The sequence below is a fragment of the Manihot esculenta genome, chromosome 12 (genome assembly GCF_001659605.2).
Source record: "Manihot esculenta cultivar AM560-2 chromosome 12, M.esculenta_v8, whole genome shotgun sequence".
Classification (NCBI taxonomy): domain Eukaryota; kingdom Viridiplantae; phylum Streptophyta; class Magnoliopsida; order Malpighiales; family Euphorbiaceae; genus Manihot; species Manihot esculenta.
The window spans coordinates 8,510,582-8,571,529 of record NC_035172.2 but is presented as its reverse complement, the minus strand read 5'-3'; the positions used below and the strand labels follow the sequence as shown (position 1 = coordinate 8,571,529).

The 60,948-nt window shown below is 33.8% G+C and overlaps 6 protein-coding genes across 7 annotated transcripts in view; 2 read left to right on the top strand and 4 right to left on the bottom strand.

Annotated features, from left to right (window-relative positions):
- Positions 1-961: 961 nt before the first annotated feature.
- LOC110627926 (glutamate receptor 3.4) lies at positions 962-5,025 on the bottom strand. The gene is made up of 6 exons (XM_021774328.2): positions 4,402-5,025; positions 2,840-4,188; positions 2,491-2,768; positions 2,287-2,318; positions 1,793-2,202; positions 962-1,709 (listed from the first exon to the last, which is right to left on the bottom strand). Exons 1-6 carry the CDS (start codon positions 4,703-4,705, stop codon positions 1,257-1,259), a joined length of 2,826 nt encoding a protein of 941 aa, XP_021630020.1. The 5' UTR covers positions 4,706-5,025; the 3' UTR covers positions 962-1,256.
- Positions 5,026-17,391: 12,366 nt separating this feature from the next.
- On the bottom strand, positions 17,392-22,775 carry LOC110627997 (glutamate receptor 3.7). The gene is made up of 6 exons (XM_021774426.2): positions 22,190-22,775; positions 20,420-21,762; positions 19,766-20,043; positions 19,576-19,607; positions 18,459-18,865; positions 17,392-18,044 (listed from the first exon to the last, which is right to left on the bottom strand). Exons 1-6 carry the CDS (start codon positions 22,440-22,442, stop codon positions 17,622-17,624), a joined length of 2,736 nt encoding a protein of 911 aa, XP_021630118.1. The 5' UTR covers positions 22,443-22,775; the 3' UTR covers positions 17,392-17,621.
- Positions 22,776-27,346: 4,571 nt separating this feature from the next.
- Positions 27,347-29,784, top strand: LOC110627998 (50S ribosomal protein L6, chloroplastic). Of its 2 annotated transcripts, none has more exons than XM_021774427.2 (3): positions 27,347-27,447; positions 28,422-28,730; positions 29,302-29,784. In XM_021774427.2, exons 1-3 carry the CDS (start codon positions 27,413-27,415, stop codon positions 29,636-29,638), a joined length of 681 nt encoding a protein of 226 aa, XP_021630119.1. In that variant the 5' UTR covers positions 27,347-27,412; the 3' UTR covers positions 29,639-29,784. The 2 variants fall into 2 exon arrangements, with proteins under 2 accessions (XP_021630119.1, XP_021630120.1); XM_021774428.2 differs by lacking the exon at positions 27,347-27,447 and adding an exon at positions 27,492-27,701.
- Positions 29,785-30,450: 666 nt separating this feature from the next.
- On the bottom strand, positions 30,451-33,271 carry LOC110628036 (HMG1/2-like protein). The gene is made up of 8 exons (XM_021774477.2): positions 32,945-33,271; positions 32,708-32,775; positions 31,992-32,111; positions 31,821-31,878; positions 31,479-31,523; positions 31,123-31,206; positions 30,935-31,015; positions 30,451-30,752 (listed from the first exon to the last, which is right to left on the bottom strand). Exons 1-7 carry the CDS (start codon positions 32,948-32,950, stop codon positions 30,935-30,937), a joined length of 462 nt encoding a protein of 153 aa, XP_021630169.1. The 5' UTR covers positions 32,951-33,271; the 3' UTR covers positions 30,451-30,752.
- Positions 33,272-34,985: 1,714 nt separating this feature from the next.
- LOC110627924 (caffeic acid 3-O-methyltransferase) lies at positions 34,986-36,646 on the bottom strand. Its single transcript, XM_021774324.2, has 4 exons — positions 36,142-36,646; positions 35,749-36,059; positions 35,500-35,564; positions 34,986-35,388 (listed from the first exon to the last, which is right to left on the bottom strand). The coding sequence occupies exons 1-4, from the start codon at positions 36,579-36,581 to the stop codon at positions 35,086-35,088; spliced, it is 1,119 nt and encodes a 372-aa protein (XP_021630016.1). The 5' UTR covers positions 36,582-36,646; the 3' UTR covers positions 34,986-35,085.
- A 23,611-nt stretch (positions 36,647-60,257) lies between these two features.
- The window catches only part of LOC110628846, a 749-nt gene continuing 58 nt past the window's right edge, over positions 60,258-60,948 (top strand). The window contains exon 1 of the mRNA XM_021775663.2: positions 60,258-60,948. This exon is cut by the window's right edge and continues 58 nt beyond it. Within this exon, the coding sequence (XP_021631355.1) occupies positions 60,315-60,776 (462 nt within the window). The 5' untranslated portion in view covers positions 60,258-60,314 and the 3' untranslated portion in view covers positions 60,777-60,948.

Here is a 60,948-nt window from a genome sequence, read left to right as displayed (position 1 = left end):
AATTTAATATCATTCCTCATTCAAGATTGTCTAGTATCATCAATAGAATGATCCTTTACAAGTTGATCATCCATCCCAATGCTCCATGAATAAATGCGAACTGTCTTACTCTAGTCCAAATAATTAAAACCATTTAATTTGTATTTAGTGATTTTAGTTATCACATAAATCACATTGGATACAATATTCTTATTTTCAGTCATTGAAAGCATAAATATAAGCTCTTTAAAATAAGACAACAACTGAACACAAACACAAACAGAGCAACAAAAAAACTCAAGAACAGTGCAATACCATATTTAGATCCAACTAAAAAACACCTCCACAAAACACCTAAGCAGAAAACATACTACAAAAATAAAGAGTAAAGCTCCGAGCCACATTAGTTGTGGGTGATTGGAGTTGTGGTAGATAGCAGATGCACCTACCTCTACGCAACAGCAAGTGGGATGACGTCAAAAACTAGATCCGGCATATGAGGCTCACTTGTCAGTCTGTTGGTGATCGAACCTTTCTGAGCAGCATTGTGGCTCTCTAGCGATCTTTCTAAGTGTGCGGTGTCAACTAAATGTCACGCTATGTGGGTGACCCAAAGTTACAATAATTAAATAGGAGTCCTAAGTCTCCAAATAATGCTGCAAGAAACAATTGAGAAAGAAAAAACAAAATTTCTACAAAGCAAACTCTTGATATCATATAATGAATAATATTTCTTTATATTTACAATTGATATTATAACATATTTATATATAAAATACATATTTAAAAGAGAAAATAAAAAATCAAACTATTTCTAACTACTAACCAATACAATGAATCTATATATGTTTATTTCCTATAAAAATATATGATATTCATCTTTCTATATTTTTTATATACTTAATCATTTATAACATATGCTATAATCATTAAAATTAAACAATATTAATTTAAATTATATAAATCATAAACTGAACAATAATTATCATATAAAACATGTGTTTCTACTCATTAATATCGCAACTCTAACTAAACACAATTTATAATTTTACACTGTATGACTCAAATTGAACTCCACCTACTGTTTTTTTTTTTCTAATTTTATTGTCTTTTACATGTATACGAAATATTTTTCAGGATACAAAATGCACTAACAACTAATTCTTCTATATCAATCAAAATGACAAACTATAAGTATATAAGAGTGGTGTTTGATTTTATAGTTTCTGAATTTGAAATAATAATAATAATAATAATAATAATAAACTTTTTTCCCTCTAAGCATGTGAATGTTCTTCTATGCTGGGGCTAGCTTGTCTCTTGTTATCATTACTCTTATGCCCAAGCATCTCCTTGATCTCTGTTTCTTTCCTATCTACAAAATCAATCCAATCTTTGAAGCTACCTGAGAACAGTGCACGTCTAGGTCTCGCTGGCTGAATCTCCTCCACCTCCGCCACTTGGCCCTCTTCCACAGCAAATTTACGGTACTGACAAAGTACTCTGCAGAAGAATATAGTAAGAGCAATGAAGCAAGCAAGGCCACATATCAGGAACAGTCCCCAGAAGCTGCTTAAGGAGAGCCGGCTTGAATCAACTTCGTTGATTTGCATAGAGCACTCTGCCCGTGTCAGCCATTTGTTATGAATTTTTTGGAGATCACCATTTTCAGAGAGCTGGAGAATGGCTGTGGACAAGTCAACTGCAAGAGGTGAGTCCTTCTGAAATGCCTGAGACCAAAACATATGGATGTTAAGTTTCCTCCAGAAATTACTCATTCAGGGCTTAGGACAAATGAAAAGTCGATACTCACAAATCCCCATCCGCTTTTTGTGAATTCCTGTCCCACTGTCCTGAAAGCACAGTTGCTGTCGGACAAGAAGAGCTCAATGTAAGGAAGCTCATCAACAATGGCAGCAACCCCACCAGATTTTGGTCCAAGTTTAAGGGCAGAAAAATATTCATCTTGGTTTTTCAATTTTACAAGCCTTGATTCTGCTATGTTGAGCTCCTGAACCAAGTAGTTCCATGTAAATGAACCATCTTGAACTCCAATTGGTTCACTACTTGATATTAAGCTGTCAATGCCTCCAATCCCTGAAGTTAACTCCTGAACTGTAAGGATTGATGTCAAACTGGCTGTATAACTTGAATTGATAATCAACACAACAAATAGCCAAATGATCACCACCAGACGTCCCAGGGTGCTTGCAGTGTTCTCTCCTGCATTGTATCCAAGCAGCAGAGGATGTAAAACGTAAAGAAGTAAAGAAAGAATGACAGATTAGGCTTATATTATTCACTTACTGTGAGAGAAGAACATTGTTGAGAAACTAAACCTGCAAGATTAGAACAATTGTCAGGATTGTGAACTTGCCAAACAACTAAGCTTGCTGGTGAGTTTCCAAGCTTAGTTGTTGCCCCACCAGTATTCAAACTTTTAGCCAGTTGATAAACTATCTTCTTAAGCATGGGCAATTCATTATTTCAATTAGTTCAGCAGACACTTACCAGAATACAGTGATAAGCTGTTGTCTTGGTGGACCACGAAACTCGTGATTAATCCGGTGCTCAAGAATCCAGACAACAGTTCCCACCAAAAGAAAGAAGGCACCAGTGACACACCACATTTGTACAGTAAATGGCTTGAGGAATGCCCAAGCGCTAGACTTTACTTCCTTGACAGGAGCCACTACAACAAGTCCTGATTCCATGTAAGGCTGTGTAAAATCCACAATCTTTGTTCTGTTTGTAACTACTGCAATATCTCCCACAGCTGCATCATAAGTCTGAACAAGACAACAAATCAGGATACTGAATCTGGTTTCTGAACATAAACAAATTAAAGCGAGATACTCACATTTTGAGCAACTGCATCGACGAGTCCATTGTAGCTTGGGTTCCTCTTTCCATCTCCATATAGAATATACGTGCGAGGAACAGGATATGGCAGCAAGTTTATTGCAGCTTCAAACACATCAATGCAATAACCTTTAACCCCTGGAGGGTTTTTGTCCTTAGACACAAAATCTCTGTAACTTGCTCGATTTGGCACTGCTATACGCAGTGGCTTTCCATTGTTTGGAAACACCCATCCTCGAGGAACCTCTGGATTTTCACCAGGCCATATTGTTGTGTAAAGGTGTTGGTTGCTGGGAGAAGTATTAGAAGGCTTCCCATATAAGATCTCTGGAGGAACAATTGAAAGACCAGAGTGATTCGACCAATAACCAATCCTGCGGGACCCTGTCCCACCAATGTTGATAATATCGTATGCTGGATGAACTAAATTTTTGTCGGGATCAAACTGAATTTGACCACTGACACCTGTGAAGTTCATTCTTAGAAGTGTTTGGAGATACTGTTGACCTTCATTGAAGACACGGAGTAATGACAAGTTCAATGAGCTTTCATTTCCGTCTTGCAACTTTGGATCATCAGAGAAAGATACAATACCACCTTCGTTGAAAAAAGCATCAAGAGCTCTGGCAGCTAACCATACTGAATCATAAGCAAAGAGAGCATAAGAATTGAACCCAGCAGGTCCCTTTCGATCCTTGTATTTAAGGTTGTTCCATCTAGACAGAAACCTTGTCTTCATATCAGTGTCTGGTGTGTAATGGCGAAGAGCGACAACCCCTTGTAAGAGATTCATTGTGTTTGTGTCAACTGGTTCTGTTGAATCTAAAACAGAAGGAAGCCAATCTGTGGCAATCCAAACATAGCCTTTGCTCATCATCCCAAGCTTCTGGGCAACAGAAAAAATTTGCAAACCAGAATCAGGATTCACATGGACAACATAGACCCTAGATTCCATCAGGTTTATTTCAACTAACAAGTCATTGATTGCATTCTTGGTTGCTCCAGGATTGAAGGCAGCCTTGTAAGAGATTTTGGAACGCTTCTTTGCCAGGGCATCACCCAATACAGATATGCCACTTCTTCCATAATCATCATCTACAAAGACGGCAATTACCTCCCTCCATCCAAAATATGTAACCAGATCAGCAATTGCGAACATCTGGAAATAGTCACTTTGTGTTGTGCGGATTAAATATGGATACTGAAGTGAAGAAAGTGTGGGGTCTGTTGCTCCAAATGATAAAAGTGGTACGTGAAGTTCATTAACAACATGGGAGATGACATGAGCTATGCCAGACGATTGAGGGCCAATTGCTGCAACCACATCATTTTCCACCAGCCGTAAAGCTACATGGAAGAGAAACTTCTATCAAAGACTTCATCTTTACAAGTTTTTACAGTGAAGAGGCAGAGGATATGCTTGAAACACAATGCAAAATTTTCAGAAACTTAAAGAATCTCCTTAAAACCATTTTGGGTTTGACAGATTCATTGGGACAGGAACATTCTGGTTTTCAAACACTTAAAACAAATTGTAGTTTCAGAGTTTGATAGAAGTACCTTCCATGGTTCCAATAAATCCACTGCAATTCGTGTCAACTATAATGAAATTCAGCTTTGTCCCTTTAAGAATACTGGAATCTGAATTTACATCATCAACTGCAGCTGCAAGTGCTCGTTTAGCTGCTCTCCCAATTACAGAATTAAGAGTAAAAAGAGCTCCTATATTCACAACACTTGGTCTCGATGAAGAAACATTAGCATTTCCAGCCTTACCCATGACTTCCATGGGCACACAAACAATGAAAACAACAAATAACAAGCGTATTCTCGCCATGAGGAGTCTACGGAGCAACATGTCCATTAGTACAAAAGCTTGGAATCAAGCAATTTGCTCAACAATACAAGCACCTGTAAATAATAATAATAAAAAAACCTTATCCGTACATAATATGAACAAGAAATCTATATAAATTTAATCCAGATCATACCAACTAAAGCTCAACAATCAATATCACCAAAAGAATGAAGCAATATTTTATTTTGTGATTATTGATTGAATAACGATAACCCACTAACGAAAACAAAAGACTGAAGCAGATACCCACATGCAAGTGTAAAGCAAATGGAGCAAGGAACTATGCAGAGGGCGAGAGAAGGAGATGCAATTAGTGGAGTGTGAGAACAAAAAAATACAAACTGCTGAAATTCAGATTGAAGATGATATTTCTGTTCCGAGAGAAGTGTCCATTGATTCTCAAACCACAACAAATGCTCAAAGTTCTTTGCAATTGGAGGCCAGGCCAAGACGTCAAACTCAGCCATCGTCTCGTTTGCGAGATTTTGAAGTGTTTCAAGATGATGCTATTGATGCCGAAGGAGACATAATTCATTTTGCAATGTTCGCAAATATTGATCCATCATCATATGGAGAAGCAGCAGAAAAAGAGGTATGGCGTAATGCAATGAAGGAAGAAATGGTGTCAATTGAAAGAAATGGTACCTGGGATTTGGTTAACTTACCTGCTGGAAAAGAAGCAATTGGTTTAAAGTGGGTATTCAAAACAAAGTACCAAGCTGATGGAAAAATTCAAAAATATAAGGCGCGTCTTGTGGCCAAAGGGTACCGCCAACAGTACGGTGTTGACTACGAAGAAACCTTCGCACCTGTAGTGCGTTTTGAAACGGTTCGAGTTGCTCTAGCATTAGCAGCTCAAATGAAATGGCCTGTTTTCCAGTTTGATGTGAAGTCAGCGTTTTTAAACGGGGACTTGCAGGAAGAAGTTTATGTGTCACAACCAGATGGGTTTGTAATCAAAGGCAAGGAGAGCAAAGTTTATAAGCTGCGCAAGGCTCTTTATGGCTTGAAACAAGCACCGCGCGCCTGGTACAGTAAGATTGATGCTTATTTTCAAAATTCTGGTTTTGTTAGAAGTGAAAATGAACCAACTCTTTATCTTAAAAAACAAGTGAATGATCTGTTATTGGTTTGTCTCTATGTTGATGATATGATTTACATGGGGTCATCTTCTTCACTTGTTTTTGATTTTAAAGAGAATATGATGAAGTCTTTTGAGATGACAGATTTGGGAAAGCTTCATTATTTTCTTGGGGTGGAGATTATTCAAGCGGCAGATGGGATTTTTATATCTCAAAAAAAATATGCAATTGATCTTCTTAGAAAATTTAAGATGTTAAATTGCAATTCCACAGCCACTCCAATGAATGTGAATGAAAAATTGCAAATTAATGACGGTTCGGAACCTGCGGAAGGGAAGTTTTATAGAAGTTTGGTGGGTGGTTTGATTTATTTATGTCTTACAAGACCAGATATAGCCTTCCCTGTTGGTGTTGTTTCTAGATTTATGCATAATCCGTCAAAGGTTCATCTTGGAGCAGCAAAAAGAATTTTGCGGTATGTTGCGGGAACTCAAAATTTTGGTCTATGGTATACTGCTAATTCCGATTTCAAGTTAAAAGGTTTCACAGACAGCGATTGGGCCAATTCTCTTGAAGATAGAAGAAGTATTTCTGGACAGATTTTTTTCCTTGGCTCATGTGCAGTGTCTTGGAGCTCAAAGAAACAACCAACAGCAGCCTTGTCGTCGTCAGAAGCAGAATACATGGCTGCCACTGCTTCAGCTTGTCAAGCTATTTGGCTTCGGAGGTTACTGAAAGATCTTGGTCAAGAACAAGAGGGAGCAACTGAGATATTTTCAGATAACAAATCCACAATTTCGATGGCAAAGAATCCAGCTTTTCATGGGAGGACAAAGCACATAGACACCCGTCATCACTTCATTCGAGAGCTAGTCGCAACTGAGCAAATTGTCCTAAATTATTGCAGTACTGATGAACAACTTGCAGATGTTCTAACCAAAGCACTCCCACTCAAAAAACATTCACACTTCTGTTCCTGTTTTGCTTTGTGTAAGTTTGAATCAAGGGGGAGTGTTGAAAACTGATTCAACATTAGTGCTTTTCTGTTAGCATCACGTAGTCATTTTGTTGCTGTTTAGTCTCCTATTATTTCTCTTTGTTTGTTGAGTCAAAGCACTTTCAGTTAGTGCCATATTTTTCTGAATTTTGTTATTATCTTGTGGCTATATAAGAGCCATTGTTTTTGTTTATTTAATCATCCAATAACTGAGTTCTTTCTCCAATTTGTTTGTGTCTTTTACTTTCTATTTTCTAGTAATTTACTTGATACAAGCTAGCTCTGTGTTCAAGTTTCTTGTTTTCTTCCCAACAGAGCTTGGTTTCCCTCAAGGCTATACAAGTGTGAAATGGCGACGAGAATTGATCTCCCACTTCCTAGAGTTGTGCTTAGTTAATTAGTTTGGCCAGAGTTTGGAAAATATGCCTTTTTGCTTAGTCGCTATAAATCCTCTGGGCTTGTTTCCTTTAAGACTTATAGTAGTTTCGACGTGGTGTTTGTGTTTGGCGGCTTTTCTTGATCATGGAGAGGGTGGTGTTGTTGGATTTGAGGTATTGAGGGTAGAGGTGGATCTCCAGAGGCAATAGTCCTTCGATGCAGAGATGGAGGCTCTCTGGGCTGGGCTGGGCTGGGCTGGACTGGTTGAAGTCAGAATGGACACTCTGAGTCAAGGCTTGAAAGTAAGCTTCTTTGAGTTCTTATAGGCCAACTTCATTTATAATGTCCAATTGGGCCTTCTCTTTAGGAGTGAGCATTGAACTTAGATTCAATTTCAAATCAAATAGAATTAAATAAATTAAAAATTATAATTTAAATATTTATAAAAATTTAATTAAATTTGAGAAAAAATTGATTTGATTCGATTCGATCCAATTAATTGGATTTTTTATTTTCTATATTTTGTTATTATTATTTTAAGATTTAATTAAAATATTTTAATTTTAATTAAGATTTAATTTTAAATATTCTCAAAATGATATAGTGTTGTTAACTAACCGGTTTAATTTATTTTTTTAAAAATCTTTTAATTAAAATCAAATCAAACTAAAATTATTAAATTTTATAAAATTAAGATTAAATCAAACTAAATCAAAAAGAATATAAAACACAAACTATTTTGAATTGATTCTGTTTGATCGTTTATTTTAATTTGAACAAAATATTGTTCATCTCTACCTGTTAGAATTGTTCATAATTCCTGGAGGTCCCAAATTGAATCGAAAAACTGTACAAAATTGAACTGGAACTAAAAAAGAATCGATAGTATAGAAACCAAATCATACCAAGCCGAATTTATTTAGCTATTTAGTTTTTATTCTAGTTATTTGTCAAGAACTATATCAGAGCCGTATTAGCATCATACTGAAAAATTGGATATATATATACATAGTGATATTATAATTCTAATATATAGTTCCAATTATATATTTTATATATCATATAATTTCAATAAAATTATACATATATAATTATAATATTATTTAATTATTAGATTTTTTTATCATGTTATTTAGCTAATTTAGTTAGTTGATCATAATTTGTTTTATCTAAATAGATTACATATAGTATGATGATCACTTGTAGAAACTAGAATCGGAATCAAAAGTCAGTTTCTTAAATTTTATTAGAACTAAAACTAAAACCAAAATTCTGTACAATTTCAAAATAGTTTCATGTGTTTTTTATATTGATTTAATTTTAATATCGGTTTTAATACTAATTTTAAAATAATTTTAATATAATTCTCTATTTATATAATAATATTTAAATTTCACCAGAATAATTAAATGGTTATAACATAATATTAATATTATTTATATAAAATTAATAAATTTCACCATTCAACTTTAAAATAATATCAAATATCAATAATATCATATAATATTTTCGCCTAAAATTTATTAGGACCAAACCTAATATAATTTTCACTATTATAATTTCTAAACTCTTAAAATAAAAAGAAAAATAGTCCCGATAGAGATTTCAAAAGATTTATTACAATTTTTCCACAAGAGATAAACTCTATCTAAATAAAATTTTTATAAGCGGTATGTTTTTTTAAAATAGTTACAATTATTTTAATTAAATTTGTATTTAACTTTATTAAATTTTTATTAATATATAATCTAGTTAAAAATTAAATTACATATATAATTATTTTAATAATTTATATTCTATCAGTATAATTCTATTATATATCTAATCTATCTAGATAGAACCGACTATAATTAATCAATTAAATTAGTTAAATTATATTATTATAAACCTTTAATAATTTTTCAGTGATTAAAATATATAATAATTTTATATTGTTATTATATATAAGTAATAATAATAATTTTATATTGTTATTATATATAAATAATAATAATAATTATAAGTACATAGACACGTATATAAATAATTATTTTAATAATTTATATTCTAGTAGTACAATTACTAAATAGAATCGAAATTAAAAACACATGAAACTGTACTAGAAACATACTGAATTTCGAAGATATATTAGATACCCAAAACAGTTAAACCCTCAGAAGGCCACAAGAAGAGACAAAGACAAATAATGTGAGTTCCATAAAGATCATGGTCACACCACTAAAGAATATAGGCACCTTAAGTATGAGATCAAAAGATTGATTCGAGAGGGATCTTTGAAACACTTCATTCAATATAATCATGGTAACAGAGAACCATCTCAAAAAAGGAAAAACATCTCCCCGATAGCCAGAAAGAAATAAAGATGAAGAGCCAATAGGGATAATCAACATGATTTTCGAAAGTCCAAAACAAGCTAAATTGAGAATGACCCTTTCGAGTCATCAAAGTGGTTCGACCAAGAGCTTATAAAATTGTAGGCCTAGATGGTAAAATAAAACCAAGCACATGGAATGTTTTCAACTTGAGGAAATTCTATCAGCAGATTACTTTCAAATGAATGAAGCTATAGTATTTTTGTTCTTCTCGTTTTTTGAACGATTGGTCATTATTTCTTTCAACATTTCAATAAAGAAAGTAGCTCTTTTTTTTTTAGTAATTTTCTAATAAAGTCCGCAAGGTGACAGGATCATTAAGGGCAACTTGAAAGGCAATTCGTTGCCAAAGTCCACAAGGCAACATGATTGTCAAGGACAACCTAGGAAGCAATTAGTTGCCAAAGTCTACAAGGCGATAGGATCGTCAAGGACAACCTAGAAAGCAATTCGTTGCCAAAGTCCACAAGGCGACAAGATCGTCAAGGACAACTTGGAAGGCAATTTGTTGCCAAAATCCACAAGGCGATAGGATCATCAAGGACAACATGAAAGGCAATGTATTGCCACAGTCCACAAGGCGATATAAACATCAAGGACAACCTGAAAGGCAACTCATTGCCAAAGTCCACAAGGCAACATGATCATCAAAGATAATTCATAAGGCGACAGGATCATTAAGGACAACCTGGAAGGCAATTCATTACCAAAGCCCACAAAGTGACAGGAAAGTTAAGGAAAACCTGAAAGGCAATTCATTGCTAAAGCCCACAAGGCAACAAGATCGTCAAGGACAACTTGAAAGGCAACTTATTGTCACAATTCATAAGGTGACAGGATCGTCAAGGGCAACCTGAAAGGTAACTCATTGCCAAAGTCCACAAGGCGACAAAATCGTTAAGGACAGTCCATAAGGCAACAGGATCGTCAAGGATAACCTAAAAGGCTACTCGTTGCCAAAGTCCACAAGTGACAGGATCATCAAGGAAAATCTATGAGGCGACAGGATCATCAAGGATAACCTTGTGTTTACAAGATGGTTAGTGGGAGTGCAGTTGTGTTTCTAGTCCTATATGTGGATGACATATTACTCATTGGAAATGATATCCCTACCTTGCAAAAGGTTAAGACTTGGTTAGGGAATTCTTTTTCAATGAAGGACTTAGGTGAGGCTGCGTATATCCTTGGTGTTAAGATCTATAGGGATAGATCCAAGAGGATAATCGGTCTGAGTCAAAGTACTTATATTGACAAGGTGTTGAAAAGGTTCAGCATGCAAGATTTCAAAAGAGAATTCTTGCCCATGTCTCATGGTATTCATCTCAGCAAGAATCAATGTCCTATGACATCTGATGAGCGAGAACGAATGAATAAGATTCCTTATGCTTCTGCTATTAGATCTATCATGTATGCCATGTTATGTACTAGACCAGAATCTCATATGCATTAAGCACAACAAGCAGATATCAGGCAGACCCCAGTGAAAGTCACTGGACAGCTGTTAAGAATATCCTAAAGTACCTTAGAAGGACTAAGGATGCATTTCTAGTTTATGGAGGTTTAGAAGATGAGCTAGTTGTAAATGGTTACACAGATGCTAGTTTCCAAACCGACATAGATGACTTCAGATCACAGTCAGGATTCGTATTCACTTTAAATGATGGAGCTGTTAGCTGAAAAAGTTCCAAGCAGAGCACTATAGCCAATTTTATAACAGAAGCTGAGTATATAGCAGCATCAAATGCAGCTAAAGAGGCAGTCTGGTTGAAGAAACTCATCACAGAGTTGGGAGTGGTTTCCAGTATTGCAAATCCTATGGACCTTTATTGTGATAACAATGGTGCCATAACACAGGCAAAGGAGCCCAAATCTCATCAGAGATCTAAACACATACTTAAGCGATATCACCTTATTCGAGAGATCATTGATAGAGGAGATATCAAAATATGCAAAGTAGACACAAATGACAACATTGTAGATCCACTGACCAAGCCTCTTTCACAGGTCAAGCATGATCAGCACACTAGGTCTATGGGTATTAAATACTTGTATGATTAGGCCTAGTGCAAGTGGGAGATTGTTAGTGTATTTGCCCTAAGTCATTATCTTGGACCTTTTTGTATGTCGTTTTGATTATTAATATTAGAGGTTTTTATCATCATTATTATTTGTTTGCATGTTACATAATAATGATTATCATCCCTGATTACTTATTATTATGTTGATAATAATAAAATATAGCTAGTATGATTATTGATTGATAACCATGAGATGATTATGTATATGTTGATATAATTCAATAATCATAGATACTTGTTAGAGAACAAAGTATTGGATGGACCCGCATTGAGATCACTACATGGGTTATTGTCATAAGTAAATCTCAAAGTAGTTATGTCTTAATCCTTTGATTTGAGATTGTCATAGTTTTCAACATAAGGACTATTATGTTTTGACATAACCAAACATTGTCTTTAATCGGACAGTCATAAAGGTTATGATTGAGTATAATAGAAATTATGTAGAGGATATTGAACAATCAAGATAGGATTTGTCCCTCTCTTTGAGAGAGATATCTTCTGGGCCCCTCGATAAGTGAGACTGAGAAATGCATGGCCGTGCTCAAATGAATTGATAGTGTGATCAATATCATTTAAATTTATCAGTCTACTTAGAGATCGAGAAATCATAAGTTTGAAAATTATAAGTTTGACATTGACCATGACTTATGTTCAAATTAGATATCGTGTGACAAAGGGATTAATACATGTTCTATTTATTAGGCTTTATCGGATTATTGATCCTCATATTAGTTGGGTAGTCATAATATCTTGCTAGAGGTCACTTATGACTTATGGGCCTTGTGGAACTGGGTCTATTGTCAATTAATATGAGCCTATTGGGTTACACATAAAAGAACGTTGTTGATGTGCTGTGACATATTAATAGGCTAAAAGCCTAAAGCTCATTAATATAATTAATAATAACAAAGTGTTATTATTATTAATCATTAATTAATAATAATAAAGTGTTATTATTATTAATTATTTATTATTATAAGATAATACTATTTAAAAGATCTGTAGTCTATCTATAACTATTACAGATAAAGGACTCTATCACATAAGATATTTGAGTATTTGCGAGATTGTGATAGTGGGTTCTGAACACAACCCTTTTGGGAAAAGAGTTGTGGGAAAACAAAAAAGACTGAAACATATAAATACTCCTTCTACGAATTGTAGAGTGACGGTTTTTAGAAAATTCAGTCTAACAGTTGCAGATTATGGAGCACATAATCTATCCATCCTTGAGAGAGCTAGCACTCTAGAAGGATAGAAGACGTTTGTGTGGATACCATTAAGGGTGTTCGTTTGAAAAAATAGCACCATTAGTCCGGCATTGTATCTTCTCGACGGGATTAACAAGTTAGTCTCATATCCTTCCTTTGAAATAAACGAAGCACTCGAATTTTGGGAAGGAAATCAGAGATTTTTTTTTCGCTGCGCACTTTGGGTTGCAATAATCTCTGGATTTCCCAACAACCACCACCTTCATCCTAAAGTCTTTTTTTCCAATTAGGAAAAAAAAGAGCAATTATCAATTAGAATAACTTTTTGCTTGAGTTGAATGAAATATGTTTTGTTATTGGGTGCAATTATGGAGTTAATGTCTTCCAAACTAGTTTTATTAATGAACCATTACACATTGAGGACATGGTATAATCTATTATGTGTAACTATGGCCATTTAGATTGTGTGCTTATTATTTTAAAGACAAGATTACTAAGAAACAGATTGACTTTTTTGGAATGGACTCATTTTGCAGGTACTTAAATGCCAATATCTTTTATCGGATGTTGTTCAATTGTGATCTCAGTATTTTTTTGTGATACAATTATCTATATTCATTCAATTCAAGACATATATACAAAATTGTCTATCTGTTCATCAATAAGCAAGAAATCTAGACAAAAAAATCATATTAAACTCATAAATTCTTAATTTTTACATATGAACATCACTTAAATTCACTTAGAAATCATTTTATTAAATATTTAAAATGCCCATTACAGTACCCATTTCTTAAGCAAGATACAACTTTTTGCTAATATTTTCTTTTACATCATTTATAATCAGAAACAACATCACTAATATGTAGGTAACATAAACCAATCATAAACGCCAATGATGAGAATTCATTTTCTCAATCCTTGAATACAAGCATATTCTCTCTTCCTTGAATTTTTTTACTTTCTCTTTCTTCTTCACAAGCTTTGTCTCAACAACCTTTTAAGTTTTTTTCTAGCTCAATCCCTTGTTTTTCTTTACTTGCTAATTCACCTTGCATTCTTTTTCCATTTTGTCAAATATAACATGGAACACACATCTTTCTCTAGATTTAAGAATTAGCTCGTCATCGTACCAAAGAAAAAAAAATCACAATTATTAACCTAAAAATGCGAACTCTCATGTAAGAATAAAAATACATATTTCTCAACAATGGATTCACTTAAAAAAATGAAGCAAAAACCCAGCTTAACCTTCCTCAGCGAGCAACAATAAAACTTCCTACCTAGGTTATTATGAGTGAACGAAGTAAGCAATGAGGCCATCTCGTTGTGCACCGGATAATACATACGAGCCGGAGATGGAGTGGACGATGAGGCACTAGTAGCAGCCATGGAGCACTCGTCAATCGTGTTGCATGCAGCAAGGAAGGAGTGTGCACTGGTTTGGTGTTTCTAGAATGAGAAAAACGTTTAGGGATTAAGCTTTTATTTTGGGGGATTAAGGGTTCTTTAACCATGGTATACTCATGTGGCATTTAGTCCCACATTTTATTACTTAAAAATGTCAGGTGGCTTATCAAGTGTACATGGACACAAGGCCTCCAATAGTACCCGTAGGACTAACAATAGGGATGTTCACAAAACTGCATCTAAAGAGTTTATGTTTTTCATAAACATGTCTTTATTTTTTATTTTCATAAGAAATACCACATCAAGAGAATAGGATCGACAAGTGTCTTGAAGAGAGTGAAATGTTAGGGGGTTCTCTATACTCTAAACGTTCCAACTCAGAAGTTTCTTTTTTTGGGTAGGGCCATTCATGGTTGGCTTTCTCCACCATTTTTTGGACTCTAAGGGTAGTAGGTTTCTTCGAAGTTGTGCTCTTCCTTCCCTTTTCACTTTGAATTGCTTCCTTCTTTTTTCTTGTTCATGTTTGTCTTCTAGATATACTATGATGCTAGTTATAGATTCATTGTTGAAGGGGCTCCCTTAATTTGGCTCTTATTAGACTTTTCCATTTGTGTACCAATATTTGGATTTGTGGGCCACATATTTGCTCCAAGTCAAATAGCTTTGGTAGGAGACATTCTTGTGTATATGGGCTTAACTGTTTCCAAGATAGTGGAGAGCTTAATCTTATGGTCCACCGACATAAGACCTTCCTATGAAAGGTTTTGTTTGGAAATTATGAGTTTTGAGCAAGCCTTGTTGAAGGATTCCTTACTAGTTTTTCGTGGGTTAGATCGAATAGAAGTGCATTTTTCATCTCCTTTAGGCTTGGTGAGTTTGGTTACTACTGCGGTAAGTTCATAGGCCTCATTGTCAACAAGTTGGGCTTTTTGAGTTTGGCCTTTCTTTATTATACCCATTGAAAGAGGGTTTAGGCTAGTTGTATTGATGTTGAGGATTTTCTCTAGTCTTTGTTCTAAAATTTTATCGGATAAAATCAGCTTACTTAGGTCCTTATGGCCATTATCTGAAAATAAGAAACAAGATATGAAAAGTTTTGAAATAGATTGACAATGTTTCTTGCTTTCTTACCAACTGAAGAAAGGCATTATGAAAAAGAGTTATGGGATTTGACTTGCTGAAAAAAGGTTCCAGGGGTCTTGAGTTTCAATCCTTAATGCAAGTGCTTGGCTCGATAATTCATCAAAGAGGAAAGCGATTTATGGGGGAACCTCTCTTACTAGACGTTTGTCTTTCTTTTGGATAGGATGTCGAAAGGTGGGATCTGTGGTGGAGCTGAAAATCAAATTTACGTTTATTCTCATCGGAATGTTTTGTAGTGGTGATTGTGGGAGGCATAAGGGCTTTTGATTACTCAAGGTTAGTTTTAGAGTAGGGAAATGAGGTGGGCAGGGTAAACTCTAAAACTTTGGGCTTGTGATTTCCTTAGCTCTGGAGTCAAGATGAGAACTTGCTTGCGGCTAGAAGGGTGATATAATGGTAGTGGTAGGGGTCTGAGACTTGTTCTGAGAGTGGTTGGTCCTCGTTTTATAGAGAGGGTTCACCTTCATCTAAGGATTGAAACAGTTGTATGAAGATGAGGATTGTTCTTCACTTTCAATGACCATTTTGTCATCACAATATCTTTTCATATGACTAATGCTTCCACACCTGTAGCAAATATCTAGCAATTTTTCATATTTAAGAGAGAACTAGTATGTTGATCCATCAGATTTGATGTTGTAAAAGCTTATAAAGAAGCTTTTGTTAAGGTTGACATCAACTTAACTCTGAAAAACATAGGATAATTAAAAGATACTTCTTGTGCGAGATCCACCTCAATAAAGGTACCAACTGTGTCTCTTATAGTTTTTGCATGTATTGGGTTCGTCAAACTCGGGGATAACCACGGACTTGTGTCCAAAAGGAGGTTGTGCCGAAGTTTATTTTGTCAAATGAGGTGTCTGGTGGCTTCTAACATGGTGATTGCAGATAGTAAAGATCAGAAAAGGAGGTGAAGAGGGAAGGGGCAAAAGATTACGGAGAGGGATAGCAAAACAGAGATAAAAATTATACATTTGGATTTTATCAAATGTGAAAACTACCCTCTAAACTATACATCCTTATCATTTTTTTCCTTCTTATTTTCAACCAGTCCACATGACGTAAAAGGCAAAAATAGTCACATTGATTTGTAGTATAGAGGATGGTTAGTCACGGTTGTGATGTTATATTTTTGTCCATTCCAAAAATATTTCCTATTTTCTTGGTGAAACGACATTCCCAACTTGATTGCACACCTTCCTAGCCCGCCATCAATAAAGACTGCTTGCCGCATATTCTGCCTACTAATAAAGCAATTGATACAGTAGTTTAAATTTCTTCTGAAAATTTTTCCTTTTTTAAGAAATAATTGAATTAACGAATGTCTAAATTACAATAATTTTTTATAATATTATTCTTCTGCTGCACCTTGCATTCTTGTAATGTTTTTTCTTGCACGTTAAAAAAATAATTAAGGATGCTAAATTCAAACTCAACCCATACAGTTATAAAAATTATTTGAATAAAAAAAATAATAAAGTAGAGATGTATTTATTTTTATTAATAATAACAATAGAGATGTATATTTTTCAACCAAAAAAAAAAAAGTAAGATTGAACTCTCCTAATCATGTCAATCAGAATCTGATACCAAGTGAATAATGCTTCCACTAGAGTTCATAAACTCGGGGAATGCATTCTCCCTGCCAAAAGGAACTAGAACCCAAACTTTCACAAAGGAAGGAATTCTTCCTTGCCAACCATACACCAACTTCAAAATTATTAATTTCAACCATGTGATTGAAAAAGCAAGCAAAAAAATTCGAAAAAAAAAAAAAAACCTGGTTCACAAGTTCTTCCATGTGCATCCTTAGGAAGATTGCTTAGAACCTTTGTGGTTATGACTAAACGAGGACAGGAAAATGAATCAGTGAACCTAACCTACTAAAAGAGAACATTATGAAATCAGCTCAGTTCATAGTGAATTTGCTCAAGGAGAAGATTCTTGAATGAACTGACCGAGTATGAAGATTTTATCCTTAAGCTCAAAACCGAACCTAGCCTAACAGTAAATAAAAATAAATAAACAAAATATTAATAGAGTGCTATGCCATTATAGACACAGAGGGAATACTAGTTTTAAACTACTTTTTACACAATTAATATTGACAACGTATCTACCTACATTGCAGGGGTTTATATACTTACGGCTTACGCTGGGTTCATATATGACAGATGGAAATTATTCAATGCTAAATCCTTCAGCTTTCCATATTAGCAGGTACTTTGATTTCCTTGGAAGAGTTGGCTTATCTTTCCAAGCTTGTGTGGGATGTGGGATTCTCATGCTGGGTGAACATTTTCTTGATAGCTTCTTCTTTCTCATCAATGAAGTCAAAAAAGTGAAAAATGACTTGAGAGCAGCGAGTGTTTGATGAAATTACGGATGGAGAAGCCAGTTGCATTTGCCTCCGTTTATAGCGCACAAATTGGCGAACCACTCTTAGTAGAAAAGCTAGGAGGGCCACAATGGCGAAGATACCACATAGAAGATAAAGACCCCAGAAACTTGTCAAATGAAGTTGGTTAGGGTCAGAATTTTGTCTCTTATCTTCAGGACAGCCCTGCTTACAGAACCACCTGTTGCGGATCCTTTGAAGCTCACCGGTCTCAGAAAGTTTTAGAATTGCAGTAGAGATGTCAACAGCAAGCGGAGATTCTCTTTGAAAAGCCTGATTTATCACAATGATGAACAGTTAGGAGAAAGTCCCAGTTTAAGATAAAGAAGCACAAAGATTTTTGTTATTCGAATGAAGGATGAGCTTCAGCATAGAATATGGAGAGGAATAAAATGCAAAAACAGTAAGAAGTACCTGATCTTCCATGAAAAAGAAACGATTCTGTTTATAACTCAGTATGCAGATCATACCTCTGCCATAATTTTTTCATGCTACATGCATTTGAAGATGAATGTACAATTTTTTTAGTTTTCATGGATGCTTTTTTTTGTTTCCCCTTTACAGTGGCTTGGTTGATATCCAGAAATGACTTTTCAATAACAGGTTTATCAAGCAGCCCAATAAACAACATTATTGCGTGCAATGTAATGTGAGAAAGTTCAATTGCTTGTAGAGGAAGGTACTTACAAATCCCCATCCGCCCCTAGTAAATGGTCGCCCAATGATCCCAAATTCACTTTGGTGTGTAAGAAAAATCTCTACATATGGAAGTTCAGCTATTATTGCAGCTACCCCTCCACCATTTGGCCCTAGTCTCAATGCTTTTTCATATTCCCCCGGGGACCCAAGAGAAATAAGTCTAGAACGAGGTATATAAAGACTTTCAGACAGATAGCCATAGACGAAAGACCCTTCTTGGTATCCAATAGGCCAATTAGTTGCAATCAAGCTGTCAATATCAGTAATGGGCGATGAAAGCTGCTGAACAGTAAGAATTGAAGTCAAACTTGCTGTATAGCTTGCAGTTATCACCAGCAATAGGAAAAGCCACACTACCATCACCATGCGTCCAAGTGGACTTACGGTAGTTTCTTCTGCAATTAAATGACAATAAAAAACTCAAAAAGAAATAAAAAATAATTACCAGAATCCCAGATATTTCTATTGCATGCTACAATAAGAAGAGCCATTGACTAATTGAATGGGGCAATAGGCAACAGAAAAAATAAGATTGCTTTATTTAATGCCTTCAAAACCGATGCTGCATTAAACCCATTTTCATATGCAAAAACAGAATTCTGAACTGAAGAAAACATAGATACTCTAATTCAGAATAGCTTCATATCTATTTTCTGAATCATGCTTCATAATATAGTTCTAATTGCATCTCATTATAGGAGTTATGAACTTTTTCTTTAAAAGATTTACTGGAACAGCAAAGTTGTGAAGGGAGCTTATACAATATTAACTAAGCAGAGCATATTCAAAGTTGCACATGCAAGCAATTGTTCAATGGACTCCACATACAACTACACTTGATGTAAAGGGGAAAAAGTAAAGGGATACTTCTAATTTTTAATTGAACATTTCAGTTCCCTTTCAATAGCTACCGCAAGAGTTAGTATTACTGCTACTCCTTGGATTTTCAAAAATGTAAAAGAATTAATTCTGCGAGTCTATAGAGTTAAGGCTGATATTAAAGAAGTAGCCCCTATAAGAAGTAAGCTTTGAAGACAAGGACGTAAAGATAGATTCATATCTTAAATACAGAAAGAACAAATATTAAAGCCAAAGTATTCCTTACGGTTTGTCTTGAATAATGTTGAGAAGCTGAACCTGCCAAAAGTAGCAGTTGAATAATGTTAAGATGTTAATTATCCTGGAGAGATATTAGGTTTATCAATTGCAACAGAAAACTGCAAGGTACAGTGGAAGGAAAATTTTAAAAACAAAATAAAATAAATAACATTCTACATAAATATTGACAAACATACATGAACATTGTTATAATCTGCCTTCTAGGAGGACCTCTGAATTCATCATTAACTCGATGTTCAAGAATCCAAATAACCACTGCAATCATAACAAAAGATGCTGCTATGACACACCACATCTCCACTGTAAATGGTTTAAGAAATACCCAGGCACTTGATTTTGAATTCCTGACTGGAGCTACAATGACAAGACCGGTAGAAGCATAAGGCTGAGAAAAATCCACTATTTTTGTCCGGTTTGTTATAATTGCAATGTCTCCAACAGCTGCATCAAATACCTGTGCCCAAAACATTAAAGAATAAACAAGCTTGGCCTGTCTAAGTTCTACCATTTATATAATGCAGCATTCAGGCAGACCCGTCATGCATAGATATAAACAAGACTAAGATCTACATGATATATTGTCCATAAACTCCTCCCCCCCCCCCCCCTCCCTAACTGGAGAAAAAATCTAAATATGAAAAATACTCAAGTAAGAAAGCATCCATGGAGAGAATTTTGTTAATGAATTTCCAGGCAAGCCTAAGTCAGTAACTCCTAAGTTTCTGCATATTTTCCATGTATGGAAGATCATGTCTGCCCCAAAGACTTTGACTAAATTTTGTATTTTCCTTTGTCCTTGCCAATTATGGAAGTCAATAATGTTTGCTTACATCTTCTTCCACCATCCGTATGAGTTCATTATAATTTGGATTGGACCGACCATCCCCAAAGGCCTCAAACCTGTAAGGTACATCATATGGGACTAGTTTCCTTGCTTCAAGGAACACATCAATACAATATCCTTCAATTTTGTGGCTCTTGTTTACTTCAGTAACAAAATCCACAAAACTGACTCTGTGCGGCACTCCAATTCTCAGTGGTTTTTCATTGTCAGCAATTACCCAACCACGTGGTCTTTCAAGCGTTCCACCCGGCCAGATAATCTTTTGAAGCTTCTGATCCACACGGGAATAGTTAGTTTGATCCCCTTGGCGAGTCTCTGGGGCTAAAAGTGAGAAACCTGAGATATTAGCCCAATAACCAACTGTATGAATAGACATATTCTCAATATTAATGACATCAAAACCACCATTCTCAATGTTCCTGTCATTATTAAATTGCATGCGACCACTTAAACCAGTGAAGTTCGTCTGCAATATTTTGTTTAGTAGACTGCTTCCATTACTAAAGACTTTGAGTTCCCCCAGACGTAAATGAGATGTTTTGATGTCATGTAGCTTGTCAGGTGAAGAAAATGTAATATTTTTGAATTCATTTAGGAACCAGTCAATTGCATAGGCAACTGCCCAAACTGTATCATAGGCCTGAAGTCCATAGGTGTTCAGCTCAGAACTTGCTGAACCATTCTGCTGCATTAACTTCCACCGAGACAGAAAAGCTTTTTTCTGGCTGGAATCTGGAATATGTTGACGAAGGCCAACTACCCCTTGAAGAGCACTAAATGAAGTTTGATTGATATGAGAAATCGAATCTAATGTAGTTGAAAGCCAGTCTGTTGCAAGCCAAACATAATTGTCGTCCATCATTTGCAGTTTTTGGGCAATAGTAAAGATTCTCAATTTGGGGTCTGGATTAACGAACACAACATAAACACGAGGACCAAGCAGTTTGGATTGCTTAAGTAAATTCATGATCTCAGTTTCATCAAAATTGACAGACAACCGCAACTTATACATTTTTGCCATTTTCTTTTCAAGTTCATCATCCAAAGCAGCTATCCCATTCCTCCCAGAATCATCATCCACATAGATCCCAATGACCTCTTTCCATCCATAAAAATCAATTAAATCTGCCATGGCAGCCATCTGATACGAATCACTTTGTGTGGTTCGCACAAAAAAGGGGAATTGAAGAGCAGATAGAGTTGGATCAGTAGCAGCATATGAGATAAGGGGCACTTGGAGACCATTGGCAATTTGAGAAATCATGTGAGCTATACCAGAGGACTGTGGACCAATTATGGCTACCACATGTTTCTCAAGTACCTGAAAAGCTGGTAGAGAAGGGAGAGCTGCAATCAGGATAATGTAATGTACAAGGACTTCAATTCTGAGTTCAGAAATCCAATACCAATTTTTGAAACAGAATTCATAATTAAGAACTTTCAAGCACTAAGAACTAATCATCAGTGGCTAAAACCAATGAGCCAAACTTGAAAAATTAGCTAAAAACGAGGAAGTTTCAATTCAAAATTAAAACTGAAAGATCCTACCCTCAACCAGACAAAATTAACCATACAAGATAACATGATTAAGAAAAAACACATGGCAATTTTTAACACATGAGAACAAGACTATATATTGAGAGAATTACAAACAGATGAAATCTAAACCCTCAAAGCTCCAATCAGCTCTCCTTCTTCCAAAGTATCTTAGTTATACTTGCAAAAATGTCAAAAATCAAGGGAATTTGAAGGCTACCTCCAATGGAACCCAAGAAGATATTGCACTTTGCATCTTCCATGAACAGCCTCAGCTCTGTCCCTTTCAGAATTCTTGTGTCCTTATTAATATCAGATACTGCAGCCTCTATTGCTGGCCTTGCAGCTCTACCAATAACCGAGTCAAAAGTAAAAACTGCACCTATATTGACAAATTTAGGCCTTTGGCAGGAAACAAAACCATTGAGAATTACCCCTATGAAAATAAACGAGAAAAATGACTTGGCCATCATCTTGAAGCTAAGGTCTAACGAAAGTAGGACTAAAAACCCATGCCTAAGCAATACCCAACAGAGAGTACACAAAGAAGAGGAGACTCAAAGGGAAGACTTCAAGAATATTAGACTTAAAATGGAAAGAGGGTCTCTGTTTCTTGATCAGTGAAATTTTCTTATCCGTACTGTGAGACAAGTTCCATGCATTCAGTAAAAATCTAAACCGAGAGAGAGAGAGAAATAGAGAGATGACTAAAAGAAAGAAACAATAGTCAAGCCAGGTAGGAATCTGAGAAAGGTTAAAACAGGGGTTGGGATTTTGTGATGAGATCAATGGGTAGGGGCCATAAATGAGAAAGGAGAGAAAACTTGTAAAGTGAAATTCTACTTGGTGGGAATCAAAAACTAAAGTTAGAAAAAAGAATTTAAAACGGAAACGAGAATTTCTGGCGGTGCAGAAAGATTGATAATGTAAAGTTGTTGGAATTATGAGTTGAAATCGAAATAACAGATCAAATTTAATAAATTTAAATTTTTAGTTTAGTTTTATTTTTTTAATTTAAAATTCAGTTATTTTATTTTAGTTTTAATAAAAAATTTTCAATAAAGTCAAAGTTAAAAATTTTAATAAATTTTGATGGTTATTTTTAGATGATTTTATACGGATAAATATATGAATTTAAAGGTTTTTTTTCTAATTTTTCTAGTTTTTCATTTAAAATTTTTTATATTATTTAATATTATTATTATAAAAAAATCAAAGCAACAACATTTTAATTAAATTTTAAAAGTTTATAAATAAAATTAAAAACTAAAAATTTATTAAGAAATTCAACTGATTAACAATTGAATTTAATTTTTTTAATTCAATTTAAATAATTTTTACAAATTCTTAAATTTATATTTTAATTTATTCCTCTCAATTTAATTTTAAAATAAATTAATTGAATATTGAACGCTAATTAGAGGCATAAATTTGAAATTCCAACTCTTCTGATCTCCATAAATGTAAATTTCGATAAAATATTTTATTTAAAACAATTTAAAAATTTCAATTTCAATTGAATAAAAAAAAATAAACACTTAAAAAATATAAGAATTTTAAACAGTAATACTTATTATAATATTTTTTAAAATACATATATAACCTATAATTTTTTAATTAAACACTAATTTCTGTTTTAAATTTTTTTAATAGTCAAATGAATATTTATATTTTAAATTTGATTTAATATTTGAAAATTAAAATTAAGCATCCAAGTACAACCTAGTATAAATATTAGAAAGCAAAGGAATAATTGTGAACTATTTGGTGTGGAAAGGAATCGGAGAAAGTTGCAAATTCTAAGCAAAGTGCAGCAATATTAGTTTAGGTAAATTTTTACGTGTCACGTTAAATCGCTGAGTTAGGCTCAGTCTAAATTTAACAGATTAATTTAGTAATTTTTATTAATTTAAAAATTAAACTATTTTTTATTAATTTTATTCAATTGCTTTAATTTTATCAATTTTAATAATTTTAAAAATTTAAATTAATTTTAAATTTGGGTTAATTTTAGCTATTAGTGAAATTTGAGATTTGAGTTGCTAATATGACATTTGATAATATTATTTAATGTATAATTCTTGATGTGGTATAAGTTTGATAATAAAAAAAATTCAAACCATTTAGACTTGTTCAATTTTAAACTTTTCTTTTACAGCCAATGGATTAACTTTAACCTATTATTTTATAAAAAAAAAATCAATTAAATTAATATTTTATTTATTTAAATTTTATTTATCGAAAATAATTTTTATGAAATAATTTTTTTATTATTTAATTTTAATTTAAAAAATAAAATTTATTAATAAATTTAAATATAAAAATTTTAATAAAAATATAAAGACGTAAAAAATGACTTTCAATTTTTAGAAAATCATTTTTTCAGAATAAAAAATCTTTTTTATTAATTAAAATTTTTGAATATCTCAAATATTAAAAATATTTTTTATAAATTAAACGGAACCTTATTAATAAAAATAATATTTTTTAAAATCAATACTTTTCACTTATATAATAAAAAATAAAAAATTTCCTCTTCTCTCTTTTTTAAAATATATTTATAAAAGCTTCTTTATGAAAAATATAATTTTTTTACTTCTCAAAATTAAAAATTTATAAATAAGTTCTAATAAATACATAAAAAGGAAAAAGATATTTTTTTATTATGCTAAGTTAAGAATATATTAATTTTATTATATTAAATAATAAAATACTAAATTTGATTTATTTAGCTCAAAATTAATCAATTTATTATAATTGAAATAAATTTATAAAATTAAATTATAATTAACAAAAATCGATCATATTATATATAAGTACTTATAATTAAAATAATAATAAAATACATTCGGTTAGCCTCTACGTCGACCACAATTATAATTAACACAAACTTTTAATATTAAACTAAATTTAAAAAAATTAAAAAAAATTGACTAGAATAGAAAAATAATAAAAAAACACTCCAAGACTTAACCTGGTGGAAAGTGCATCATGTAGCCTTAAAAGGTCTAAGGTTCGACCCCTCCAACCCCTATTTCAAAAAAAAAAAATAATGAAAAAAAGACCTTTTTTTTAACCATCTGGCCTAAATTAAATTACTAAACTCCTCCATATTTGGCAAACTATAGTACACTTGCCATGCATTAAAAAAGGTTGTGGTTTTTATATTCATATTTTTTTCCCAATACAGGAATTAAAAAAGAGAAAACTTTGAACTTGTGTTATTAGGTAATTGGTACATTTTCGATGAATACATCAAACTGGATATATTCATAATTTTTTTAAGAAAAATGTATAAAAAATTATTTTATAATTTCATTATTTTTTACTTTAAAATTTAAGTTCATTTTATATTACAATAATATTTTATAATATCAAGTTATTAATAAATAATAATAATTTTTTAAAATTTTATTAATTAATATTTTAAAAAAAAATTATAAATTTTTATTTTAAAATTTATTATATCAATATTTTTTTCACAATATTAAATTATCACTATTTACTAATACTCAGTATTACAGAATATTATTTTAAAATAAATTAAATTACACACTCTAAAATATAAAATTATATAATATTTTTAATATTTTTCTTTTTAAACGTAGTAAGTAAGCTTATTATATTTATTAAGATTATATATATGCACGGACTCGGCATGGGGCACTTGGGGTACATGCCTCCTGCCGCCCTAGATATCTTTATATAACTAGGTTATTCTAATGTCGCCCAAAACGTTTGCAATTTTACCCATAAATCATAGTTTATTCAGTTTTTAAACTGCTTATTAATTATACTTAGGCTAAATATATATTATTTTAAAGTAAAAGGCCTATTTTAATACTTAAAATTATTCATCACTAGTCATACAAGTCTCCAAATATTTTTTTAATCAAAATAATTTCTTCAACTATTAAGTAAATCAAATAGATCTTTAAATTTTAATTATAGATTAAATATACTTGTAAGAGCCATATAAACCCTTTAAATTTTAAAAAGTATTAAATAAAATTTTTAAATTTTTAAATTTTTAAAATATATCAAATAAATCAATATTTTTAATTTAAATTTTTTTATTATACTCTACCCTGTAATTAACATTTGTCAGGAATATATATTAGTTTATATTTTTCTATTAATCTCTTAATAAAATAACTGATATCATGTTTTATTAAATTATATTAAATTAGTGATTGTAATCGTAAAAAATATAATAAATATATAGAGAAGCTTTCTAAATCATTCAATAGATAGTGAATTATCAATTTGTTCTATATCGTACCAAAATCCTCATCATAATATTATATATCAAGTACATAAAACAACTGGATGAGTATAGTGACTAAGTCTACTGGTAGTTGTTCTTGGAGAATATATGCTACAACAAAAATTGATGAAAAGACATAGAAGTTCGAATAATAAGTTGACAAATGCGGGATAGTAAATGAATTTTTGAGAGATTAAGAAGGGATTAAGATTATAGTATAGATGACATACTTATTAATTTGTAAGAAAAATACTTACAATTTCAAAGTGGGTTTATGGGGGGTTTTTGGATTTGTAGAGAGTTTTCGGCTGTCGAACCTGCCGCCGAAAGTTCTTTGCCCAGCATTTTTTTACTTATTTTATATGCATATTTTATGATGTTTTAAGGGGGTTTTTAAAAAGTTGTTTAGAGTTATGTTTGGTCCCTCACTTGAATCCACCTGTATAAGATCGGACCCGAGAGACCGTAGAGATCAGCAGTAAGTCAGTTAGCTGCTACAGTTGTAGTAAGTATCAGTCAGAGGTGAGTAGAACTAAAACTAATCTATCGATTGGAGTCAATATGAAATTTTCATTACTTGTAGGCAGAGCTAATACTAGTATTGATATCAACCTTCTTTTTAATTCTTGAAAACTCTCTTCACATTAATTTGATTAGATAAATTTTTCTGAGTCAACCTGATCATATAAGCAGATATTTTAGAGAAATCAAGAACAAATTTTCTATAGGAGCAACTATTATATATTAAATGTAATTAAAAAAAAGTGAATAATAATTAAAAAGTGAGAAAATAGAAAAAAAAATTGTGAAACCTGAGAAGAAATATAAAATAGTGTAAACTCTTACTAATACTAAAAGTCTGAGTGCTTCGCATATCCCTCCAAAGGAGATCTATTGTAATCTTTATCTTAATTTTAGTTTGAGATAACTATAAATTTTAAATTTACTATTTGAAATATTAAAAAAAAAGTTTTTTTTTTTGTTTTTGAAAAAGGTAAGAAATTGATTAGACCCGCCTGGTCCAAAAATCCGAGGGAGATGGGCTTGGGCTTGGGCTTCGGCTGAGTTAAGGGTAATTTGGTCAGTTAACAAAAATGCCGGATACAGTCGTTCTGGATAGCCCTTTGCACCAAAAAGAGCAGCACAGCGTCCACTGATACTAGAAGGCTGTTGATAATGGCTTCTTCAATTACTCCTTCTTTTCAAACCAGGTCAAGACCCTAATCCGATCCCTAATTCTCAATTTTCTTGTCTATTATGTTTCATGCTTTGCAATTACATATTTTAACTTGCTTCATTTTCGGTCTGCATTTCATTTGGCTGTTCTTGTGCCAAAATGTTGGAAATTTGAGTATTCATTTTGGTCTTGGAATTGTGTTCAAGCTAGATACTTCTGATGGGTTTCTGTCAAGTTCTTGAGTAACAAATCACGGAAGCTGCCTCTTATCTTACGTATCTAATATGGGTAGGAAAATATTGTTTTTGTGTATGATAATGGATACGAGCATTTCCATTCATTTCTTCTGCATTGTCAATTGTTGCTAATTCTGTGTATTCTCCAATGGAAAATTAGCTTTTTTCAAGTGTTTTGAATTCATAGTTTTTCTTCTCAATCACCCCAATTGCAATTTGTTTACTTGGTAGACTCTCTGCTAAACTGAAGCGCTAGTGCTTCTCTTCTTCTTTGAATGTATAATAGACAGTTGCCCCACATGAGGGAATCTTGAAATTTAAGGAAGCCTGTCATAGAAGAATCTTGCATTTCCTGCTTTCTCAAATCATGTAAATATCCTTTCCAGTTTCTTATTTTATTCCTTTGTTTTTTGGACCACTGAGAAGCCATTTGGTGTGGGCTTCATAGGCTAGGCTAGCACTCCAATCTTTGTATTCATGAGAAAGTTGATGGTCCAGAGACTACAGTCAAGATTTCAACATTTTTTAGCAATTAGGTTTGATGTAGCGAAACTTAAGAACAATAGGTACTATTTATGAGCTATAAATGATCAAATAGATCATCTGGCGAATGTGAATAGGGTCTTTTTTTTTGGTAATTTTCATCTTGCATTCTTTGATATCTATGGATTCAGATTTCAGAATAATCTTTTAACTAAAAACGTTGTAGTCTTTAGCTGCAATTGACTTGTTCTGAATTTCTGATAAAATTCCTCTTCATGTGATGTTTTAGCAATCTGAGAACTGTATTTTTGGGTGAGAGAAATGGAATTTGTCTACCTGTTGTTCCTATGACACATGTTGGGTTCCTGAGTAAGACTATAGAATGTAAGGAGTCACGAATAGGGAAACAACCAATTACAGTGCCTTCCAATGTGACAATCACATTGAATGGCCAAGATTTAAAAGTAAAGGGTCCTTTGGGGGAACTTTCAAGAACTTATCCTCGAGAAGTCAGGCTTGAGAGAGATGAGAATGGAGTGATTCGTGTTAAGAAGGCATTAGAGTCAAGAAGAGCCAACCAAATGCATGGACTTTTCAGGTAAACTCTTCCATCTCATTTCTTTCTAATCATCCTTGCCTATTCTCTCTTAGTTTTAACATTATTATACTTAATCTGTAAGGCTAACAAGCTATTTTACCCTTTTTTTTATAATTTTTTTTTTCTAATACTTGATCACGGGGACTTTTAGAACATACACGAGGAACCTCCGAACTGGTCAAATCTGTTTCTCTAACAGTTCGACAAGGGACTAACTGACTAAGAAAGAGTTATAGTTCATTATGATTTTGACGTATATCTCATCTTTGCTGTACGGAAATTGCAGTAATCAAACTGGATGTGCTCTTATAATCCTTTGAGCTATGAAGAGACGTCATTAAAGATGGGATTCTATAAGTAATAAAAGATACTTGTGACAACTATTTGATGCGTGTTAATAACAATTCATTTTGTTTGAAATGTTATGTCTTTTCATGTTTATGTGAATTATATTTGTGAAGGACAGGAGAGTTGAATACCAAAACATGAGTATCAGCCTCAGCAAATGTATGCTATAGTCTAGATTTATGTCTTCTTCGCTTACGTGGAATGTTCATTTTAATGCATTCAGGACACTTACAGACAACATGGTGGTGGGAGTATCTAAGGGGTTTGAGAAGAGACTTCAACTAGTTGGTGTAGGGTATCGTGCAACAGTAGAAGGTAAAGACTTGGTATTAAGTCTGGGATTTTCTCATCCGGTTAGAATGGCAATACCGAATGACCTAAAAGTGAAGGTGGAAGAGAACACCAGGATCATTATTAGTGGATATGATAAGTGTAACATTGGTCAGTTTGCTGCTTCAATTAGGAAATGGAGGCCCCCTGAACCATATAAAGGTAAAGGTGTGAGGTATGCCAATGAAGTTATAAGATTAAAGGAAGGGAAAGCTGGGAAAAAGAAGTAACTGATGCATTTCTTTTCTATGTTCTTTTTGTCTCTTATGTGCACTTGTTTAAATGCATTAGCAATGCGGATGTATTTCAGTTATTCATTGAACAGACAGGATGCTTATTTTTTTAGTTTTATTTCTGTCTCAGTTGATTTCTTTTATATCAATTTTCTTTTTTTCTTTTTTTTTTTTTTGAAATGAAAAAAATAATTCTTTTTAATTTGAAAAAAAAAGGATTTTGGAGAAATTAAAATTATACATAATTTTATAAAAAATTAATTAATTATTTTTTTTTATAGAAGTAAATAATTCTATACGAATGCATGATGGTTTATACGAACATGATTATAGAAAGTGGTCCAGAAGCTGTGTACACTCGAGCTATTTCATATTTGAGATGGAAAAATTAAGAGAACCTGGAAAATTAAGGATCCCTCCTGATCCCGAATCCTCTTTCTCGCAATACAAATAAGGTTTTTTTTTTTCCCTTAATTTTAAAATAATGTACACTTTCCTTCTAAATTTTTAACATCCATTCTTGACCAGAATCATCGTCGGCCATGTAGACATTCACTTTGAAGCGCATACTCATTAAGCAAGCTTGGCATATTGAAAACTAGAAAGCAATGCCGGGCAAATAGCCTTCCAATCAGCACTGACAAACGCTTCTAATATGCTTCATTAGCATCACTGCCTTCTTCAATACTCTTGCAGTAAAAAATTCCAGAATAAGCGCTTAAAAACATTAATTAACAGCCAACGCTTGCCATTTGTTGTTTTTCTCTTTTTTTTTTTTGTGTGGGTCAAATGCTGTTTGGAGTTTGCAATCAACAAAAATATCCAGACGGATGTTAATTTTTATGAGGAACCCAATCCTATAAAATTTCTTCCAGTTTCCCTTTACCTTCATTAACAGGGAAACTTTTACAGAATTTGATAGCGTATTAAGTCAAAGCAACAAGCAAGGAACCGCACCAAGGGTTATGAAAATGCTAATGATACGCTAAAACATTACACTGATTAATCTCTACTCCTAAAAGGCTGTCCAACTTGATGCATTTGCCACTTTCTTCCCTATAGGTCTCTGTTGTCCGTACACACCAGCTCCAAAGCCCCCACTTATATTTCTCTGCAGTAATTTGACGACAAAATAATGAATAGCAGGCCAGCTTAAAATAAAATTTTACCACGAAGAAGATGAACGCTTACAGCAACAGTAGTTGACCAGGTCTAATTTGAATTTTAAATTGAATGGAATGATAGAGACGAGTCATGAATGTAGTACTGTTATTATGTTGATTGAGGTCATACCTAGGAGCTGGCTTCCTGCTCAGCATCATCGTGGATCTCAGAAGTGGATTTTTCAGATTCCTCATTGTCACCACTGTGACTCTACAAAACAAGAAATTACCGAACACGACGCAGAATTGGAAATTTGAAGAAATTCAACACAATTTGGAATGAGGATAGATTCAAATGGAAAGGAAAAAATGATATACAAGCTTCTGCTTCTCATATGCTTCAACAGCTTTCTCATACTCTGCTTTCTTCCTCGAGGCCTTCTCAGCATATGGAGCTTTTTCCTAGATTCCAGAAACAGAATGTTGTAAGCTGCGGTTCTTCAAGTAATCATGAAAATATGCATTATTATCATTTTCTATTCTTATCTCCAAAAAACAAACCAATTTACTTGTTCCTATTGAAGAAATTTTGAAATAGTGATACATGCAAAAGGATACTAGAAGGGAGAATAGATCATTCTGATGTGTGTGTGTGTGTGTGTGTGTGTGTGTGTGTGTGTGTGTGTGTGTGTTTTTTGTTGCGCTAATAAGAGAGAAGAAATTGGAGATCTTACAGAATCAGACATTGATTTCCATTTCGCACCACCAGCTTTCACTACCTGTACATTCAGAAATCTGAGTCTATGCCATGTCATGAAAACTTATATTTCTGTTTCATTGCAAAGAAGATCGATGAGCATTGCAAGGTATTTCGCATTTGAACTTATTTGATCTCAATTTAATTCTTAAATGTCAACAAGGCAGGCGAAAATTGAATTTCCATAGGATAATTATAGTCAGCGATTATTCACAGCTTTATTTTCTTCTACTTGGCAGAATTTTCTCGTCAACCAAACACACGAGACAAAACTTAAAATCCAAAATAACAAGCAATCAACAAAATTCTCGAATCTCACAACAGAAACAGATTTGTTTTCAGGAAAGTTCTCCTTGAACGATTTCCTGAACTCCTCCCTGTCATTGACAACAACGGGGAAAAGAAATATTAGAATCCAAAAATCAGCAGAGTATAGAGAACACATTCGCATGAAGCAAACAGAATCTAAAGGAATTGAAGCGGAAGTCACATGAAGACGAGAAAAGCACTGGGAGGGCGCTTTGGAGCATCAGGATCCTTTCGAGCTGAGTTCTTCTTGCTTCCTTTCTCCTTTGTAGTTTTGGTCCCTGCTTTGCGTGCCTTCAACTTCCTTCAAAAATGTGAAGCACAGAAAACAGTGAAATCCGTTAGAGTAAAGAGAGAGAGAGAGAGAGAGAGAGACAAATGATAAAACGAAAATCGACTCGGAACATCAATTGAAATGCCAAATCCAAAGAAAACAAAGGAGGAATAGAAAAGTTATGAGAACAGAATAACGATTTCATGCAGATTTGACTGTCGCCTAAGGGGGAAAAAGAATCGACAAGAAAACAAGATAAGAGATCAACATTTATAGCATCAACCACATAAGAAATCGATTTTAAGAGGAGAATCGAAAGTGTAAATGAAAAAAAATAATAAAAAAAAACGCAGCAGATAACTTAGCAATGAAGTAATTGCAACATCAAAATAGAAACTGAAGCAAACTGACGAGCAAAAACTGAATTATGAACCTAAGAAAAAAAAAGAAGAAGAAAGAGCAGAAATGCTTTATAAAGACAAAATCAAAGAAAATAAGAAAGTAATGAGAAATCAAACGAAACAAAAATCAGCCAAACACATTACTAATACATAAGGAACACATTGCAGAAGAAGATTCAAATGGCAAAAGGAAGTAATGGAAGAGAGAACGAAGAGATAGATTACTCTGCATCGAGCTTCTTGTGAGCAATCACAGCAGTTCTTGGTCCCCTCATGGCTTTGGATTTCAAAGGCTAGAAAATTTCAGATCGATCAGAGAGAGAACTAAACCTTTCTAAGAGGCGAGAGCATTCAAATGAAAATGAAAATGAAAAATGAAATGCTACGAGGTTTTTATAAGCGATAGTGTTTGCCTGCGGTTGTGAAACGAAATTTAATCAAAATGAAATCGGGGAAGCTCACGTCCATATAGTTTTTTTTCTTTGGCGGGAAAGGAAAAAACTAAGACTTGAGGCGTTGGATAGAGGCGCGTAGATAAACTCTCTGGTGCTACTAAAGCGAAGAGATGGAAAGTCTAAAACGACGATTTGGCTGAGCGATGGCTGTGTAGTTTGTGCGCGTTGTCTGTAGCTGCGATTTGAACTGTTTTTGAGGTTTTCCCCAGCGGTTATTGATGTAGCTGTGCCAAAACCGTCGTTTGGGCTAGGTGAACGATACGACGGGGAAGGAAGCGTCTGTAGCCCCGGCCGGTTTGGGTCTAGTTTTTAATCGAAATCCACGATTGTGACTTGTAGAATTATAGGTCTGTACTCTTCCTGACTCATTGCCAGACGTCGATTCTCAGTGCTTTTAGCCTCAGTAATTCTAAAAATCGGTCTTTTTCTATTGCAATTCAAGATTTAATTCAATTTTAAATCCATTAAATTTATTATATATTTATTTAAATATAAAGACAGTAAAACATTACATGTATTTAGAATAATTATTGTCGATAATTGACTATATTAATTATAATTAACTGTAGTTTTAAATATAAAAATGTGAACGAGGAAATGAACTTGCAAACTGGTATAACACCCTTAAATCTTTTTGTTATTTACAATATTATCAATTGTAATGCTATATTTGTGGTGTCTCCACTAGGCTTATTCAAACTATTTTATTAATTTAAATGTTTATTCGTGAAGTTAGTTATACTGTTAAATTATTTGCATAAATTTCATTTATAGTTCCTGAATTTATAATGTTGTAATATTATTGTTGCTTAACTTATTTTGTATTATAAATTCTCTTAAATTTTAAATTTTATAATAAAAAAATTTAAATTATCTCTTTTATTTTATTTTAAATTTTCATCCGTGGTATATTTAATATATCAATAAATATAATTTATATCAACATTCTCTTTTTTCTATTTTGTTCATTTTAATCGATCAAAATATTTTTTCTCCTTAACTAATAAATTATAACTCTCTCTAGTATTTTGATACAACTCCCAACTCTCTCCAATACATCAATTTTACCGTTCAATTTAATGTAGTCACATGCCAAAATGTAAAAATGTCATAATATAGTAGTTCATGCCTCTCATCAAATGGATTTCCGCGTAGATATGATGAGAAAGTTTTATGTGTAGACATAATGAGAAAGCAAAACTTACAACGTCGTGAACAAACAATCATTCTAAAAAGAGATTTTATGGTTACAAAAATATTAGGGTAAGTAAACAATATAAAAAAAAAAACTTAAATAAGATTGGACTATTTACCATGAAAGCATTTAGGTAAATATATTGTTTTTATAATGAAATGTTTTTTTTCATATTGCAAAAACCTAACACTATAAATTCTTTAATTGGGTGAATCTTAAGTTTTTTAGATAAGCTAATGTTGTGATTGTAGGCTTATTAAATCACATTAAAAGATTAGAGTTTGAAAAGAGAGAAAAAGCAAAAAAGAAAGAAGGAAGATAGAGGAAATGAAACTTGGAATTGGAAATAGATTTTGACTTGTATTTTCTGTTCTACTTTGTAAAAGTTTATATTTTGGATAAAGTGAAAATATCTTGAATCAGATGATAATTTTACTTTAAAACCGTAACAAAATTATTCCTATACTTTTAATAATATAATAATATTGTCTCTAGACTTTTAACAGTTAATATAATATAAATCATTTGAAATGCTATATTATTTTTTATCACCAAAACTCATATTAATTGAGTATTAAATCAATAAATAATTGAATAAAGTTAATATATACATGAAGTACTAATAAAAAAAATACAACACATAAATATATATTTATTTCACTAACAACATTTATAGACTCTTATTTTTTTAAGAAAACAGAGTCTAAATAATAGTTTTTATCACATAATTGTAAATGGAGTGTAAAAATCTTTATTTCATCATATTGCAATAGTCCGAAGAAAAGAGACTTATCGAGAAGGAGAATTCTTGTATGCCAAGACTGAATTTATATAGAACTAAGACATATATATATAGGATTTTAAGATTTTTATTTAGATGATAATGCAATTATATGTCTTGAGTGTATACAGATCCGGCCTAAGTAAGTTGTTCCTTAACAAAAGTATACAAGTCATATGAGTTTGAGGAACTCTACAACTGAAAAATTGAAGGCACAGGCTGCAACTCCAACGTGAGAAAACCCTGCTTTTTTACCTAGAGTTTGGAATTCTCTCTCTGTTCTATCATTTCGCTTTGGATTCATGTTTGTGAAGAGCAAATGAGTCTGTAGCAAGCCTTTAGCTGCAACATTATCTCCTATGGCTTCTGGAACTACCATGTCCACTGCTATCAATTTTCCATCACTTGGCAAAGCTTCATAGCAATTCTTTAACAGTTTTAAGCAGTGTTCATCATCCCACATGTGGAGTACCCACTGTTCATTCATGCCCATTTCATTTAAATTATTGGATCATCCTATAGAGAGTGAGCTACTAATTGAAAAAAAAAAGAAAAAAGAAAAATCTTTCTGCTTGTGTGATCTAACCTTCACGAAGATGGCTTCTCCTTTCGGAACATTCATGAACATATCTCCTGCAACATGCTGGATTCCTGCAAGAAGGGTTTTATAATATTTTATTGAACCATTCCTGTAACTATATAAGTGGTTGTTGTAATAATTTCAAACTTGAAGGGAGTTAATACCCCACCATATGTTGTCTTAGCTTGACTACTGTATTTCAAGGCATTCAACTAGCTAATTACTTCGGAAAAGAAAAAAACTAATTAAAAGTACCTGCATAAGAGGGTGATTTCTCTATGACTGGGGCCAAATCATAGTTGATACCCTTAATGGAAGGATACTTGGAAATGATCATGTTAAGGATAGAACCGTCGCCTCCGCCCACGTCCACCAAGGACATGAGACCTTGAAAGCCATCATATTTGTCCAGAATTCTACGCATCAGTAGAGTGTTAAAGTCCCTCATAGAGTCCTTGAACATTTCAACGAAACTACTATCTTTTCCCTTAAACTCCATAAAGCTCATCCCGTGTGCCTTTTCAAATGTGTTTCCTCCTTCAACCACTGCATCTTTTAAATGGTGCCTGTTACAAAATTGTTATATTCCAATGGATTAGCCTCAGTAGATATTATAGATTAACAGCTGCAAAGAATCCAATATATTACCAAGTATCCATGATGACTTTGTCGTGTATCACAGCCAGAAAAGGAGCCAAGCATCCCCTGTCGTGGTTCTTGATGAAGTATTTGGCAACCGGTGCTAAGCCAAAAAACCTACTGAGCTGGCCATCTTCGGTGCCGATGGTTGCAGTTGCAGAGCAAGTTAGAATACCATTGCTAGCTAGGACGAGGAGGATACGGTCTAGTACATGGGGGGCTGTCTGAGCCGCTGGAGAAGCGAGCTGGGAGGCAATTTGGGAAGAGGAAAGCTGGGCACTGGGACCAGCTTTTTCTATGATTTCAAGCACGCCGAGGTCTGTTGCTGCCTTCAGGGCCATGGGCAGTACTGATGCACTCGCAAGTTGCATCGCATACTGGCAGTAGTACTCTTCTTCTTCTTCATTGATAATGGTAGAGGTTGCCATTTGGATTAACTTAGAGTTCATTTTGGGGAAATTTGGTTCTATATAAAATGATTCTAGTCCTTGACTTCTTGAGGTTTAGGTAATTTTTTTCTCGTCCTCGTTTTATTTCTCTTTGTATATGTGTAATCGTGAGATTGGATTTTGTTGCCTAATCCATCACACCCTTGACTAATTTTAAATCAGATGACTAATTTTCGAAAAGCTATTTCCTTTTTCAGATTAATTAATTGTTTTTAAACAAAAGTCAAGGAAAGCACACGTCTGCTAGCAGTGATTGATGGCAACCGCTTTAGCAAAATAAATAAATGAGGGCAACAGGTTGGGTGTGCGATTTTGATTTGGGAACAGTTTTTTATAGAAATTAAAATTAGAATCCAAAGTCAGTCTTTTAAATTTTTTAAAATTAGAATCAGAATGAAATTTGGTAGAATTTTGATACGATTCCGTTGATTTTCAATTTCAGTTTAGTTTTAATATTGATATTTATTTCGATTTTAATTTGGTATAATTTTTAATTTTTATAATAAAATTTAAATTTAAATAAAATAATTAAATATGTTTAATATAGTATTAATATTAATATTATTTATATTAAATTAATAATTTTTTAATTAAACTCTAAAATAATATCAAATATCCATAATATCATATAATATTTTCAACTAAAATATATCAATATATTAAATAATCAAACATAACATAATTTTTTTTATTATAATTTTTAAACTCTTAAAAAAAAATTTTCGTAGACTTCCTAAAAATTTTGTTATAATATTTTCGTAAACAATAAATTTCAATTACATGAGGTTTTATTATTTCTATAATATGTTTCAAATTTATTTAATTTTCTTTAGTTTTATAGTAAAATTATATTTTTTTAATTAAAATTAAATAGTATTTAAAACTATATAGTTTAACTGAATAGTATATATTTTTTAAAAATAATTATAATTAATTTATTTTTAATTTTATATGATCTAATTAACAATTATATATATATGAGTAATAATAACATTTATAAGCACGTGTGTATATATATATATATATATATATATATATATATAATTGATTTTAATAATTTATATTATATTAGTATAAATTTTATTAATATAAAAATATTGTATAATATAATTTATTTAAATAGAATGAAGTATAATTAACAAATTAAATTAATTGAATTATATTCTTATAAGCTTTTAATAATTAGTGACTAAAACACATATTAAATTATATTATTATAAATATTTAATAATTGATCAATGATTAAAAGATATAATAATTTTATATTATTATTATATATATAAATAATAATAAAAATTATAAACATATATATAATTATTTTAGTAATTTATATTCTAATAATATAATTTTATTAACGTATATTATATATTTAATCTATTTAAATTGAATAAATTATAATCAATTAACTAAATTAATTAAATAAAATGATAAAAAATATTTAATAATAAATAATATTATAATCATATGTATAATTTTATTGAAATTACATGATATATAAAATATATTATTAATAGTATATATTAGAATTATAATATTAATATATATATATATATATAAATCAATTTTTCGGTTTAATAAGAGTGAATTATGATTTTAGTATGATTCTTGATAAAAAATTAAAATTAAAATTAAATATTTAAATAAATTCAATTAGATACTATTCAGTTTTTACTATCAATTGTTTTTCGATTTCGATTTGATTCAGTATGTATTTTTTAATTTAATTCGAGATTTGAGGAACCGTGGCCGGCCCTAAAAGGGCGTTTAATTCCAGCTGATCTTACCAACCCTTATCTTATATTTTGTTAAAAGAAAACGATCACAGTATAATTAATTAAGAATATTGATCAATTAGGTACAATGAATGCTTCCATTTTTTTTTATTTTTATTAATAAAGCGAATAATCACTAAAAAGTATTGTATTCTTGTATCATCTCATTCAATATGATTTTTTACTATAAATCGAAATAATAAAATTAATAAAATGTTATTTTTTTTATATAAAGGAGGTTAATATAATAAAAATAAAAGGCCATCTAAAATTAAACTGGATCATCCGAGGTAATTCAATCCCTTGAATATCCCAATTAATAAAATCAATAATAGAAATTGGAGGAGAACTGAATTTATCTAAGTGCACCTTTTTTTTTCTATGACAAGGTTGACCAATCTATTAGGCACTTTATTCGCTTCAGAGTAAAAATCATCTCACAACATTGGGAGGTCAAACTTAAGAAGTGTATTTTAATTCTTTTAGTCAATAAATCCACAACTGTTGTTGAATCTGTCTCAATCCAAACCATGCGTAATCCATATAATAAAGCAGTCAACTCAGCTTGCAACGAATTACAAAACCCTAACTTGACTGCGAATCCCTTCACTCAGAAACCTCTGCTATGATGTAAAATACCACCATTACCTGCATAATCTAGATTACCCCTAGAAACGCCATCAATATTCAATTTCACCCAACCATCTAAAGGAGGACTCCATGATACCGATATAACCTTATAACTCTTAACAACACAACTCTCATTCCAAGCAGTACCAGTAAAAAAAAACTATTGATTTGACAAAATTTATTGTCCAAAGTTAATGCTGAACCATTAAAAATCAAATCGTTTCTCCACTTCCACAACAATCATAAAGTTACACATAAGATTTGTGCAAAGGAAGAGATCAAACTTGATCGCGGACATAAATCTAATACACTAATAGCCAATCCTTTACCGGCCTAGAATACAAAAAACGCAAGGAATCTAGTTCTCATATTAAACTCCATACCTCTCTGACCTTAGAAAAATCCTTGAAAAAATTGTTTATGTCCTCCATAATCCCAACACATAATGGGCACGTTGGATCTGCAGAAAACTTCTAAGTTGTCCTTCAAAATTAGTCATTAACTTGCCAAGTTACATAAGCCATAAAAAGGAATGAATGTTCTGAGTAACCTTAACTTTCTAAATACAGCCCCATATCTTGTCCGCCTGAGTAAGTTCCCTAACCATTTGTATGTGAAAAGCAGACTTTATAGAAAATTGTCTAGAGGAAGTACTTTTCCATGCCAGCTGATCATTATCCTCCAAATGTGGACTTACCACTATAGCTTCCAACTGTAAACAAAGAGAGTGAGGAAGAAAATGATTAATCAACTCCCAATCCCATGACATACCTCATCACATCTGTGTGATCGAGGCTTGCAACAAAAGAATCCGAAACTGCAGCACATCTGTGTGATCGAGGCTTGCAACAAAAGAATCCGAAACTGCAGCACATCTGTGTGATCGAGGCTTGCAACAAAAGAATCCGAAACTGCAGCTAACATATGCATAATCAAAGGAGAATCTCCAGCCATATATCTGTCCAAAAGCTCGTTAGATGACCATTCTCTACCTCCATAAACATTCCCTGTAATAACAACCCCTTACTACTCATAATTCCCTTCCAAGTGATAGATGTGTTGGGTCGTTATGCAATCCTTGCCAACTCAGCACCATAAGTAGCATATTTACCTAACTTCACTAGAAAAACAACATTTATTTCCCGACAAATTCTAATTCCTAACTCTCCATGAGTCAGGCATAGTCATTTGGTCCCAATGAAAAAGATGAACACGTTATTTACCATGGCAATCTCCCCATATAAACTGAAAATTCCTTTTATCAAACTCATCACACACCACCCAGGACAAATATAAGGTCTAAGATTAGATGATTTGACAAGGCATTTAAAATCGATTTGATTAAAGACACCCATCCAGCAAACGACAGCACAGATGCCTTCCATTTTGCAAGATGATCCTCGACATTTATATACATTATTTTATTGAAGTTATCTATTATTTAAGTTTTAACAATTCATATACATTATATATATATATATATATATATATATATATATATATATATAAACAAATGATAGGTGAAAGAAAAATTCTCCTAAATTATTATGTAAAACTAAAAGTAAAAAGAAAAGATTAGATGGATTTTAAAAACTTTAAGTAAATGAGAGTGATTTTATACCTATATTTGTAATAGTACCATTGATTACACAAGATTTTAATTATTTAATTGATGAGAGGTCTTGGCCTACAAGCCTTACTTTTTTTATTTCCAAAAGAGCCTAACCCAGTAGGATTCCCATTGAAATTCTCTTCGAGCTGTGTACTTGCATCTGTACTCAAAATCTCCTTCCCACCATTATATTTAGCATTCTCATTAAAAAAAAGAAAAAAAAAAAAAAACTACTCTAGTTTCTCCTCGCATTGTTGAAAATCTCGAACCAACATGAATGTGGTTAATCCTATCAATTCTCTTACCCTTATTGGTGCCCTAAATTACTGGCTTGGAATTAATACTATTATCCACTTATTGGTCCCCTAATGTAGGATAAATTATACTATATAGACAATTCTATATGATACAATAAATTATTGAATCCTAAAAAATGATAACTAAATAGTCATTAAGAAAAAAACTACCTTCATACAAATATATCCGCCCTATCAGTTTGTTGTACCATGAAAGTAGGAGTATAAATGAATCTGATCAAGCTGAACTTAGAAGAGTTCAAGTTTGATTCATTAAATTTTTTTTGAGATTGAACCAAACTCAAGTTTTACTTATTTCAAACTCAATCTAAGTATTAATAAGTTTAAACTTAATCGTTTAGTAAACGATGTTAGATAAGTTGAGTTTTTATCGAGTTTAATTTTAAATAGTTCACATACGGTTTAATTTACTTATATGTATAATGAGTTTTAATTTAAAATTAAATAATTTTAGTTAAATAAATATATATACAAGTTAGCTCGCAAACTTATAAAAAATATGCTTTAAAATCTCAATTATCCAAATATCTGCAAGTTCTAGGAGTGCAATTAAACCATGATTTTATAAAATTTAGGTTTAGCTCATGAAAATTTATATAGAGTTTGAATTTAATTCTCTTATGATATTAATCTCAGTCTATTTAACGAGACTATTCATGAATCTGTTCATAAACTAAGAAACAAGTCGAACTCATAAGACTCAGCAAATAGAATATTATAGAATTTAAATTTTACTTGTTTATTAAACGAGTTTAAAAATTGAACTTTAACTTGATTCATTTAAAAACAGAATCGAATTTAATCAATTTTTTATCGAATCGAATATCAAATAATTTATAAATAGTTTGATTCATTTACATCTCTGCATGCTCACTGGGCACACATCATTCTGTGACCATAACAACATCCACAGTTAAAGCAAATGGTATGAACGTCTTCATATTCTATCTAAAGAATCTTCACAAATATTCTAGTGTAGTAGCTTGCAGGGTAGTATCATCCACTCCAGTTGGAATACCAATCTTTCTGCCAAGACAAAGAAGAAAACACTTCGTGTGATACTCAACTAGCAAGTTAAGAAACAATAAGAGTATATTTCCTTAGACGTCTGAGTGGGCACTGAAAGATCTTGATTCTAGTGTGTCCATATTCCCAATCTTTGGAAGGTTTGACTATCTTATTACTTTGATTAAGTTGATCATCCTCCTCAGCAGAGAGAGGCGAGAAGAGAGTTTTCCATTATTTAAAAATCTTTATGCTTTTAGCTTAACCAAAGTTTTATCAACCCATTATATTTATTATCGCTAGCGTAGAAAATTATTAAAAAAAATCAATTAATTTAAATTTTTATGAAATTTTTTAATTCTAAACAGAGGATGGGATTGTTACTGTACAGATTGATTTTGAATTAATTTATATATTATAAATTATTTCAAATTAAAATATTATTTTTTAAAATATATTTTATTTATTTATTTAGTTGTTCAGACAATTCATCTTTAGATGGACTCATATAAATTCAAAATTATGAGTTATTTGAATTTAGATAATTTCATATTAGCTGCATTTTCAAACGAGTTACGAGTTATCATAAATTGAATGGAATGGAGTAGGATTGCCAAGCGAATTTTGGCCCAACTAGATCCAAAGCCATACCTACTCAAAGCGATCCATAAACTTGAATGATTATAAAACTGAAGGTTAACGAGATGACCCGTCAATCAGCCCAAAAAAATTATATATATTTGGATTGACATAATTTACCTAAATTTCGATTTAAAAATAAAAATTATAAAAAAATAACATTATGAAATACTAAAATTTTGATTTAATCAGTAATTTAATTTTAAACCAATTTTTATAAATACTAAAATTTCAATTTAATCATTCATTCAATTTTAAATCCAAACGAGTTCGACTTCGTTTTCTCTAGAGATGAAAGCAGCATAGATTCTCCTCTTTGATAAGTCAAGAACCTTGCCAGTTTCTTTGTTGGATCCTTTGCTGAATATTTTTGCTGTAGGCTTGGGCTTGACTTTTATGAACTTGGGCTTTTTGTTCTAAATTAGGAGTTTTCTGGGCTTATGTTTACAATTGTATGCTGTGAATCACATGTAATCTCTTTACTATTAATAGATCTTTCTCTTCGATTAAAAAAAGAAATCATCCCATCCAATCCATTTTCTACCACATCTATCTCTAACTCTATCAAAGCTAGCCAAACTAGCTATTGTATATTTGTTTTTTAGAAAATAATTTATATATAAAAAATATTTTCTATAAAAAGTAATTTTTTAAAATATAATTTATTTTTTATGATTTAATTTTAATATTTAAAACAAATGTAACCTTAATATTAAAATTCAGTCATTTGAATCCACCATTGGCCACCCCGTGTTTACCCCAAGATTTGAATCCTATAGACGTTGAAGCATTCAACCCTTAAATTGAGACGATGCAGAGAATGTTAATCAGCATACCTACAAAGCAAAATATAAAAAATTGACTTAATATTTGGGAAACTGAAATTCCTAAAGACCATATTTTTGCTAAGCAAAGAAACAATCACCAATTAGTCAAATATTTATAATTTCTTTCTTACACATCTTCAAGAGATGGATAGTTGTCTCCCACTATACAAGACAAAGTTCACTAAAGTAAGAAGCAAGCACAATTTAATATGGACCATATCTTCATCACATGATGCAATAAATGCAAGAACAAGAAGATGACTACAAACATTTTCGTAAAATACTATAGAAAATGACCTAACCCCATGTGAAAGCTACCTCACAATTCAACCACCCTTGAGTAGTATTATTGTAGGATGCATAATATAGCTTGAAAAGAAGTTGCCAATTGGTGCCCTAATTTTGAATTCAATGAACCCACCACCCTTTACCAGTAAGCAATTCTTAGCACAAACCCTTGATTTTTATTTGATTTGACATTTATTTTAATGGGTTTTTGTTATTTTAACTTGTAGTTCAAGATAAATCTTTGATTTTGTTATTATGTATAGCTTTTGTTGTTTAACTACATCACACTATGAAGACTACTTTTACAAGTCATCTAATGTAATTTTTTATAAATTTTTTTATTTAAAATAAATATAAAAATTGAATATAATATAAGAGAATATTTTGCTTAATTTATAATGAATTCTAATCTCAATTTTTTCTTTAGGGTAACTCTAACCTGAAAATTAATTATCTATCTTTAGATTGTTCAATTTATGTTGAAATTTCAAACATCTCCATTTTAAAAACAACTCCAATACTAATAATTTAAATTTATTGGGTCGCTTATAAGATTTAGAATGATATAAATTTAAATTATATACAAAAATAATATCTAATTAATAAAAAATTATATAATAAAGCGTTATACAGAATAGAATTGTCTACTAACACTATAAGAAAAATATTTATTAATAAAAAAATTATTATTAAAATCATTAAAGACTACTTTTGTAACGACCCGAAAATCGGACCGCTACCGGCGCTAGGATCCAAATCGGCTTAAGGCCGCCGGGACCCGTAGCAAGCCTGACATAACCTGTAAACCTGTATAATCCCATACATGATCAACAACATGCATAAAATTTTAAACTTTTCTATCATCATCCAACTCAACCTGAACATACATGAACATAGTCATGATCATAATCATGATCCCTCTGTGGGATCTCAACAATGCCCTAATGGGCGATACAACATGAGATGAGTTGGCTAACATCTGTATCATCAAATATCTAAGATCATGCATTAACAAGGGATTACAATACTCATAGGGTCAAGCACATCTATAACCTCAATATACCTCATTACATAACATACTGAATCTCTTACATTACATTAGTACAATTGTCATGTCCACAATCTAACTATTACATCAACATACTTCAAAAACTCTGACTAACCTTCTGGTCTACCCTGTACCTGCACACCTGGGGTTAGGGGAGAGGGGTGAGCTACAAAGCCCAGTGAGCAGAATAGAGAAATCATATATTAAAATTTCATGCTTTCATGAAATGCAACACATCACAACAAATCACATCTCGGATGGTATTGTCACCGTTAGTCCTCTACATAGTCCAACTGTGCCGGGACGTAGAATGGGTACAATCGGTCTTTCCCTTAACATAACATATCATACAGTCCAACTGTGCCAGGGACGTCGAATGGGTACAACCTGGACTTTCTCTTACATCGTGCCAGGGACGTAGAATGGGTACAACCTGGACTTCCATACCATATCATGCCGTAACATCATCATGCCGTATGAGGACTAAAGGATCATCCAATAACCAATCCACATCATCATCATAAATGCAATGCAACATATTCGTGAATACTAATGCATACAACCTACTATATCTCATGGCATTCATGATGCATGGATCATGCTCAAAATTCATATCTCATTTAATTTAAAACTTAAGGTTTATTCCACTCACCTCTGGCTAGCTCTGACAACTCTGTAGCAGCTGGTTCACTGCTGGGGTCCTCGGTTCCTCGGGTCCGAACCTACACGGATGGACTCCAATGAGGGACCAAACATAGATAAACATAACTCTAATATACTCCCCAAAAACCCCCTAAAACATCATAAAACAACTACATAAAAGCATGCAAGAATTGGCTGGACAGGGCACTTTCGGCGGCAGGTTCGGCGGCCGAAAGTCCCTCCAGAGCCGAAAGTCAGGCAGGTTCGGCGGCACCTTCGGCGGCCGAAACTCCCAGACAGAGGCGAAACTCATGCATGTTCGGCGGCACCTTCGGCGGCCGAAAGTCCCAGACAGAGACGAAAGTCTCTTTTCGGGGGCAACTTCGGCAGCCGAAAGGCCTGCCTCACCAGCCATGTTCGGCGGCCGAAAGCTCCTTCGGCGGCCGAAAGCTCCTTCGGCTGCCGAACCTGGTTTCTGCCAAAGGGCAGAAACTTGGCTCCTTTATGCACATTCGCCTCCTAACTCTCAAATCAAGCATAAACTCAACCAAAACATGCATACAAGCTCCTAGGGGCCTCAAACAAACAAATGCCCCAACTACAACACTTCAAGCATACTCAAACATGCCACATTGTTCAAAAATCACATAAAACCTAACATTTGCTTAAAAACTCATACAACCCTATACATGCCATTCTACCCCATAAAATCACTTAAAACTTACTTAAAACATGCATTGAGCTTAAGATCGGCTCTTACCTCTTGAAGATCGAGAGAGAGACGACCTAAACTTGGAGATCCAAGAAAATGAGCTCCTGAGTTCCCAAAGCTCCAAAACTTGTTTCAAAAGTTCAAAACCTTCAATGCAAGCTTAAAACTCAAGAAAAATGGTGGGGATTTGGAGGAAAAACACTAGATTTGGAAGAGGGAGGTTGGAAGCTAGCTGTGGCCGAAAATGGAAGAAAGCTCGTCCATTTCGGCTAAGGGTCCCTTTTATAGGTGGCTGGCCAGGCCACGTTCGGGGGCCGAAAGTGCTTCCGCAAGCATGCCATGTTCGGCGGCCGAACTTAGGTTTCGGCGGCCGAACCTGAACTTCCCTCACTCATGCTTTCGGGGGCCTAACGTGCCTCCAAAACGCATGCATGTTCGGCGGCCGAACTTGAGCTTCGGCGGCCGAACCTGGGTTTTCCTCTAAGGACTTTTCATGCAAAAACTCATTAAATCTTCATACTTAAAACCATGAAATACCTTAAAACATTTTATGAAAACATGTTTCTACCCTACTAGAGACTTCTGACATCCGAGATTCCCCGGACGGTAGGAATTCCGATACCGGAGTCTAGCCGGGTATTACATTCTCCCCCCCTTAAGAACATTCGTCCCCGAATGTTCCTCAACTAGTATACAAAGCATGGCATAAAGCATAACACACATGCAAAACACATAAACACATAGGGATCTAACCTCAGAAAAGATAAGGATATTGCTGAAGCATGGACTCCCGTGTCTCCCAAGTGCATTCTTCTAAATTGTGGTGGTTCCACAGGACTTTCACCATCGGGATTTCCTTGTTCCTTAGCTTTCTGATCTGGGTGTCTATGGTCCGTACTGGCTGTTCAACATAGGTGATATCCTCTTGGACCTCCACATCAGGCTCACTAAGAACCTTGCTCGGATCTGACACAAACTTCCTCAACATTGAAACATGGAAAACCGGATGGATTCGGTCCATTGAAGCAGGTAAATCCAGCTTGTACGACACATTCCCAATCTTTTGCAAGATTTCAAAGGGTCCGATGTATCGTGGGGCTAGTTTACCTTTCTTCCCAAAGCGAACCACTCCTTTCATTGGAGACACCTTGAGCAATACCAGATCCCCCTCCTGAAACTCTAACTGCCTCCTGCGGACGTCTGCATAGCTCTTCTGTCTGCTGGCAGCAGTCCTGATCCTCTCTCTGATTATGGGTACCTCCCTGCTGGTGATCTCTACTAGCTCAGGCCCTGCCAAGACCTTTTCTCCAAATTCCTCCCAGCAAACAGGTGATCTGCACTTCCTTCCGTACAAAGCTTCATATGGAGCCATCCCGATGCTAGCATGATGGCTGTTGTTGTAGGCAAACTCCACCAAAGGTAGATGCTGCCTCCAAGAACCGCCAAAGTCCAGTACACACATTCTGAGCATATCCTCGATAGTCTGGATGGTCCTTTCTGACTGTCCGTCAGTCTGGGGGTGGAAGGCAGTACTGAAATCCAACCTAGTACCCATGGCATTCTGCAGACTTCGCCAAAACCTGGAGGTGAACTGGGGCCCTCTATCTGACACTATCGAAACAGGAACCCCATGCAGCCTGACAATCTCATCCACATACACCTGCGCCAACTTGTCCACAGAGTAGCCACTCCTGACAGGAATGAAGTGAGCAGATTTGGTGAGTCTGTCCACAATCACCCATATGGAGTCCACTCTGTTGGACGCCGCCGGTAACCCCACTACGAAGTCCATAGCTATATTCTCCCATTTCCACTCTGGAATAGGTAGTGGGTTAAGCATTCCAGCCGGCTTCTGATGTTCTAGCTTCACCCTCTGACATACTTCGCAGGCGGACACAAACTGTGCCACTTCTTTCTTCATAGCTGGCCACCAATAAACCTTCTTCAAATCTTGATACATCTTGGTGGCTCCGGGGTGAACGCTGTATCTTGCATTATGAGCCTCCCTCATAATGTCTCCTTTTAGCCCTATGTCGTCTGGTACACATAGTCTGCTCCCATAGCGGAGGATCCCCTTGCCGTCGAATCTGAACTCACTATCATTGCCTGACTGAACAGTCCTGGCAATCTTCACTAACTCCGGGTCCTCATGCTGTTTCTGAGCCACTTGCTCTAGAAACACGGGTGCCACTCTCATCTGGGCCACCAAGGCACCTGTACCAGACAACTCCATCTGTAGACCTTCCTCAATAAGCTTGTAGAACTCCTTCACCACTGGCCTCCTCTCTGCCGATATGTGGGATAAGCTACCGAGTGATTTCCGGCTTAAGGCGTCTGCCACAACGTTCGCCTTACCCGGATGGTACTGAATCTTGCAATCATAGTCACTCAGCAGCTCTACCCATCTCCTCTGCCTCAGATTCAGATCCCTCTGACTCAAGATGTACTGCAGGCTCTTATGATCCGTGAAGATCTCACATTTCACCCCATAGAGGTAATGCCTCCACATCTTGAGTGCAAAGATTACTGCTGCCATCTCAAGGTCATGTGTGGGGTAATTCAACTCATGCTTCTTCAGCTGCCTAGAAGCATAAGCAATCACCCTCTCATTCTGCATCAGTACACAACCCAGTCCCACACGGGACGCATCACAAAAGACTGTAAAGTCCTCATCACTAGATGGCAGAGCTAACACTGGTGCTGAAGTCAACCTCTTCTTAAGCTCTTCAAAACTCTCTTCGCACTGGTCGGTCCACAGAAACTTCTGATTCTTCCTGGTTAGTCTGGTCAGAGGAGCTGCAATCTTAGAGAAGTCCTGAACGAACCTCCTATAGTAACCTGCCAAACCCAAGAAACTTCTAATCTCTGTCACTGAAGTGGCTCTAGGCCAGTTAGCCATAGTTTCTGTCTTCTTGGGGTCTACTTCTATACCATTCTCTGACACTACATGCCCCAAGAACGAAATGCTCCTTAGCCAGAATTCACATTTAGAGAACTTGGCATACAAGCCATGTTCCCTCAAAGTCTGCAAGACCAACCGCAGATGATGGGCATGCTCCTCTGCATTCCTGGAATACACCAAGATATCATCTATGAAGACAATAACGAAGTGATCCAGGTACTGGCTAAACACTCTGTTCATGAGATCCATGAATGCTGCAGGGGCGTTGGTTAACCCGAACGGCATTACAAGGAACTCAAAATGCCCATATCTGGTCCTGAAAGCCGTCTTCGGCACATCTTCATCTCTTATCCTTAGCTGATGGTACCCCGATCTCAGATCTATTTTGGAGAAACAACCTGCTCCTGCTAGCTGGTCGAATAGATCATCGATCCTTGGCAATGGGTACCTATTCTTGGTAGTGACTTTGTTCAACTGTCTGTAGTCGATACAAAGTCTAAGGGATCCATCCTTCTTTTTCACGAATAAAACTGGTGCACCCCAAGGTGAAGTGCTCGATCGGATGAAGCCCTTTTCTACCAACTCTTGCAACTGTTCCTTCAACTCCTTCAACTCGGCTGGGGCCATCCTGTAGGGAGGGATAGAGATCGGTCTAGCTCCAGGCACCAACTCTATCTCGAACTCTATCTCCCTAGCAGGTGGTAAACCTGAAAGCTCATCTGGAAAGACATCCTGAAACTCTCGGACAACTGGCACTGAGGCCGGCTCCCTGACCTGACTGTCTAGCTCTCTCACATGAGCTAAGTACCCCTGACATCCCTTCCTAAGCAACCTACGAGCCTGAAAAGCTGATATCAGACCTCTAGGTGTGCCCCTCTTGTCTCCTCTGAAGACGACCTCTGACCCGTTCTGATCTCTGAACCTGACTACCTTGTCCCTGCAGTCCAAGGTAGCACCATGGGTAGATAGCCAATCCATCCCTAGAATGACGTCAAAGTCTGTCAAATCTAGAACCATAAGGTCGGCGGAGAGGCATCTTCCCTCAATAAAAACTGGACTGTACTGGCAGACTGACACTGCCACTGACGGGTCACACTTGGGTCCACTGACCCATAGGGGACACTCTAACCCAGAGACTATCATACCCAACCTCTCAACGGCTCTCGGAGCAATAAATGAATGAGATGCACCCGGGTCCATTAATGCATACACATCAGAACACCCAATGACGAGATTACCTGACACCACGGTGTTGGATGTGTTAGCCTCCTGCTGTGTCATGGTGAAGATCCTGGCTGGAGCTGATGGACCTTCACCTCGGGAACCAGAAGAAGAGGCTGCCCCTCTCCCTCTACCTCTGCCACTGCCCTGAGTTGTGGCTGGAGCTGCTGGCTGTGCCACACTACCAGAAGCTGTCTGCTGGGGCTGGCCCATAAAAGGCGCTCTAGGACAATCCCGAGCTATGTGTCCCTCCTGTCCACATCTGAAACATGCATTAGTCCCAGCTCGACACACTCCCCTGTGCGGTCTTCCACATCTCTGGCATTCTGTACCATCTGAGCCTGAGCTCGAGTCACCGCCAAATCCCAGACCGGATTTCAACTTGTTCCAAAACTTATTCTTCTTCGGCTTCCTGGTGGTACTATCCCACCTTTTCTTACCTGAACTCTAAGAAGAGAAACCTGGTCCTCCTCTGAAACAGCCGGGCCCAAACTGGCCCAAATAACTTTTGGACCCACTTTTCCACTTGGCCCAAAATGATTAACCCAAGTTATTTAGTAGTTCTGTGCTAGCTATTATATATAAATCAATTTTCTTTCAATTTTCCGATGTGGGACGGATTTGCGCCGCAAATCCGCAAGCAGGCAGCTGGAAGCAGCTGACCGTCACACTCGGTCCCGCTAAATTTTGCGACGTCCTCGTCGCAACTGAATCCAGTACAATTGCTAACCAGAACCGGACCCTTAGGTATTGTGGTTCGCTAGTACCTCGGGTGGCTCCACCTCGTCTCTCACGGGTAGCCCTTTCCTCGCAGGTCCACTAGCTCCGCACAATTTGTTTCTGACCCAGGGTGGCTCTGATACCAATTGAAACAGCCGGGCCCAAACTGGCTCAAATAAGAACTACTAAATAACTTGGGTTAATCATTTTGGGCCAAGTGGAAAAGTGGGTCCAAAAGTTATTTGGGCCAGTTTGGGCCCGGCTGTTTCAATTGGTATCAGAGCCACCCTGGGTCAGAAACAAATTGTGCGGAGCTAGTGGACCTGCGAGGAAAGGGCTACCCGTGAGAGACGAGGTGGAGCCACCCGAGGTACTAGCGAACCACAATACCTAAGGGTCCGGTTCTGGTTAGCAATTGTACTGGATTCAGTTGCGACGAGGACGTCGCAAAATTTAGCGGGACTTTTCCACTTGGCCCAAAATGATTAACCCAAGTTATTTAGTAGTTCTGTGCTAGCTATTATATATAAATCAATTTTCTTTCAATTTTCCGATGTGGGACGGATTTGCGCTGCAAATCCGCAAGCAGGCAGCTGGAAGCAGCTGACCGACACATCCTCTGCCTGGGGTCTTAACCCCTGAAGACTGGGTCACTGACTGCTTCACTGACCCCTCAACTATAGCACTAGCCTCCATTCTTCGAGCCATATCCACCACAGTGTGGAAACTTTCTCTCTCAGCTGACTGAACCAACGAGGAGTACCTGGAATGCAGCTTCATAACATATTTCTTGGCTTTCTTCGTATCTGAATCTAGAGCTTGCCTTGAAAAAGGCAATAGCTCCAAGAATTTATCCGTGAACTCCTCTACACCCATGTGCTCTGACTGCCTCAGTTGCTCAAACTCAATCATCTTCAGTTCTCTAGAACTGTCTGGAAAAGCCCATCCAGCGAACTCATTCGCAAATTCCTCCCATGTCATACCGTCTAGTCTCGGGTCCACATAACACTTGAACCATTCCCGTGCCTTCTTGCACTTTAAAGTGAACCCTGCCATCTGAATGGCCCTGCTGTCACTTGCCCCTAGCTCATCAGTTATTGTCTTCACCACTCTCAGATACTCAAAGGGGTCATCCCCTGACTTGTATTTGGGAGCATCTAGCTTGAGGTAATCTATCATCTTCACTTTGCTCCCATCGACTGAGCTAGGTCTAGGAGGTTGAGTAACTGGGGCTGCTGGTTCTGTAGGTGGTGGAGGTGGAGGTGCAGCATTCCCCGAGGTGGGGTTTGCCGAGTTTGGATAGAAGGGTGAGGGTGGATAAGCTGGGTACTGTGTGTAGGGTGGATAGAAAGGTGGATAGGGCATGTAGGTAGGGTAGGGGTTAAAGCTGGAGTAATCCGATGTACCTCCCATCGGATACCCTGAACCCTGTGGGAAGGGTGGATAATGGGGTGGAAAACCATACCCCGAGGCCTGAACGCCTCCCTGAGACTCCCCTGTCCCTTCTTCCTCCATGCTCACATCCAAGTTCCCATCCCTCCTCTGATCCTCTTCCATAACCTCCCTCACATCGGAAGAACTTCCTCCTCTATCTGTCCCCCTTCTGCTAGCATCAAAAGACCTTCTAGGGTCCCTTGACACTCTCTCTCTGTTGGCTCTACAAGACATTGCCCTAGGCAATGTAGGAGGACGGGCGCTCGTGCCCTCATCCTCAGGTGGCACTCCAGTCAATCGCGCAGATCGACGAGTTCCTCTCATCCTGTTTTCTGAAAACAGTACACATCATACAAACATTAGCATCATATGGTTCATGTGGGCACACATGAACCCTCATCACATATACATCATTCATATCATAGCATATCATTAATGCACATGCATAAAGTCATGGCATTTCACATCATCATGCAAGACAGGACTCAACATCCTATCCTAGTGGACATGACCTTCCTATTGTGCTTGACCTTCTAGAACATCTATGAGCCCAACACTCTAGGTCCGATCCTATGAACCTAGGGCTCTGATACCATTCTGTAACGACCCGAAAATCGGACCGCTACCGGCGCTAGGATCCAAATCGGCTTAAGGCCGCCGGGACCCGTAGCAAGCCTGACATAACCTGTAAACCTGTATAATCCCATACATGATCAACAACATGCATAAAATTTTAAACTTTTCTATCATCATCCAACTCAACCTGAACATACATGAACATAGTCATGATCATAATCATGATCCCTCTGTGGGATCTCAACAATGCCCTAATGGGCGATATAACATGAGATGAGTTGGCTAACATCTGTATCATCAAATATCTAAGATCATGCATTAACAAGGGATTACAATACTCATACGGTCAAGCACATCTATAACCTCAATATACCTCATTACATAACATACTGAATCTCTTACATTACATTAGTACAATTGTCATGTCCACAATCTAACTATTACATCAACATACTTCAAAAACTCTGACTAACCTTCTGGTCTACCCTGTACCTGCACACCTGGGGTTAGGGGAGAGGGGTGAGCTACAAAGCCCAGTGAGCAGAATAGAGAAATCATATATTAAAATTTCATGCTTTCATGAAATGCAACACATCACAACAAATCACATCTCGGATGGTATTGTCACCGTTAGTCCTCTACATAGTCCAACTGTGTCGGGACGTAGAATGGGTACAATCGGTCTTTCCCTTAACATAACATATCATACAGTCCAACTGTGCCAGGGACGTCGAATGGGTACAACCTGGACTTTCTCTTACATTGTGCCAGGGACGTAGAATGGGTACAACCTGGACTTCCATACCATATCATGCCGTAACATCATCATGCCGTATGAGGACTAAAGGATCATCCAATAACCAATCCACATCATCATCATAAATGCAATGCAACATATTCGTGAATACTAATGCATACAACCTACTATATCTCATGGCATTCATGATGCATGGATCATGCTCAAAATTCATATCTCATTTAATTTAAAACTTAAGGTTTATTCCACTCACCTCTGGCTAGCTCTGACAACTCTGTAGCAGCTGGTTCACTGCTGGGGTCCTCGGTTCCTCGGGTCCGAACCTACACGGATGGACTCCAATGAGGGACCAAACATACATAAACATAACTCTAATATACTCCCCAAAAACCCCCTAAAACATCATAAAACAACTACATAAAAGCATGCAAGAATTGGCTGGACAGGGCACTTTCGGCGGCAGGTTCGGCGGCCGAAAGTCCCTCCAGAGCCGAAAGTCAGGCAGGTTCGGCGGCACCTTCGGCGGCCGAAACTCCCAGACAGAGGCGAAACTCATGCATGTTCGGCGACACCTTCGGCGGCCGAAAGTCTCAGACAGAGACGAAAGTCTCTTTTCGGGGGCAACTTCGGCAGCCGAAAGGCCTGCCTCACCAGCCATGTTCGGCGGCCGAAAGCTCCTTCGGCGGCCGAAAGCTCCTTCGGCGGCCGAAAGCTCCTTCGGCTGCCGAACCTGGTTTCTGCCAAAGGGCAGAAACTTGGCTCCTTTATGCACATTCGCCTCCCAACTCTCAAATCAAGCATAAACTCAACCAAAACATGCATACAAGCTCCTAGGGGCCTCAAACAAACAAATGCCCCAACTACAACACTTCAAGCATACTCAAACATGCCACATTGTTCAAAAATCACATAAAACCTAACATTTGCTTAAAAACTCATACAACCCTATACATGCCATTCTACCCCATAAAATCACTTAAAACTTACTTAAAACATGCATTGAGCTTAAGATCGACTCTTACCTCTTGAAGATCGAGAGAGAGACGACCTAAACTTGGAGATCCAAGAAAATGAGCTCCTGAGTTCCCAAAGCTCCAAAACTTGTTTCAAAAGTTCAAAACCTTCAATGCAAGCTTAAAACTCAAGAAAAATGGTGGGGATTTGGAGGAAAAACACTAGATTTGGAAGAGGGAGGTTGGAAGCTAGCTGTGGCCGAAAATGGAAGAAAGCTCGTCCATTTCGGCTAAGGGTCCCTTTTATAGGTGGCTGGCCAGGCCACGTTCGGGGGCCGAAAGTGCTTCCGCAAGCATGCCATGTTCGGCGGCCGAACTTGGGTTTCGGCGGCCGAACCTGAACTTCCCTCACACATGCTTTTGGGGGCCTAACGTGCCTCCAAAACGCATGCATGTTCGGCGGCCGAACTTGAGCTTCGGCGGCCGAACCTGGGTTTTCCTCCAAGGACTTTTCATGCAAAAACTCATTAAATCTTCATACTTAAAACCATGAAATACCTTAAAACATTTTATGAAAACATGTTTCTACCCTACTAGAGACTTCCGACATCCGAGATTCCCCGGACGGTAGGAATTCCGATACCGGAGTCTAGCCGGGTATTACAACTTTATTTGATTGTTAGGTCATTGTTAAATATTTTATTATTAAAAATTTTTAAGGAGAATATTATACATTAATTATTAATTTTATCAATAGTTAAAATTATAATAATAACGATAAATTTATTTTTTATTAATGATAATTAATATGGTTATAAAAAAATTTAATTTTATTACCGTTAAAATTTAAATAAAAAAATTATTATTTTTTTATATAATAATTTTAAGTAGTAATAATAATTAAAAATAATTAAATATAAATAATAATCGAATACAAAATATTTTCGATAAAAAAGAAAAAAATAATTTATATTCACTATACATTTATAAGATTTATAAGTTATATTACTTAGTTAATTTATAGCAGTTGGAAGTAATAATTTATTATTTTTTTCTCTTTTGATATAAAATTTTAGAAAAAGAAAAGATATACTTATATTTTAACACTAAAGTCTCCCAATTTTAACGAAAATTTTTTATAATGATTATTAAATTTTAAAATAATAATGATTTTATATATATTATTAATAAGAAAAAAATTAAATTAATTAGTATTTTTTAAAAAAAATTATATTTTTTTATAATAGTAATACAACAATTCAATAGGAGATAAATAATTATATAAATATAATTTAGTAATAAATGAGTAAATTTAAAAAATATAATAGTTAACTAATAATTTTTTATAAAAAAATAATTATTTTTATATAATTATTATTTTTTATTGATTTATTATAGTGTTTAGACAATTTTATATAGTAGGATTAGCTGGTTCAACTGCGTTTTGATTAAAAATTAAATTAACAAAATTAGTATTTTTAAAAACTTAACATTTTAACCTGAATTACTTCACAATTCACAATTTGATTCTTTTTTCTTTTTGTAATAATCATTACATTGTTAACCGAAATAATTTAATTTATATTCATTGAAAATTCAATAAAATTAAGTAATCCGCAATTTTAAAATGATCCGACTCTGAACCATTTGACCTAACCATTTCCACCTTATTTATTTTATTGTATCAAGGAAATTGATTTAGTGTGATTGGACAGCACCCAAACTAATCTATAATTTAAGATTAATATTATTAAAGTAATATTAAATATTAAAATAATAATTTAATATTTTATTTGTCTTTTAACTTTTATTTAATTTTTAATTATTTCAAAATTATTATTTAGTAAATTGATTATTATAATTTTATTTAATTTTCTCTTATTTTTCAAAAAACTTTTTATTAAAATTTAATATTTATAAAATGAATATAATTGAAAAATTAATAAATAATTATTTTTTTAATATTTATAAAAATAAATAAAATAAATAAAAATTATGAAATTTATGGAATAATTAATTTATAAAAAATTAATTTTTATTATATTAAATAATAATATATTTTAATAAATAATTTTTTTATTTAATTAAATAACAATTTAACTGTGCTTTAATAAATCGTATTTTATGTTACTGTAATAAAAGTAAATATAATAATTAACAAATCATTATTATTATTTATAATTACAATATAGTTAAATAAATAAATAATTTATAGCCAACATGTTAAATAATTTTTTTTAGCTCCGAAAGAAATTGATAGCATTAATTTATATTTGAAATGTTTTTGTTTTTATGTCCTAATTATATTGATTGGCCAGCTAACTTTGATAGATTTAATTAGGAACACTAGATTTTTTTTATTTTTAATAATTTGTCTGCAATTGAAATTTAATTAAAATAAATAGTAATTTCTTAATTTTTTTAATTAATAATCAGTTATCTTTCTTTAAAAAAAATGTCTTATTTACGTGTGGATTTCTTAAAAAGTGTGAAATTAGGTGTACTGAGGAAAGTGTTTAATGCAAACATGATTAGAGTATTGTTGATTATGCGCACATTGGGTACTGTGATTACGGTTGATTATTGGATATGATTTGTAATTAGATGATTAATTCATATATAATCCAAAATTATCAAGGATTAGTCTGTTGGTGATGTAATGAATATCACCAAATCAATTTCATAATTTAATAAATTTTTAATTAACAACTACAATTTTATAATAAAATATTTATTACCATAATTTTATAATAGAAATATATATACAGTAATTATATATTATTATCAATAAATTTTATATTTTTAATAGAAAGAAATTGTGATGAGTTATTGGATATGGTAATGAATTAATTATTTTTTAGACTCACAATTATTTTAAATTAATGATTTAAATTTTATATTTTTAATAATATATATTTTATTAAAAAGATAAAAAATTTTGTTAAAAAAATCAAGAGATAATTGGTCAGAAGCGAAAAAAAAATAAAAAAGATAAAAACTCAAGAATGAAAATTTTTATAATGTAAAAACTCATATGAAATTACTTATATATTGAGGGAAAAAATAGATGGAATAATGAAAATGAACAATAAAATTGGATCTATTAATGTATTTTTTTAAAATAGAAAGACTAAATGATTAATTTTTTTTATAATATAGGACTAAATAATAATTATTTTTATTATAATAATTTTATTTTTTTAATTGAAAATATAAAATTAACATACCTAATAAAGAAAACCGTTGACCATTCCTTTGTAAGGAAGTGTGATGGCTGCTCAGTACTCAACTGAACCGCAATTAGAGGGGCTTAAAGTTTTGAATAATCAAATAATTAGTGATGGGAAAGCGGGACGCCGATAATTTGTTGCAAATTATAGGCTTCTTTGGATGGAATCAAAGTTTTCTAAAGGTAAAGCCAAATTGTAGATAATAAAATTTCTCTAATTCAATATTTTAATAGACAAAAATTTTTAAAAAACTTTTTTAAAAAATAAAAATTCACTTGACTCATTATTTTTAGAATTATAAATGAATTAAACTTTGATTTTATATGTTTGGTTTGATTCGATAAAAATTAACTTATTTTAATTGATTTGTTTAATAAATTAATTTTAAATTTATTAATACTCGATTTGAATTTAAAATAAATTTAATATAATTTAAATTTTTTAAAATTTAATTCAGATTATGTCGGAATTAGTTTTCCTTACCTTGCCATGCGTAAAAGTAGGATCACATTTTCAAGCTAAACGAAAATTTTGGTAACTTAGCAATTTTAATTTGAACAAAAGTTCTTAGAAGAGATCAGAGAGAATCTAAATTAACCAAATTATTACTAATTAAACATTTTATCAAGTGACGTAAGACATCCCCTACAATAATGACTTAAAATTTATGCTTTCACTACAATTAAGATTATCGTTTCAATTTTTTCCAAAAACTAAACTATTCGCCAAACAAGTAAAAGTTTTGAATTTGAATATTAACCTATATATATATATAATTTTATATATTAACAGCATAAATTAAAAATTATTTTACTAAGAAGTAAAAATGCTTTTTAAAGAATAAAACATAAATTGATATACTGACATTTGAATTTTCATACAGGAATTAATTTTTTAAATTAATAATTTAAAGTAAATAGGATAAACGAATTGAGCTGAATTTTGAAGAGCTCATGTTTAATTCGTTAAAATTTTTTTGAATTTAAACTGAAGTCAAACTTTATTCGTTTCGAACTCGAACAAAATATTAATAAATTTAAATTTGGCTCGTTTAGTAAGCGAGATTAAATGAGTCGACCTTTTATTGAATTTAATCTTGAATACCTTATGAATAATTTAATTTATTTACGTATATAATGAGTTTTAATTTAAAATTAATAAGTTTAAAATTAAATAATTTTAATTAAATAAGTATATATAAATTATTTATAAACTTATAAAAATTAATTGTTAAGATCTTAAAAATTCAAAGATATGCAAATTTTAAAAGTACAATTAAATTATATAGAATTGAATTCTAAAAAATTTAAATTTGGATCATAAAATATATTATTTCTCTTATAATATTATTTCTCTTATAATAAAAGTATATGATTTCTCTTATAACATTAATTGTAACTTGCTTAACAAGTGTGTTTACGAATCTATTTATAATGAATTTGCTAATTAACTTAAAAATGAGTCAAACTCAAAAGTCGAACTCACAAGTCTTAACAAATAGAGTATTATGGAGTTTAAACTTAACTCTTTCACTAAATGAGTCTAAAAATTAAGTTTCAACTTGGATCATTTAGAAATTAAATTGAGATCAATCGAGTTTTTTTTAAATAAAATTTCAAGTGGTTCACGAACAGTTTAATTTATTTACGCCCCTAGAGTGATGAGTTCTACGTTATAATGCAATTCTTGAACTAATATTCAAGTAAAAATGAGTAAATCCAAATTATTGATAAGTATATTAAAAATAATATCAATCTAATTTTGGCTTAGTGCTCATACTTAGAATATCATATCTTGAGGTTGAATTCCAATAATAATTAGTTATACCAAATAAAAAAGATATTGTCATTTATTCATATAATTACAAATTAAAAAAAAATAAAATAATACAATTGATTTTCACCGAAATCTAAACTTGAAATCTTTCATTTATAAAAATGATTTCACTATCAATGAATTAAAACACAAGAATAAATTAAAAATTTAATGGTAAGTGTTCGTAGCATATTATATTAATATAAGAATTTGTTTAATTTATGTATTGATAACATTGAAATTTAGCTTCATGAAATTAATTATAAAAATATAGAATCTAATAATTGATGATTGACCTATTTCTAAAAAATGAGAAAGCTGTCAATGGAACTAATCCAAATACATTTTCAGATTAAAAATTATAAAATAAAACATTTAAGAAAAGAAATTCTTGGAGTTATTTTAAGAAAGGAACACTTTTGTCTGGAGCAAGAGACAACCTTATATTAATCTAAACTAAAAGAATAGACGATTAAAACAAGAAAAATGGGTAGAAAAAAAAAAAGCAAAAAGAAAAAAATATAGACATTGAAATTTGTCCGTAGCTAAGTAATCCCATTTCCTTGTTCCAAATACCCGGCGTAATAACCGCTTCTTCATGTGCTGTTTCCTTCATTTTCTCTCTATATATTTATGATTCACTCTGCTGTTTCTCCCCCTCTCTCCCTCTTATCTTATCCATCGTTTCTCTGCATACCCTTTTCGGTTCCATATCCAGACATGGGAAATTGCTTGACAAGCAACCAAGTTGTCTCTCATGATGAGATTAATCATCACCATGAGCAACGAATGGAGTTGGAGGCCAGTGGGCGAGTTGAGAGTAGTAGGAAGAGGAAGCTGGTGAAGTTCAAATTACGTGAAGAAGATAAGAAAGAAAATGGTAGTACCGGCGGAGGTATGAGGATTAGGGTTGTGGTGACTAAAGAAGAGTTGAAGCAAATCTTGAGTCAGAGGAATAAGGATTTGAAGTTGTCTTGTGTAGAGCAATTGGCAAGGGCAGTGAGGTTGAGAGAGATGATGAGGATTCATGAAGCGGTAGGAAGCAGCAATGGTAGTTGGAAGCCAGCTTTGGAGAGCATTCCTGAGGACCATTGATGAATGTAATTAATTAGTATTGTGATATCTAACAATTAAATTAATATATGGGTGTTGATTAGTTTTTTATGGGAGAGTCTACATTTGATCATGTGGTCTCATCTACTTGTTTTGGGTATTACCACAATTGACAACTTTTCTCTTCTTCTTCGTTCTGTCTTCCTTCATGTGC

Bases quoted from the DNA above. Each gene is read 5' to 3' on its own strand.
- LOC110627926 (XM_021774328.2), bottom strand. From the start codon at position 4,705: ATGGACATGTTGCTCCGTAGACTCCTCATGGCGAGAATACGCTTGTTA. The intron at 2,769-2,839 runs GTGAGTATCTCG...TGTCTTGTTCAG, and splicing joins TCGATGCAGTTGCTCAAAAT to ACTTATGATGCAGCTGTGGG. The intron at 1,710-1,792 runs GTGAGTATCGAC...TTTTGGTCTCAG, and splicing joins CAAAAAGCGGATGGGGATTT to GCATTTCAGAAGGACTCACC.
- LOC110627997 (XM_021774426.2), bottom strand. From the start codon at position 22,442: ATGATGGCCAAGTCATTTTTCTCGTTTATTTTCATAGGGGTAATTCTC. The intron at 20,044-20,419 runs GTAAGCAAACAT...TTTTGGGCACAG, and splicing joins TACGGATGGTGGAAGAAGAT to GTATTTGATGCAGCTGTTGG. The intron at 19,608-19,765 runs GTATGTTTGTCA...TACTTTTGGCAG, and splicing joins CAGATTATAACAATGTTCAT to GTTCAGCTTCTCAACATTAT.
- LOC110627998 (XM_021774427.2), top strand. From the start codon at position 27,413: ATGGCTTCTTCAATTACTCCTTCTTTTCAAACCAG. The intron at 27,448-28,421 runs GTCAAGACCCTA...GTGATGTTTTAG, and splicing joins ACTCCTTCTTTTCAAACCAG to CAATCTGAGAACTGTATTTT. The intron at 28,731-29,301 runs GTAAACTCTTCC...TAATGCATTCAG, and splicing joins CAAATGCATGGACTTTTCAG to GACACTTACAGACAACATGG.
- LOC110628036 (XM_021774477.2), bottom strand. The intron at 32,112-32,707 runs GTAATCTATCTC...ACATTTTTGAAG, and splicing joins CACAAGAAGCTCGATGCAGA to GAAGTTGAAGGCACGCAAAG. The intron at 31,524-31,820 runs GTGAGATTCGAG...CTGAATGTACAG, and splicing joins AAAACAAATCTGTTTCTGTT to GTAGTGAAAGCTGGTGGTGC.
- LOC110627924 (XM_021774324.2), bottom strand. From the start codon at position 36,581: ATGAACTCTAAGTTAATCCAAATGGCAACCTCTACCATTATCAATGAA. The intron at 35,565-35,748 runs GTACTTTTAATT...CCCTTCTTGCAG, and splicing joins GAAATCACCCTCTTATGCAG to GAATCCAGCATGTTGCAGGA. The intron at 35,389-35,499 runs GTTAGATCACAC...ATGAATGAACAG, and splicing joins GAGAAGCCATCTTCGTGAAG to TGGGTACTCCACATGTGGGA.